Source organism: Mytilus edulis, chromosome 11 (assembly GCF_963676685.1).
Source record: "Mytilus edulis chromosome 11, xbMytEdul2.2, whole genome shotgun sequence".
Taxonomy (NCBI): Eukaryota; Metazoa; Mollusca; class Bivalvia; order Mytilida; family Mytilidae; genus Mytilus; species Mytilus edulis.
This window is the reverse complement of record NC_092354.1, coordinates 33,166,788-33,227,735: the sequence shown is the minus strand read 5'-3', so window position 1 is coordinate 33,227,735 and position 60,948 is coordinate 33,166,788. Positions and strand designations below refer to the sequence as shown.

Below are 60,948 nucleotides of genomic sequence, written 5' to 3'. Positions count from 1 at the left end.
GCGTCCCTTGCTTCTGTGTTTACTTTAGAAACTTTACGATAGAGCACATTTCCAGGACAAACATAGTGCATGTTTTCTTCCTTTGAAATAGGTATTTGAATGGCTGAAACCATCTCTGAACTATATTTATGTGTTGACTTTAGATGTCTGTTCATTTTCCACTTCTCTGCATATTTCTGCTTACATTTACTATGTGGACAAGAGAAGATATTTATTTGCGTCACATTGCTTGGTATTTATACATCCCGCTAGTGTTTTATTGTGCTATGGTCATTTTGAATTTTTGTCTTTCATTTTTGTGTATGTGTTTTGTCTATGGAGTGTATTTATGTTATTTTGTTCCCCTTTGTTGACATTGTTGTTTGTTTTTATAGTATTTAAGATTATAATTCATTGTTGACTGTCGTACCCAAGTTTTTGACATTTTTACCCATTATGAATGTTTTACCCACGCATTGTTAATGGAATGCTATGCAATTATCATACAAATGAAAGGTTTAGCAAACTTTAAAAACTAATCCACCATTTTCTACATAAGAACATGCCTGTACCAAGTCTGGAGAATGGTAGTTGTGTTCCATTCGTTTGATGTGTTTGAGCTTTTTGTTTTGCCATTTCATTAAGGACTTTCCCTTTTTTTTTAATTTTCCTTGGAGTTCGGTACTCTTTGTTAGTCGGAGCAAATTTTTACAATTATTTATATAAAAAAAAAAAAAACTTACGCACCAACATAAATCAAAAGTTTAATTTAAATAAATAATCAAAACAAATTATATCATGCATGAGGTGCAATATGCTCATCCATTCCAAATTGTTAATTGGCGTCAACTACCTGATTATCTGGAGAGAAAAAAAAAAGGACATTAAATAAAAAAAAAAAATACAAAAATCCAAAAAAAAATTAAAAAAAAATACACACATACAGTTAGTTTTATGTTAATTGAACTATATCGTCTATTCTAGATAAATATATATATATATGACGCCCGTCAAGCAAAAACAACCCTTATCGCATTTGACGTCGTTATCGGTAGTCAACGCTAGAAGGTAAAGTACGATAAACCGATTAATTTCACGTTGAAATTGAGATATTGTTTACTTGACGTTCTAATGCGTGTGTCTTATGGTACATTCTTTCTGTAAAATACCGTATTATTTACGATCCGAAATTTAAACAGAATGATTTGAATTTTGTGATAAAGTTCTTTTAAAACCTTCCATCTACTTGTTTGTGTGTCCGGTGTATATGTCTTTTTTGTTTTTTAGAAGTACAAATATTAAAAAAAAACAAAAAAAAACAAACAAACGAAAGATTAGAAACACAAATGTCTCATAGTACATGTAGTACCACGATATCTAAATGTTGCAATACATTAAATGTATTTTCTTCTACAATGTATACTATATATAAACAATGACAAATCTGAAATATTTACGAAAAAAACACTATTAGTTATTTTCCAAAGCTAGATTACTATTCTATTTTTGATACATCCAAATTGTTGTATGAACACAAAAAATGATTTAACATATGGCGGGAAATAATGCATGCTATGGCGGGAAATCGGCTAATTTCACGAGAGCGTTTGCTTAAAGAAATCCAATATGGCAGAGAAGAATACCTGTCTGAATGTTTCCGTCTTTTTAACCACGCTCTAAAAGAAAGAACTACATGTATTGTACTTTACAATAATGGAAATTGAGGTATGTATTATCTGCAAAATCGTTATCGGATGATAATAATCATTTACTTCTGCACATAAAAGAATAAATCGATTTGTTCAAATGAAAACATTCTGGAAGTATTTTATATTATCACAAGGTTTGCAGTGCATCGTAAACTGTTAGTATATAAAATGTGCACAAATAAATATCAATTCATAATTTTTTTTACCCTTTTGAAGTTAAGTCGAATCACCAAGAGGGCCGGTCACTCATTATCAAAGTGATAAGGGGCTGCAATGATGCATCGGGACACATGAAAAAAATGAAATTAAAAAAAAAATGTCAATAAACTAAAAGAATAAGTGTTGTTGCTATTAATGTTTTTCCTTTACTTTTTCTGCAAGTATGCAAACTTTACTTTTTCGAATCGTTTCTTTCGGTCACTAATTCCTTTATTCTTCAAGTAATACTTTGAGTATTAAATGCACTACCCACTGAGTGATTCCCCTACATACGATGAACAATCTGTGTTCTATATAGGCCCTTCATAATCAAACCAACAAAGAACGGAAGACAAACCATCAGAACACAAGTTATTAGAATTACGTAATGATAGAGGCTTGTGCCGATTCGAAAATTGTTTGAAGAACAATTCTGGATTTATACACGAGACTATTTAAGCTGGTTGATCACTGTTACAATGTTGTCAAATATATGTTTTATATATAGCAGTCATAAATCACAGTTCAAATACTTTTTATTGATTATGAATAAAAGAGATTAGGGATATATTTTGACTAACAATTATTTAATTTTGTTTGAAATAAATACTCTGGACTTTAAAGTGCAAAAGGGGATACCACGACTACTAAACAGACAAATGTTTAATTGAAGTTAGTGTTTTAAATGAATAAAAGTCATTTAATGTAACACCCGTAGTATAGCTCTTTAAAATTATTTGTAAGACCAGGCGCTTTGCTTTGGCGCCCAAATAATCTTACATTTGCTCTAAAAGAAAACATTTTATTTGCGACAAAATACGGGTAAACCGTTTAAAATAGTTTCATTCGAAAGAGACTGTTGTAAATAACTTTAAAACACGTTTATATGTTTTTTACTGCATATTAAAAATATTCCTCCCGGTAAAATCAGTCATCGTAACCATAAAATGAAAGCACTATTTACTGATACGCGTGTACACTGGAAAACATATGCGTGGTCATAAAAAATTACAAATTTATTTCCTTTATATACAAATACAAAGATGTGGTTTGATTGCAAATGAGACAACTATCCACAAAAGTTCAAATGAAGAGGATGAGAGCTAACATAGATAACCGTACGGCATTAAAAAAAATATTGGCTTTTATAAAATGCGCCTGATAAGATCGGGTTTACAATCATATCATACACTTTCAATGGTATTTGTTTACGCTATGTAAAAACAGAAACTCACAAAATATAATGTCGTATTTTATTTTGATTAATATGATGCTGGAAATAATAAAATAATCTTTAAAGACGGGGCAATAAATATTTGAACCAGTGAAGCTTAACAAATGTAAAGTCAGGCCACATCAAATAATTTTGTTGTTATTCAGATTTATAAATGTTCTTATAAGGGATATCTAGGCGAAACTTTTTATTATAATCCATACAAGTAGTCGCTATTGATAACGAACATGAACAGATTGAGATTTTGCACAAGAGATACATTGTTCTTAGTTTGAAAAATGTGTTCATCTGTTATTTATCGTATATAATAATTTAATTTAGCTTACATTTTTGTTTGTTTGGTAAACACTTTTAAAATGAATAAATGTCTATTGCAGGATTTAGATGAAATTTATCGGGAATATCTACATGTACCACCTTTAAATAACTTCAATGATGAAGACAATGATAATATTGATGATAATGAAAACAATGAACTTGAAGACACAGAACCTGTCGAACATATGTCCGAGACTGATGAAATTGCACAAGCAGCTGCAGCTTTCGTTCAACATCAAAATGGAGATAATATATGTATAAACAATGAAGATTTGAATATGGCCAAAATAACTGGAGATTGTGGTTGTCTTGCAAAATGTATAAACCAATTTGAACAAGTTGAAATGATAACTCATATACTTTCTATGCGTGAACTATCAAAAGAAGGTAAAGACATGTACTTAATGGGGAAATTAAAATCAAAAGGAGTCGATAAATCCCGTTCAAGATATGGAGAGCGAAAGCGAACTAGATATGCTTATACCTTTGACGACAGAGAGGTTTGTCGCGATGTATTTCTTCTTACGCATGATATTGGAGAGTCCTATTTAAAGTCTTTGCTCAAACACATGAACACTAATGGTATTGCTCCACGAAAACATGGAAATTGCAATAGACGTCCGAAAAATGCATTTTCATTTGAGGAAATTTCAAATATAGTACAATACTTGAAAAATTATGCTCGTCTGCATGGTTTACCACAAGCTGCCCCACCTAACAGACATGACTCAGAACCTCATGTTTTGTTACCTACGTGTGAATCAAAACAGTCTGTGTTTGACACATATATATCAGCATGTCAGGCAGATGGAACTAGAAGTGTCCACTTAACAACATTCAAAAATGTCTGGTCGTCTTGCTGTCCGCACATACGATTCGCGTCTTTACATTCTGATGTGTGTAATACTTGTAAAAGGCTACGAAAATCTGTCACTCTAGCACAAACCGAGGAGGACAAAATTGAAACATCCCAAAATTACATATCCCATATTGAAGCTGCAAGGAGAGAACGAGAGCTGTACAACGGATGGTTGTCAAAATCGCGCGACGAGTTTAGTAACTATAATCAAGGACAGGTTTTAAAGAATGTTCACTATACAATTGATTTTGCTCAAAGTATTAGTTTGCCACATCATACTGATCAAGTCGGTCAACTGTATTTTTTATCAGGTAGAAAGGTTAAAGTTTTTGGGGTATGCATTGAAGGAAAACGGAAACAGTATAACTATTTGGTTGATGAAGATGAGGGAATTTTAAAAGATTGTGCCGATACAAAGGGTCCAAACGCAACAATTTCCATGTTTGACCATGCTGTTGAGTGTTATGGTCTGAATGAGTCTGATGTGGAATCCATTGTGATAATTGTCCAGGTACGTTACTTTCACTTATATTTCAGTACATTGATTTTTTTTATTATTAAACTCTTAACCAATGTAAAAATGATACCAATTAGCAATATACGACCTCAAAATTGTTTGCGGTCGTATAATAAGGAGATGTGGTATGAATGTAAATAAGACAACTATCCATTGAAGTTCAAATAAAGTGGATGTAAGAATTTATAGGACAACACACGTACTTCAACAATGAGAAAACTCCATACCGCACAGTCGGCTATAAAAGACCCCGATACAAAGAATATAAAACAACACAACTAAGAAAATTAATATGTTCCATTTAAAAAAAAAATCTTCGTCTTGCAATTTAAAGTTTAAAAATTGAGCAACACGAACCTCATGAAAAACCGAAAGTGCTATGGGAGTATTAGGAGTTCGTGCTGTTCAAAACATTGGTTCTATTTAAGATAAAACTGAGCAATTTAGAGGAATTAAATTGAAAATAAAACTACCAATTTAATGAAGCGTAAATATGTTTTACACCCAACAAATAAAAGTATTTAAATACTTGTTCTTTTATTGTAGGAGAAAACAAAAATCGATATATGACTGGCTATCTTGCTTGGCGTGTGCTAACTGGACAACATCAGAAAATAAGCCTAATGATGCAGTTTCCTGGTCACACAAAATGTTTGGTAGACGCTGGATTTGGTCAAGCTAAAAAACTGTTCCGCCGATCAAACTGTGAATCTCATTTAGCGCGCAGCGACATTAAGGTGATTTTCCCGCAAAACCGAATAAAAAATAGTGCAGGAGTTATTTCCCCTATCTGGATCAAAATGTTTAATGGCGGGTATATCATATTATAATGTATTTTCACACCAAATAATGGAAATAATTTGAGTGAAAGCTGTATTTATCAAAAGAAAGATCGCAAGCGGAGTTTAAGCTCCGCCCACTTTTTACCTTATTTGGAAATTCAATGTAGTCGTGAAGCTTGCAGTTTGCAAGTCTGTTAATTGAAGATAATTGAAGCAGCCGTGCACTTGTCAGTTGAGATTAAAACGACCTGGTTGAAGAAACTGATGAGAACAAATGGAAAATTTATTCAATATGATCCATTGTCAGGGTAAAACATGATTTAAAAGGATAATCATGGTGTAATTTATCGCTTTCAGGTATTATAATCTAGAGATATACTAAAATTATGCAGACTGGCTTGTGCATGATAGATCAGATATAACCACGTGTTGCAATATTTAATTTCAACCATGGCCAGTATCTATCATTTTTATACGAAAGACACCGAAACACAGGGGTTCTTCTTCACAGGTGTTTGTTAATGATAATCCTATGGTCCACACAAATTATGAACGTTCATCTTGTGTCAGATAATTTAGGAAAATGAAGAAATAAAATAAAAAACATGTGCCTGTGCCTCTTATCGCCTTTTTAAAAATAATATGCATTAACTATTATAAAGGGCAAATACATGTATTTGAATTGCATGATGCCACAGGGGCGGATCCAGCCATTTTATAAAGGACGGGTTCCCAACCCAGGACAAAGGGGGGTTCCCATTCAAATGCATTGATTGGCCAAAAAAAGTGGGGTTCCAACCCTTGAATCCGCCAATGTGCCATCAGTTATGTATACATTGTACTTATTTACATCATGCCATTCGTCCAAAGTAAAAAAAATATTCCTGCAGGACACATCAAATAAAAAAACTTATTTGCCGGGGCAAATCATGCTTATTATTCTTCATCAAACATGTCAAAACTACTCCAAATAAATATGACGTGTTGAAAGGCTATTATATTTTTTTTTAGTTTCGAAGTAAGGCGTCAAAGAAAAAAAAGAAAATAGCCTTTCAAGATCGAAAGTAAGGTGTCAAAGAAAAAAAATAAACTAGCATATCAAGACGTCATAATTATTTGGACTACATCAAAAACACCTTTAAATAATTATTTCAATTCATCATCCCTAACAAACATTTTTGTGTTGGTCTGTAATTGGTAATAGTCCAAATAATTAAGACGTCTGGCAAGACTTTTTTTTATTTTTCATCTGAGACAGCCAGTAGGAAGATTAAGGCATCCAAGAAAAAAAATTAAATAGCCTTGCCAGACATCATAATTATTTGGACTAGGTCTGTAATTTAGCAGTTCATGTTCAGATGTAATTGTAACCTCTTACAAGGCTACATGTACATGAAGCTATTTCATTTTTCGCAGGAAGGCTCAAAGCTAAAATAAAATAGCCTTGCAAGATGTCTCAATTTTTTAGACTAAGAATAGACCACTTTGCTATTATTATTGTGTGCAATATAGATAAAGACTGAGAAAGCATTGTCCACTTGAATGTTTCGTACATGTACATGTATCTACATGTAATATGGCGCTGTATCTTGTAATTATTTGGAATAGAGGGAAGAACATTTTACACCGGAGTTGAATTTCTTTAATATACATGTACATGTAAATACCATTGATTTCATCATATGTCTAATATCATTCATTATCACAAACTCTATTGTCTGACATTTTTTGTATTTCATAAGTCTAAATATATCAGTGATTTTCCTAATCTTTTTCAAATGGGACCTGGAGTGCCCTGGACACTTAAATTTATGCTAATAAAAGGAACCCTGAACACGTAATCTGGAGCTCTACCACATACATGTATGATGTACACTTGATCCCCCTCTCCCAAAACAGACCAAGGGCGAACAGACCGGATAGCCCCCCCCCCCCCCCCCCCTTTGTCCTGGGTTAGGAACCCCCCTTTTTAAAATGGCTGGATCCGCCCCTGAAATGGGAAATGTGTCAAAGAGACAGCAACCCAACCATAGAACAGACAATAGCAGAAGGTCAACAACTTGTTTTCGTGTTTAGACGTTTTATCTTTCTATGTTTCGTGTTTGGTACGATGTGTGGTTCATATTTCCCCTTATTTCATTATTTATTTTCCCTGTTTCCTGTCATACTCTTTAATTTCTCGTGCTTGTCAAAAAAAGTTTTATATATCTATTTAATATTTATTATGGTCCATGTACATGATGTATTGTTATATACCTAATTTTTTTATAAATAAGTGTTCCTAGTTCACAGTCTGGTATCTGTATCATTCTGGAACTGGAAAGGGTTATTCCGTATCGAGCATGATTTTAACTCTCTCTCTTTTCTTGGCGATGTGGGTAGCAGTTAACTTGTTATTTTATATTGAGAACAAAATATTAGAACAAAAGCTATATTATTTGTGTTTATTTGTGTCCTTTGAATTTAAAAGTCTCCAACGGATACAAAACAGAACTTGTGTGGTTATACATTGTGAGGACCTTCAAATTACTATAAATAGATAACAATCTTTAAAATCAGATGCAATTCAAGAAGGTTTACAATTGACAGCAGAGTCTTTGTCCATTAAAAATGACTGCAGTCAGCTTGTTATTTTCTGTGAAACAATGTACCGGTAATTGTTTCTGCTTTTTTTTCCCTAGGCTAGTGTTTCCATGTTTTATAAACACAAAGTCCAAATAATATTATTATTTCTTAAAAGGCTTTGTTGAGATTAACTGGAATGCCTTCCTCATGTTCCCATCTATGAGTCATATTAGTCTAATGTTATTGCATGTATTTCTTCTTTCAATTTTTTTGCTGCAATTCCTTTCTAATAATGGATTTTGCCATTCATAGTATGAAAGTTATTATTACATGTATAAGGCAAACACAATATATGTCTGTTTAAGGTTACATACATAAAAAAAATAGGGTAGGTAGGTCGGTATTTCCATTTTATTTTATTTTTTCATTTTAATTTTTTGGCATGATTTTAGAGTCATGCGGTTTTATCTTGTCATGGGCCGAGTTCACCTGTATTTTTAAAGATTGAATTATTTCCCTTTGTTATTGGTTGGAAAAAATGGTGGCGAAGTGTTTAATTCATCACACGAGTTGCGAAATTTCCTTAAAACAGCTGCCATAGTTATGATTGTGAACATTAGGATGTATCAGGCAATTGACTTATATTATTGGCAACGCTACAAAAATGTAAATGCACTTTTGACTCTAGTTCAGTTTATTTTTCACTTTACGACGGAAATAAAATGACTATTTAAAGGGTCGGTGCTCAAAAATAGGGTATGTCAGGTAACCGTAAACAGACATATATTTTTTTGGCCTTAGGAAAGACTAAAAGAAGCAATAATCTGAGGCTTATTAATATGTAGTTTGCTCATCACGACTGCCTACTTTTAACATATTATTTTTATATATATATATAATATTATTATCAGTATTAAAATTGAATAGTCACTGCATGCATTTTCCCTCTAAAAAATAGAGTACATGTTTGACATCAAATATCTGAATTGTGTCCCTGTTCAGTGTTGGTTGGAATTAAATCCATTACTCAAAGCTACATGTAAATCCCCAGTAAACAGAATCGAGCTATAATGGTATTTGTAAAATTTTCTTTGTGAAACCACATGACCAAGAGGCAGAAAAAAGCCCCACTTGTAATAAAGCTGTGTATTCTGTTACAACAGACAACTGTGTGGATCACTTTTTAAACTAAACAGCTGTTTAGAAACGGTCAAACCGATAGATGAGAGGGGAGGGTCTCATATTCTTATTGCTGTGAATGTAAGTCTACCTCAATCTACTGATGATACAAAAAATGACCAACACATACATGTACAAGTGTTTTTCATGACACTTAGCTGATATTGTAACATAAGCTCCCTTATGCTCATGATTTTTATTTATTTTAGATTTACTTATTCTAGTTATCAGGATTTTATCTTTTTACATACCAAAACTTTTCATCTTTAAAAAAGTGCGGGTACAATTGCAAATGTATACGGTTTCTATTTCTATCGATACATCTTTAAAACAGCCAGATTTTTGGATAGAGAGTCCGGGGCGTATCCAGCCATTTTAAAAGGGGGGGGGGGGGGGGGGTTCCAACTGTATGTCCCCATTCAAATACATTGATCGGCCAAAAAAACGGGGGGTTCCAACCCCCGGAACAGACCCCCCCCCCCCCCCTTGGATTCGCCAATGAGAGTTGTCTCATTGGCACTCATATATTTTGTACCACATCTTCCTATACATCTATATCTAGACAGACTGACTATATTAAAGTCAGTCTGTCTGTCTGTTCCATGAATTTTTTTCGTCCATCTTTCTCAGGAAAATAACAAGGATTTCTAAAATATGCTTTCAGGGTTTATAAATGTATGAATCAGCAATACCTTGTGATGCTTTTTCATATTCATCATTCAACAACTTCCTGTGTACCTTAAAATTCTTTAAGTTTATGAGGGTATCATAAGCGATCAGTACATGTAGCTCACAGATTCACTTGTTTGTTTCAGATTATTTTATATATTTTTTGTTGGGGGAGGGAGCTGACTATTTTGAGCAGTGCTCTCAGCACTTCTATTTAATCATAATAGTAACATTAAGACAAGCAAACAAACATTAGCAACATGCGTATACGTATCATGGGTTTATTTAATTTGCATTATTTATTGCACATTACTTGTGTGGCAAAAGTAATTTCTTTATTTTAAAAAATATATGATTCATTATCATGATGATTATACACAGATAGTCATACATGTTACATGTATACACAGGTTCATACTATTTTTGTATATATAGCTCTGTAACAGTTTCAGTACTTCATTTGTTTGTACTTATACATCTTTGAATTTAAATGTTTGGCTTTGATGAGTGTTCCTGATGAAAGTAAATCCAGAAAAGCACTTTGGACGCATGAAATTATTAAACGTGTTGTTATCAATTTTTCATGCTTCTTATTTTAAAACTAAAGTATATTATAATCTTTTTCTTTTAGGTCGCCTGAGAATTACAGGACTGAGTATGCCATTCAAGCTTTGGTGAAATGTAAAGTAATGGTTTGAATTTGGAATCTTTATTATAGACAGGTAAATTGTTTATCCTGCAACAATTAAAAACTATGGGTCACCATTTAGGCATTATGGCCTTCAACAATGAGAAAAACACATAAAAGGCCCAAAATCATAAATGTTAATAAACATGTTGAAGGAGAAAACTAATGGCCTAATTTATGTGGGAAAAAAATGAATGAACAAACAAACAAACAACAAGTGCTTAATTACAGACACATACATACAGAATGTGGCGGGGTTTAAGTTGATTGTTTAATAACGGTTAAATATGTTAGCAAGCCAGGCTTTTCTTCCTGTTCTTATAATACATGTACGTGCAAATAAATTACTGTTTTCTTACATCGTGAGAAGATTGTATGATGTAAATTTAGAACTTTATACATGTTAAATGGCAATGATTTTAAAAGGCAACTTTAAATACAAAATGTATCTCATTTTTATAAGAACTGACATTCTGAAATCTATACATCATGTACATGCATGACAAATAAGTAACTACAAGTATGTAGATATTTTCTGAAATAGCAATTATTAATATCACAATTTTCCATTCTTCAAGAATTGCAATACAATAATGTACCCAATATAAATCATGATAATTTCTTAATTAAAAATGAAGTGTCTGTACCAGCAATAATATTTATAAACACAGACATGACAGATACACCTATAATAATATACTGAACTTGCTAGCTAAAATTTCTTGTGGATTACTGATATTGATCATGTTGATATTGAAGTATTCCTGTCATTGTTCACATTTGGAAAAGGAGATATAAATTACATAAATTTAAATATTTATTGCATAGTGCGCTTTTTTAAAATGTGTGTGGAAAATTTAATTTTTGTTCAAATGTTGAATGAAGACATTTATATACTACAGGTAAAAAAGGATGGGAATTATTTTGTTAGCATTTTAATTGTACCTTTTTGAAGAAGTATGTTTGCACAAACTTTTGATTACTTTTTTCATTTTGAAAATTTCATTTGATATATACATTGTACATGTATTATATTTGGATTTTTATATTTCAGGGATAAAGACCTTAGACCTGCAGTCAGACACCAGTTAAAAGTTACTTATTATATAACTCATCATGGCCATTATCATGATTATGGAAGATCTGATTAAAATTTGTTTAGAAAGCTACCAAATATGTCCGTGAAAAATAGAAAAAAGACAGCAATTCTACATAATGTACCGTACTAAGCAGAAGCATTGAATGTTTAAAGACCAAATGAATTGGAATTTAGTGTTTTGATGCTGAAAAAAACAAGGAATATTAATTTTCATCATTATTGAAGTTGATTTTATTACCTCAGTTAAAATGAATTCCAAATATACATGATATCAGCAGTTCGGAGATTTCTGAATATTCTTAGAATATATATAGGAGCTTCAAAAAGGATTTCAGTTAAAAAATTGTATTTCATGGATGTAAAAAATGTAATTTGTTGTCTCTTTCATGAAATATATGAAAAAAACTGCAATATCTAACCAAGACGAGTGAGAGATCTACAAATAGACATGTTATTCAGTTGAATTGTAAACATGGTAAAGAGGAATTTTGAAATATTCATTTATAAGACTTACATGAGTGTTTTGTTATTTTTATGACGATTACAGGCAATTCAATATAAATATTAATCATACCAGTAAACCTACAGATATGTACATTTTCATGAGATATGTACATGTATGCATGCAATTCACTGATGCACCACTAATGGAGTTGCATGTACATGTAATAATAAAAGTAAGAATATGACATATGATTGCCAATGAAACAACTCTCCATCAGGGAACAAATTGTCCTATACATGTACATTTATGTATTGGCCACCAGAGAACAAGAAAATCATATTTTGTCATTATTTATATTTCAATCTCATTTCATAACACACATACTACAGGTTTACAAAAGGTTCAAAAGCATAATAAAGTGTTTTGATTGCAGTTGTTGGTCATATTGATGTTGACCTTCAATACTGAGGAAGACCTCTGTACAAGACTACAAGTGTAACAGCCACACAATGTTTGAACAAAAAAAAAATGGGTATTTTTCTTAGTTTGCATTTATATCATGTAGCTGCTATTTTGTACATATGTACATTTACATACATGTTCATGCGTATCTAACTTTTCTACAGGTACATGTACAAAAATGTATACTTGGGAAATCGGAATTATATTATATTTGTCCAGTCCCCTATATCATGATTCATTCATTTGATTACCACATTACAATGTATACATGTATGGCAATGAAAGCATTCCCAACACACAGACAGAAATTACTTTCTTCTTATTATAAATTTACGTGTATCATATTTATGTACATAGTACAGACTGTACAGCTAGAATTTGATACAAAAATAAGATGATGTGGTATAATTGCCAATGAAGTTTTGATTAACAATTACAATTAAGTTGTGTTACTTTTGTGATTGGGTCAGGTAAAGATAGGTTATATATACTGGTACATTGTACATAGAATTTCTTTTATTCTGACAGAAAAGTTGGCTCCAATCTCAGCAATGAAAACACGATTGATCATGTTGATTGTGCTGAATGTCACGTAAGCACTTGCAGCTATTTCTTGGACTGTCCATTAGTATTGGTGGCCACTTTGTACAGTAGGCAGGATTTTAATACGAAATAAGCGACATAAAAAAATAAGTCACTATTTCCAACGTCATGGTAAAAATGTATACTTTTAAAACTTTTGAAAATGTTGAATAAGTAAAATTTTGCCCTAAATACCAATGAATGGGTTGAAAAGGAAAATTCTGTCCAACAAAATACAGGAAATAACAAGGGACATAAAAAAAAAGCAAGCCATACAAAATTAACTAGCCTGACAACTGTTGAAAAATCAAACATTTAGAGGCAAAAAAAAATCACCCTGCGTATGCCCCCCCCCCCCTCATGAAAATAAATTCAAAAAGACCTCCAAATCATGATTAACAAATTGATACCATCACTTGATTAACAGCAGATATTCAACAAGTAAAATTTGAATATTTTTTGCAGGTAGGTTATTTTATTTAAATTTTAAAATTGCCAATGACACCGATCAAACAAAAAAATAATGAATTCTGAATTCTTTATGAAAATGCAATTGTTTTCAGTAAAATGTTAATGGTTTACAATACACAAACACTAGAAGAGACATAGTAGGGGAATCTATTAATTTATATTATGAACATACACTTGTGAAATCGGAGCTATAATACAAGCACACCAGGTGGCGAATTTGAAATAAAAAAAGGGGGAGGGCTGTGTGCCCCAACACTAATCGACGTTTGGAGTGCTACACATGAACATAATAATGACCTGAATATTTCTGAATTTGTTTCCTTCAAATGATAAAGCAAGCAATAAGAGCATATTTGTTTATTCGCTCAATTATATTATTACATAAAACGCCGGTGAAAACAAAATATACACATAGTTTTTCCGTCAGCCGATCCGAGTATTACAGGGTCTTTCAAACGCCTTTTTCTTGCATTTCATGGCGATTATGTTACTACACGTTAAATTAATTGAAAAGTGCAGGTACAAGAGCTATACCAACCCACTACATTCTGATATTGGTAGAAAGGCCACATTTCATATTTTTCAAAAAGTGCTGCTACAAGTTATTTAGCGTTCGTGTAAAGGAAATTTTACAACCCGAAGTGCCAAAAAGTCAATAAATCGATAAAATTCTCAATGTTTTATTGCTTTTTATTTACAAAACATCTAATAAAAAACTAGTAGCAGCACTTTTCAAGTAAAACAATGTATGCCGATTACAGGGAGACCAAAATCAGGGTGATCCGATATCATCTTCAACCTGCACTTTTGACTTTTTTGGAAAATGTCGTTACTTTCAGTTTGAAGTCACGTGACACTAGTGTATTTATATTTTTCTAAAAATAAAAGTTTGGAATGTAAATCAGAATAGACCCTTTTCCATCCGTTTACTCCTTTGACGTGTATTTTGACTTTTAGACAGAGAAAAATATCTCTGAGTTCAATATGATGTTTCTTGTGTATAAAAATGGGAAATTTCTTGAAATGCCCTTAACATCGCTGCGCGGACGTATTCCGAAAATCATCATCATCAAATGAAGTTGTTCAGTATAACCAAGAGAACAATGAAATAACCTGACAATGGAGAGATTGGAAATCTTTTTTATCTGCGTTGTTTAAACCTGTTCCAGGTATCAGAAAGTATCATCATTTCGTCTTCCGTCATGACAAACCGGGTATTGTTATCGTTAAAGAAAAATGCGATGGGATTGAAAAAGAAATAAACATTCTTCGCCGACCCTTAGAAGAGTTCGATCCGTTGGATCGTCCTGAAGTTATTCCTGCAGCCGGACTTTCACGTACCAGGCATGAATATCTATATTCAAAAGTCCGTCCATATGCTAGGAAGGAACATCAGGCTGCATTTTGTCAAGCACCAGGAGAAGAGTAAACTTTTGAATGTCAACAAACTTTAATCGACGTCAAGTACATTATTCCAACGTTATACTGATTTTTATTTACGTTAGAACAAATTTGTATATGTTATTATGTCACCCGATCGACAAAGTCGGGTGACATATTGCTTTTCCTGTTTCTTTTTCCCTATTATTATTATTATTATTATTATTATTATTTTTCTTCCACCTAATTTTGTCCGGCAGTTTTCTCAGAGCCAAAGGAACCAATCTGAATGATAGTGCACTATAACAAGGAACCCTGACTTTCCTGTGTCTTTCCGGTATTGGAACTAAAAAAATGGCTGCCATCACCATGGAAACGAAAAAATGGTGAAAAAATATAGTTTTAGAGTTAAGGGAATTATTTGAGAATGCTTAAGCTTAAAATCTTTAGATTTTAATACAATGTAGGTGCCCACTATATACTGCTTTGGGATGATTTTGGCAATCATTGGAACTGCTATGCTGCCATGGATACCACACCAAAAATTTCCAAAATATGGAAATGCTCCAAATTTAATAAAACTTCACAGAAACGATGAGCAACATTGTAAGATGTGGAATTTGGCGTTGGAATTTCCAAAATGTCTGCCGTTACCATGGAAACAATGCAAAAATGGTTAAAATGGTCCAAAAAACACCTAAAAGTGGCATTTACTTCCTTAAAAGGGTAGGTCAAATCCATTGAAACTCTGATGGTATGTTCCCTCCCATGTACCAATGTGGTATCTGCCATTAGAAATTTGGAATGGTCTGTGTAACCATAGAAACCAGCCAAAATGTCAAAAATTTCAATAATTTCAAAATGCTCAAAAAGTAATGAAACTCACTGATTGTTGACTGTCAAGTCTGCATGAAACTTTTGAAGTTGGAATTTCCAAAATGGCTACCGTTGCCATGGAAACTGGAAAAATGTCAAATATTTTCAAAATGCTCCAAACTTAATGAAACTTAATAATATTGTCACCTGGCATGTATAGATGAGACTTTTGACTTTGAAACTTTCAAAATGGCTGCCGTTGCCATGGAAACAAGGCAAAAATGTCATATTTTGAAAAATGATCTAAATGTACTGAAAATTTACAGAAAAATGTACAGCCATGCAAATATGTGCATTCATTGTTAAAAGTTTTTGAAATGGCTGCCGCTTAGTGGCAATAGGGGGAAGGGTGACATCCGCTATTGCTTGCAATGGCAAATCTAGTTAAAATTAAAATTTCTCAACTAGTTTCCAAACGATCGTTGTCAAATTTTTTACATTGGATTGGCATTAGTATTTTCTATTTAGGTAATATAAAATCTGATAATACACAATTTTTGCCATAAGGGTCGATTTTGCTTGTCGGGCGTCATATATATATATAATGTCTAAAAATAGCAACAATCAACATTCAATCTACTTAGGCGTGGATCAGTATGTAAAAAATAAACTGATACAGTTACTGAATTAATATATATATGCTCTCATTTAAACTTTAAGCTCCCAACAACTAGTATCAAACAGACCAGTCCATTTCACACAACTCAGAGTCGAGTCATGATCCCAACAACTAGTATCAAACAAACAAGTCAATCTCGCACAACTCAGAGACGAGTCATGATCCCAACAACTACTAGTATCAAACAGACCAGTCCATTTCTCACAACTCAGAGTCGAGTCATGATCCCAACAACTAGTATCAAACAGACCAGTCCATTTCACACAACTCAGAGACGAGTCATGATCCCAACAACTAGTATCAAACAGACCAGTCCATGTCACACAACTCAGAGACGAGTCATTTATGAAATTTGTACTGAAGTGGTGAAAAAGGTAAGATATTTCAGTGGAAATAAACCGAATGCTAAATTATCCACCATTTTCTACACAAGGAAATGCCTGTACCAAGTCAAGAATATGACAGTTGTTTTTCCATATTTGATAAGTGACTTTCCATTTGAATTTTCCTTGGAGTTCAGTATTTTTGTTATTTTACTTTTTTTTTTGTAACATTGACATTTTTTTTTTCCTTTTTGCATTTAAAATTATTGTTCGTTATGCGTGAATATACACACTTGTTCATTAAAGCTGTAAACTATTTCTCTCACTTTTTCAGAGTACATCATGGACGGATTTGGATGATACCATTAAAGGCATCCTTACATCTTTGTTAGGTAAGTTTGAAATTCATTGAATTTAAATTTTGCAAATTGTCAATAAAATAAAAAAAAAAAAAGAAGAGACGAGACGAGGCGAGTCTGATAAACCAATTTAAACAACTGATTCAAAAATACCAAACCAACAATCAAGAGTGGTAAATCTATTGACAATAAATACATAGAGGAAACTGTAAACACAACAAAAAATAATCAGGACAATAGAAACACATTAAAAGCTACAATGAGAACAGCGGCTGGTATATCAGGTGCTCCGGAAGGGTTGACGTATCCTACTCCACATGTGTCACCATATAATATAAAATGGTAAACATTTGCAAAAAATTTCACTTATGATTCTACTAGAAACAATTGATTTTTTTGTTGTTGTAGCAGTTGGTTGGAGTGCTGTCCACAGTAATATGTATGATGTATCTGATAAGGGGCAGTTTAAGAACAAGAAACTTTATATCTAAATGTTTTTGTTGCATAAGTTGTAAAAAGTGTACTCGCACCATTGAGACAGCTGGCACAATTGAGGAATACCAAATGACACCTGTACATACCTCTACTAGTTTTGAATCCGTTGAAATTTTCACCCAATAATTCGAAATAATTACCCATTTGTACATAAAATTTATATTCTTTTCATTTAAGGTGTCTTACCAATATATACTTCCATTATGTCGTTAATGATAGGATAAAAGTTCTACCTTCAAATAACCGATTTGCTCATAATATGAAATATTACACCTTTTAATGAATATTTGATCCTTTCTTTTTTCAGTTTTAGTTACTACGTCAATTTTTAGATATTTGAAAAATTGGATTAATAATATTACTGAACAACAACAACATCAACCCCTGATCCCCGTACAACAACAACCCCTGATCCCCGAACAACAACAAAAACAACCACTGATCCCCGAACAACAACAATAACAACCCCTGATCCCCGAACAACAACAACAACAACCTCTTATTATTGAACATCGTATACCTAGAAGATCTGGCAGATTGATTAAACCGCTTATAAGATATGGTTTTGATAACTAATGTATGATTTTATAATAGTCCTTATATGATTTTACTATATATTTAACCTTCTGTTACAAAATTGGTATCTATTCCACATAAGCATTAGGACGTATAAATATACACACCTATCATACGCTGTCTCAATGTGGAGATTTTGAGATTTTGTATTATAAATTTATATTGCTATTTTGTTTTTTATATCAGGGAGATTTGCCGGATTTTTTTTTGTATCAATTTTATATCGTCTTTATGTTTTTACAAAAAAAAAAAGACTCAGAATTTACATTTTTTATGTTTATGAGGGAGATTGTATTTTAAGATCTCAGGGAGATTTGGAGATTTTGTATTATATATTTATATTGCTATGTTATTTTTATATCAGGGAGATTTGCAGGATTTTTTTTTTGTATTAATTTTATATTACCTTGACAAAGAGACTCAGAATTTACATTTGTTATGTTTAATGTGCTCATATTTTGTATTTTGATATCTCAGGGAGATCGCATTTTGATATCTCTGGGATATTTGGAGATTTTGTATTATATATTTATATTCCTATTTTGTCTTTATATCAGGGAGATATGCAGATTTTTTTTTTTGTATTAATTTTACATTGCCAATAATAAAAATTTATGTGTTTTCCTATAGGAATTGTAACATGGTAATACATACCTCTAGACAAAGGCTGATTTGCCATACTTTCATCATCATCACTGTGATTATTATTGCACCTTGTGTATGTGTAGGTGAAGGAATGAGTATCACATTAATAGCCATACCCGTGGGTGTGGGAAGCATGTTAGGGAGGTCAAAACCCTACAAAAAAATGGACAAATTTATAATGAAAGAAACTACTTGAAGATTGATTGATTGTTGGTTGCTTAACGTCCAGTGGCAAATATTTCATGCATATTCAGGACGAGAACAAGTTCACAATAAATACAATAGGTAGGTTGTTGTAATAGAGTCCATCTAGGATGATGGTCGGGGAAATGTGGACTGCCACTGGAAAATGAGGCTATATTGGATAGGGACAGAAATTTTGCCTTACAACAGGAACTACTTGAAGAAGGCGTCAATACCGTACTTATTTGAAGATGGACGTGATATCTTGAGGCAGTTACACTCAGAATCACAAAAGCATTGGGCCTTTAGGTCAGGCATCCGTATAAAGTCGTTCCCTAAGCCTATGAAGCTAACCATACCTATCTATACAGCTACTCCTATTCCGATAGCTCCAAAACCTTTAGCTCCGTTGGAGACATCCACAATTATTTCTTCAGCAGCATCTATAGACAGTTATAGTAGACTGTTACAATCAAATATGCCTTGCCTTAGTATGCAAACTTTCTCTAATTATTCTGTGGCACAGACAGCTTCACCTTATTGTCCGCCTGTCGATTCATCTAGGGAGTTAACGACTGTCACCAAGTTTGTAATTGAAAGTCCTATTGCGTCGTGTATTTTAAATAAGGAAACACCTAGAGTTTTGTCAATGCTGACCTTGAATTGATTTGCCTTAATGATTTTTTATATCTCAAATAAAATTGTGTTGTTTACCACAGTGTTGATTGCAATAAAAACGTATCACCAAATGTGAAATATGTTTGGTTTAATTACTCCAGAAAATAAATACTGAGAAACAAGAAAGCCCTACACAAGTTGAACAAGCCTCATACACCACGAGAAGCAGTAGAAAGAAGGTTAAAATAGAATTTAATGTTTTTTCACATACAGTTTCATTATTTTTATTGACCTATGATAAAATAATAGAAAAACTTAGGGATGTTATGACTAAAATGTAACACCTATATAATGACCAAAAGCAAGGTAGTTCCAGTTTGACTTCAAGCAATTATGGCATCACTTATATGAAGAATATTTATACAACTTTGTTTTTTAGTTAAAACCTTCTTTTTTTTCTCTGTTGGTAAAGTATGACATTCACATATTTTCAGACTATTAATATTAGAAATTATTTTTGTTTACAGAAACGAACCTCATCCTTTATCTTCCCCGACATTTCAGCTGGGAAGCACATATATTGTGCATGCCCCCCCCCCCCCCCCCCAAAAAAAATGACGGTGAACTGTATTGGCAATGTTGTGTCTGTTTGAGATGGTACCATTCATTGTGTATCGGTAAAATTGAGCATGAAGAACCAGAATTCTTCAAGTGCAACAATTGTGAGGTACTTATAAAAGAAGTAATATATACATGTATGACATATGATATATGTTACTGTCATTTTGACAATTTGTTTCAGTTTATTGGAAATCAAATTAAATTGTTCCACAGAGTCATTTGTTCTTGGAGTATGTATTTAAGCATTTGTCAGTTCTATAACTGTTCAATTGAATAATTACAAGAGCTATTGTTCTCTGTACTTTTTATTCACTGGGACCTTTTAAATTATTCAAAGATAAATATACCACTCATTGATTAATTTACCAAAGAATTTGTTTTTCCTCTAAATGTATGTCTAAATGTATGAAAAAACATTTATCAACCAATAAAAATAGTTGTTGGTGTTTATTAATTGAAAGTGCTGCAATTTATGTAACCATAATATTGGATAAAACAATCAGTTCAGCGGTTGACAATATTTTCTCAGGGTAACAACCTGCTCTATCACTCTCTCAGTTATTTGTTATTTATATAGTATCAACCTCATCAAAAATTAATAATTGTATAGTAGCAACCCCTCACATTGTTATATATTCCTGGCTAATATGATTTTATTAATTTAAGTACTTCATCATGTACAATATGACTTGAATAACAGTTAATGAACATATGCATCCAATACTCCGCCAAATTAGTTGTAAAGTTACCTATTAAAGATCTAGCCTTACGTGCAACATTGTTCAGGAGGAGAGCAAGATCCTGTCTCATTCCAGATTGTAAATCAGAATTGGAAAGCATGTAGGAGCCTCTTGACTGCTCTTGAGCCTGTAAGGATGTACCTTGAGTCCACATTTCCGATTGTTGGAGAAAAATGTCATCATCACCATTATCATCATCATTATCATCATCAACTGCATCTGTTTGTGCTCCATTACTGTGGTTTTTAAAGTCTGTTTTACCTTGCAAAAATCTTCATTGCATCTAGTGTGATCACCATAGACATGATAGATGTGTGATGTTGTATTTTTATTATCGTGTTCATGTATTTGGTTTTCTTGTTATATTTGTTATTCTCGTGGTGTTTTGTCTGATGCTTGGTCCGTTTCTGTGTGTGTTACGTTTCGGTGTTATGTCGTTGTTCTCCTCTTATATTTAATGCGTTTCCCTCGGTTTTAGTTTGTTACCCCGATTTTGTTTTTTGTCCCTGGATTTATGAGTTTTGAACAGCGGTATACTACTGTTGCCTTTATCTAAATTTTTGATGGCTAGTGTTTTATTTTTTTCGGAGGACCTTCTTCTTATGGAACACCGGACAGCACTAACAATTCTTATTCTTGTCCTTTTGCACAACTTGCCTTTACCTTTATAACTTGAATTTTCATTTACTAAATTTTCTAAATTACCCCTAAGACACTTTGTAATATGATTAGCACACTCCATCTTTTGAACAAATTTTCCCCAAACAGGTACACGTTCCATAATTTGTGCATGAATGGATGAGTCGCCATCTGCAATAAAATGCATATAACGGACTCCAAAATCGTTAGCCTTCAAAAAACCTTCCACAATTATGTCAGACTCCATAGATTGACTTGATTCAGTCCAGTTTTTGAAGCATTCATGGTCTTTAGGTGTTATTCCTAGGGAGTTACATCTATTGAAAATGTAGCAGTATTTATTTCGGATACCTATGTGCAAGATTTTTTTAGTTTCTGCACCAATTACAACGGCAACGCCTCCAAGAGCATTATATGAGTGCTTGTGCGACCTTTTGCTCCATCCACCATCACAAATAACTGTTATGGATGGAATATCTAGAAGGAAATGTTTATTTATTAAAGTCATGATAGTATGATACTAAACCCCTAACAGGAGGGATTGTGCCTGATATTCATATGATGAAAACATAATCTTTCAATCAGTTTAATTGAGGTCTGGAGCTGGCATGTCAGTTAACTGCTAGTAGTATGTTGTTATTTATGTATAATTGTTATTTTATTTATTTATTTTTTTACATCTTCTAATATCGGACTCGGACTTCTTTTGAACTGAATTTTAATGTGCGTATTGTTATAAGAGGTACATGTATTGGGGAGGGTTGCGATCTCATAAACATGTTTAACCTCGCCGCAATTTTGACGTGTCACAAGTCAGGAGCCTCTGGCCTTTGTTAATCTTGTTTGATTTTTATTTGAGTTTCTTGTGTATAATTTTGAGTTTAGTATGCTTGTTTTTCCACATTTTTCGGCCCGTAATTTCTTCATGAATTGGACAATTACGCCCAAACTCAATCCCAACATTCCCTTTGTGATATAGAATTTCTTGGTCAAATTGTAATACCGTAATTGTCCAGGAATATGCAAGAAATATATGCCACTGGGTGTTCAATAAGTTACAGAAATATATGCCACTGGATGTTCAATAAGTTATAATTAGTTTTCTGTGGTTGATTTAATCTGTTTGATGGTTCCCAACTGTTTTAATACTTATTTACAATTTTTGTATAAAGTATGTATCTGACAAAAGGATGGTTGCTTGTGTCATCAAATCATATATGTGTATTATCAGCTCTTGATAAAACAGGATGAATGACCATGAGTGTTATTTTATACATATGAAATCGGATTAATCCAATATAAAATCAGAATGGACGTTACAAATGTGAATCTTGTGCGATGTGTTGATACTACAGCGAGTCCTATGGTCTCTGCACCCTGAATAACCAATGTAACAAGTTTTAGGGGCCATATTAATTGCGGAGCCTTATTCCAGTTAAATAAAATCACAATCTTTGTGCTAAACAACTGGCCAATCACCAAAGTTTCTTAAATTTCTGCTTGTAAAAATCATCTGTACAGGCCAACATAATAATAAATGTATGTTTGTGGCAGAACATCGTGACCACAAGTTAAATTTTGTTTCTGTTTAGTATTAAATTTATATTAAGATCCATTTTGTTGCATTTTCTAAAAGAGAAAGGATGTAACTATGGATTTTTTTGGAAAAAAAAGTTTGTTTCCAGTTTTTGGAGAAAAAAATAATTTGTTTCTGACCCTGAGAAAAAATTGTTTGTTCCACCCTTAGCCTCCACTATATGCAATGCTAAAATTGAAAGAAAAAAATTGTTTTCGACTTGTCGCAAAGATTGTTTTTCGCCGAAAAAAAAAGTTTGTCCGGAAAAAAATCCATAGCCCTGCTCCCCCCGAAAATCAAATAGTTGCTGCCTTACTAAACCATACTGGCTTTGCACATGTTGCAAGTGGCTTAAAATAAAATACTGATGGGGGTCTTTCGGCAGGTAAAGTCAAGTATAACTGAAGCACATTCACAGTGCACCTGTTTAACGTTACTGTAGGCTTTTGCTGAATTGGGCTCAATATTCCTGTGTTCGAGACCACCACGATATGTTTTAGAAATGGATTCAGTATACTGGATATATCCAGGACACATTTTTAAATTGGCCATGGTAAGGCTCCTGACCACCTCTTAAACCAAAATTAACACCATTAAGCCAAAACATTGTGCGGAGGAGTTTCTGTGGAGTGTCTGTTCCCAAATGAAAATTTCCCCAAAGTTGCTCTTCAATTGGTGGAGATATTGGGTCAGCTTTCTTTTTAAATAAACCAATGCCAGCTACTACTTTTTTGCGCATGGTATTACTAATAACATTTCGTACAGACTTAAATTGTTCTCCAGAGAGCAATGGAAAGTTTTTACCATTAATTTCGAAATATTTCACCAAGCCACATGCTATATAAAATATTCTACCTGAATGATATTCCTCATCATCTTGTCGTTGCACGGATGTAAAGAATAAAGGCAGTAACAAATTAAGCGCCTCATCGACTAATTTCGAAATATTTCACCAAGCCACATGCTATATAAAATATTCTACCTGAATGATATTCCTCATCATCTTGTCGTTGCACGGATGTAAAGAATAAAGGCAGTAACAAATTAAGCGCCTCATCGACCAAATTCAAAATATCCCTCTCCAGTGCACGTTTGATTGATGGTGAAAATTCTTGATGTTGCGCTGCTGTCTTCCAGGAACAATATAAATTGTATGCCCACGTTGCTTTCCTCTTAGTGTTGTTCGGCACAGAGACTTCCATTTCTTTCCTGACCTCTGATTCAGTAAAAAAAGCAAATCTGTTGGCTGATTCCTGACCGTTGATTGGGTCTAATATAAGGTAATGAAAATTTAGAAAAGGCTCCCCATAAACTGACCTCATCATATTAAACTAATACATGTAAAAAAAAAAAAGAGACAGTTCCAGAGACAATAGACCATGACTGAGGGGAGGGACGGAGCCTAATAATTTCCATGGAAATGAGATGTGTCAATTTTAAAACATGCAAGGTTTACAGATTAAAGAAAACACATCAATGTTACAGAAAAAAACGCAGACAAAACCATGCATTAAATATCAAATAGAGAATAATGGAGTGAGGAAATATTAACAATAGGATTAATTATAAGTACTGAATTAATGTAAAATTATGTTAAAAATTAAAAAAATTGGAATTGAGGATCACCAACAAGACCCTCATGCCATCGAATGTTGAAGCTTTCGATTTGATCCCATCAAGGATTAAATATTTCTGCACTCGAGTCGAGCACGTTAACCTTAACAACATCGAAGCGAGTTCCCTGAATTCGCAAAATAAAATTTGTAGGAGTTCCGCGGAACCAATTGTCTGGCCTACTTTTGCTGTTAATCGCACACTAAACAAAAATTTAAAAAATATAAACAATAAAAATATTCCTCTCGATACTCTCTATTGATTATTATAAGCTTTTGTATGAGTTTATTAAAAATCCAGGATAGTTTATGAATCTTGTATATGTTTTAAAAACTTTAACGGAAGACTTTATGTAAAATAACTGAAAGAAAAATACAATTTCTGACGTCAGACACACAAATCAATGAATGTTTTTGTGTTCTGTTAAATTGTTCCTTTTAAAATTGTTACACGATAATGACTGATGTACCCATATTCTGACTATTTTATTTATTGTGTCTGTTAAGTTAACGCATCAATGTAAATATAACGGAAATTGATGAGACTGACATCAAAGTGAGAGGGTTAGCGCTATAAAACCAGGTTTAATCCACCATTTTCTACATTTGAAAATGCCTGTACCAAGTCAGGAATATGACAGTTCTTGTCCATTCGTTTTTGATGCGTTTTGTTAATTGATTTTGCCATGTGATTATGGACTTTCCGAATTGATTTTCCTGTAAGTTCAGAATTTTTGTGATTTTTTTTATAAGTAAAATAATATGATGTTTAACAAGCTCTTGTTCAAGTTTGGTACACATCCAGGATATTTTAAGAAAGTTATCAAAATTTGTAATGCCTGAACCACACAGTGAATCTAATGTTTCATTGCAGAAAATCTAAGTCCATTTATAATCTTTATTTTTTTGTCATATAAGTAACATTATACATGTGACATAAACAAAAGTAACAACAACAATAAAATAACTGACCTGACTTGTATGTTAATGTTTTGAAAACTGCATGACTCGGTGACGAACTGTTGTTTATTTCGTGAAATGGCCATATTGATTTGTTAAATAAGTGGTTAATATTCCCGAGTATGAATCTTCTAATCTAATATATTAATGAAATATGATTCTGCATTTGATAAAAATGTACTCGCTTTTTAAATATTTTGCACATCTCCGTCCACATTTTAGTACTGCTGATGTTTAACATTGAATGCAAACAAATGCCATTGGTGCGTGTTAGTACAAAGTCTAATTAACGCTCATACATGTATATGATTAACACAATTTTCTAAAATGTTTTGACAAATGTTTTAGCAGTAAAATTGAAACAACCACAGCTTTATTTTAAAATTACACCATTTTCTCAGTAACCTTTTTTCAGTAATTGTTTTACTTTTTGATATTCATTCAGATTTGACCTTTATTGGTAATTTTTTAACATTTTACTGTTAATGTGACATTTTTTGGATAATTGTATACGATGTTACTTTAAATCGGTCATTTGATCAAGACAATTTTCTAATATGTATTGACAAATGTATAAGAATTAAATTTAAAACAGCCACAGCTTTTTGGATGATTTATTTAGATGTGACCTTTAATTGATCATATTCTGAGGATAATTGTAAATAATACAACAGCAAATCTGATATTGGTATTTTGATAAATTTTCGACATTTTACTGTAAATTTGACATTTTTCTATAATTGTAATTGATGTTACCTTAAATCGGTCATTTGACCAAGACAATTTTCTAAAATGTATTGATAATTGTATTTGATGTTACCTTAAATTGGTCATGTGACCGATATACTTCTTAATATGTATTGACAGTTGTATTTGAATTCAATTTGAACCAATTAAACCTTCATTATAAAATTGTAATACTTTCTATGAAAATTTTACCACTTTTTGGATATTTGTATTTGATGCTACCTTAAATTGGTCATGTGACCGATATACTTTTTAATATGTATTGATAGTTGTAATTGAATTCAATTTGAACCAATCAAACCATCATTATAAAATTGAAATACTTTTTTTAGAAAATTTTACCGCTTTTTGGATAATTTATTTAGATATTACCTTTAAATTACCATATTCTGAGAATAATTGTAAATAATACAATAGCAAATCTGATATTGGTATTTTAATAATTTTTTTGACATTTTGCTGTCGATTTGACAATTTTTTTGATAATTGTAATTGATGTTACCTTTAATCGGTCATTTGACCAAGACAATTTTCTAAAATGTATTGATAATTGTATTTGATGTTACCTTAAATTAGTCATGTGACCGATGTCCTTTTTAATATGTATTGACAACTGTATTTGAATTCAATTTGAACCAATCAAACCGTCATTTTAAAATTTCAATACTTTTTTAGAAAATTTTCCCGCTTTTTTGATAAGTTATTCAGATGTTACTTTAAATTGACCATATTCTGAGGATAATTGTAAATAAAACAACAGCAAAGGAGTAGGTTCAGTAAGACCCCTTTTTGGCCCCAAAATATAGCAGTTTTACAAAACTGTTAAAATGTAAACCTTTAGTTATTTATTGGACAGTAGAATGCTTCTGCTACATAAATATGGGCTGTTTTTGACAATACAATGCACATATATCCGGTACTAGCACCATTAAGTCATGCTAAATTACTGAAATCCTCATAATTCTAGCATTTTAGTTAAATTTTAGACGGTTTTCGTGTAAAACGAAAGTGGCCGCATTCGTGTTCATCCTTAATATTGAAATGTAAGTTGTATTTTATGATAATACATAACATAAATAAAGGTTGAGGATGAACACGGATGCGGCGACTTTCATTTTTACCAAAAACCATCTGAAAAGTGACATTTTTCGGCATATTAGGTAGATTTTTTCATATTTGAGCTTGAATCGGATCGTTTTTAATGACTAAATCTGTTAAAATCTTTCACATAAACTAATTAATTTAAATAAAATAGACACTTAAGTGTTTAAAAAGTGGTCAAATTCTTTCGTCAGATGAACCTGAAATTTGAGGCCAAAATCGGTCCTTACCGGATCTACTCCTTTGATATTGGTATTTTGATGATATTTCGACATTTTACTGTAAATTTGACAATTTGTTAGATAATTGTAATTGATGTTACCTTAAATCGTTCATTTGACCAAGACCATTTTCTAAAATGTATTGATATTTGTATTTGAAGTTACCTTAAATTGGTCATGTGACCGATATACATTTTAATATGTATTGACAGTTGTATTTGAATTCAATTTGAACCAATCAAACCAACATTATAAAATTGTAATACATTTTTTAGAAAATTTTACCGCTTTTTAGATCATTTATTTAGATGTAATCTTAAATTGACCATATTCTGAGGATAATTGTAAATAATAAAACAGCAAATTTGATATTGATATTTTGATGATTTTTCTACATTTTAAGGTAAATTTGACAATTTGTTAGATAATTGTAATTGATGTTACCTTAAATCGGTCATTTGACCAAGACCATTTTCTAAAATGTATTGATAATTGTATTTGAAGTTACCTTAAATTGGTCATGTGACGGATATACTTTTTAATATGTATTGACAGTTGTATTTGAATTCAATTTGAACCAATCAAACCATCATTATAAAATTGTAATACATGTTTTAGAAAATTTTACCGCTTTTTAGCTCATTTATTTAGATGTATTCTTAAATTGGCCATATTCTGAGGATAATTGTAAATAATACAACAGCAAATTTGATATTGGTATTTTGATGATTTTTCTACATTTTACTGTAAATTTGACAATTTGTTAGATAATTGTAGTTGATGTTACCTTAAATCGGTCATTTTACCAAGACCATTTTCTAAAAGGTATTGATAATTGTATTTGAAGTAACCTTAAATTGGTCATGTGACCGATATACTTTTAAATTTGTATTGGCAGTTGTATTTGAATTCAATTTGAACCAATCAAACCATCATTGTAAAATTGTAATACTTTTTTTAAGAAAATTTTACCGCTTTTTGGATCATTTATTTAGATGTTACCTTAAATTGACCATATTTGAGAATAATTGTAAATAATACAAAAGCAAATCTGATATTGGTATTTTGATAATTTTTTTGACATTTTGCTGTCGATTTGACAATTTTTTTGATAATTGTAATTGATGTTACCTTTAATCGGTCATTTGACCAAGACAATTTTCTGAAATGTATTGATAATGGTATTTGATGTTACCTTTAATTGGTCATGTGACCGATATACTTTTTAATATGTATTGACAGTTGTATTTAAATTCAATTCGAACCAATCAAACCTTCATTATAAAATTGTAATACTTTCAGTGAAAATTTTACCACTTTTTGGATGATTTATTTAGATGTTTCCTTTGATTGACCATATTCTGAGGATAATTGTAAATAATATAACAGCAAATCTGATATTGGTATTTTGATTATTTTTCGACATTTTACTGTAAATTTGACATTTTTTTAATAATTGTAATTGATGTTATCTTAAATCGGTCATTTGACCAAGACAATTTACTAAAATGTATAAATAATTGTATTTGATGTTACCTTAAATTGGTCATGTGACCGATATACTTTTTATTATGTATCGACAGTATTTGAATTCAATTTGAACCAATCAAACCATCATTATAAAATTGTAATACATTTTTTAAAAAAATTTACCGCTTTTTGGATAATTTATTTCGATGTTACCTTAAATTGACCATATTCTGAGAATAATTGTAAATAATAGAACAGCAAATCTGATATTGGTATTTTAATGATTTTTCGACTTTTTACTGTCGATTTGACAATATTTTTGATAAATGTAATTGATGTTACCTTAAATTGGTCATTTGACCAAGACAATTTTCTAAAATGTATTGATAATTGTATTTGATGTTACCTTAAATTGGTGATGTGACCGATATCCTTTTTAATATGTATTGACAGTTGTATTTGAATTCAATTTGAACCAATCAAACCGTCATTTTAAAATTGTAATACTTTTTTAGAAAATTTTACCGCTTTTTGGATAATTTATTTAGATGTCACCTTAAATTGCCCATATTCTGAGGATAATTGTAAATAAAACAAGAGCAAATTTGATATTGGTATTTTGATATTTCGACATTTTACTGTAAATTTGACAATTTGTTAGGTAATTGTAATTGATGTTACCTTAAATCGGTCATTTGACCAAGACAATTTTCTGAAATGTATTGATAATGGTATTTGATGTTACCTGAAATTGGTCATGTGACCGATATACTTTTTAATATGTATTGACAGTTGTATTTGAATTCAATTTGAACCAATCAAACCGTCATTTTAAAATTGTAATACTTTTTTGGTAAAATTTTCCGCTTTTTGGATAATTTATTTAGATGTTACCTTAAATTGACCATATTCTGAGGATAATTGTAAATAATATAACAGCAAATCTGATATTGGTATTTTGATTATTTTTCGACATTTTACTGTAAATTTGACATGTTTTGAATAATTGTAATTGATGTTACCTTTAATTGGTCATTTGACCAAGACAATTTTCTAAAATTCATTGATAATTGTATTTGATGGTACCTTAAATTAGTCATGTGACCGATATCCTTTTTAATATGTTTTGACAACTGTATTTGAATTCAATTTGAACCAATCAAACCGTCATTTAAAAATTTCAATACTTTTTTTGAAAATTTTACCGCTTTTTTTATAAGTCATTCAGATTTTACCTTAAATTGACCATATTCTGAGGATAATTGTAAATAAAACAAGAGCAAATTTGATATTGGTATTTTGATGATATTTCGACATTTTACTGTAAATTTGACAATTTGTTAGATAATTGTATTTGATGTTACCTTAAATCGGTCATTTGACCAAGACAATTTTCTGAAATGTATTGATAATGGTATTTGAAGTTACCTGAAATTGGTCATGTGACCGATATACTTTTTAATATGTATTGACAGTTGTATTTGAATTCAATTTGAACCAATCCAACCGTCATTTTAAAATTGTAATACTTTTTTAGAAAATTTTACCGCTTTTTGGATAATTTATTCAGATGTTACCTTAAATTGACCATATTCTGAGGATAATTGTATATAATAAAACAGCAAATCTGATATTGGTATTTTGATGATTTTTCGACATTTTACTGTCGATTTGATTTAACAATTTTTTTGATAATTGTAATTGATGTTACCTTTAATCGGTCATTTGACCAAGACAATCTTCTGAAATGTATTGATATCGGTATTTGATGTTACCTTAAAGTGGTCATGTGACCGATATACTTTTAAATATGTATTGACAGTTGTATTTGAATTCAATTTGAACCAATCAAACCTTCATTATAAAATTGTAATACTTTCTATGAAAATTTTTCCACTTTTTGAATAATTTATTTAGATGTTACCTTAAATTGACCATATTCTGAGGATAATTGTAAATAAAACAAGAGCAAATTTGATATTGGTATTTTGATGATATTTCGACATTTTACTGTAAATTTGACAATTTGTTAGATAATTGTAATTGATGTTACCTTAAATCGTTCATTTGACCAAGACCATTTTCTACAAGACCATTTTCTAAAATGTATTGATATTTGTATTTGAAGTTACCTTAAATTGGTCATGTGACCGATATACTTTTTAATATGTATTGACAGTTGTATTTGAATTCAATTTGAACCAATCAAACCATCATTATAAAATTGTAATACATTTTTTAGAAAATTTTACCGCTTTTTAGATCATTTATTTAGATGTAATCTTAAATTGACCATATTCTGAGGATAATTGTAAATAATACAACAGCAAATTTGACATTGATATTTCGATGATTTTTCTACATTTTAAGGTAAATTTGACAATTTGTTAGATAATTGTAATTGATGTTACCTTAAATCGGTCATTTGACCAAGACCATTTTCTAAAATGTATTGATAATTGTATTTGAAGTTACCTTAAATTGGTCATGTGACCGATATACTTTTTAATATGTATTGACAGTTGTATTTAAATTCAATTTGAACCAATCAAACCATCATTATAAAATTGTAAGACATTTTTTAGAAAATTTTACCAATTTGTAGATCATTTTTTTAGATGTAATCTTAAATTGACCATATTCTGAGGATAATTGTAAATAATACAACAGCAAATTTGATATTGATATTTTGATGATTTTTCTACATTTTACTGTAAATTTGACAATTTGTTAGATAATTATAGTTGATGTTACCTTAAATCGGTCATTTTACAAAGACCATTTTCTAAAAGGTATTGATAATTGTATTTGAAGTAACATTAAATTGGTCATGTGACCGATATACTTTTAAATTTGTATTGGCAGTTGTATTTGAATTCAATTTGAACCAATCAAACCATCATTGTAAAATTGTAATACTTTTTTTTAGAAAATTTTACCGCTTTTTGGATCATTTATTTAGATGTTACCTTAAATTGACCATATTCTGAGAATAATTGTAAATAATACAAAAGCAAATCTGATATTGGTATTTTAATAATTTTTTTGACATTTTGCTGTCGATTTGACAATTTTTTTGATAATTGTAATTGATGTTACCTTTAATCGGTCATTTGACCAAGACAATTTTCTGAAATGTATTGATAATGGTATTTGATGTTACCTTTAATTGGTCATGTGACCGATATACTTTTTAATATGTATTGACAGTTGTATTTAAATTCAATTCGAACCAATCAAACCTTCATTATAAAATTGTAATACTTTCTATGAAAATTTTACCACTTTTTGGATGATTTATTTAAATGTTTCCTTTGATTGACCATATTCTGAGGATAATTGTAAATAATATAACAGCAAATCTGATATTGGTATTTTGATTATTTTTCGACATTTTACTGTAAATTTGACATTTTTTTAATAATTGTAATTGATGTTATCTTAAATCGGTCATTTGACCAAGACAATGTACTAAAATGTATAAATAATTGTATTTGATGTTACCTTAAATTATTCATGTGACCGATATACTTTTTATTATGTATCGACAGTATTTGAATTCAATTTGAACCAATCAAACCATCATTATAAAATTGTAATACATTTTTTAAAAAAATTTACCGCTTTTTGGATAATTTATTTAGATGTTACCTTAAATTGACCATATTCTGAGAATAATTGTAAATAATAGAACAGCAAATCTGATATTGGTATTTCAATGATTTTTCGACTTTTTACACTCGATTTGACAATATTTTTGATAAATGTAATTGATGTTACCTTAAATTGGTCATTTGACCAAGACAATTTTCTAAAATGTATTGATAATTGTATTTGATGTTACCTTAAATTGGTGATGTGACCGATATCCTTTTTAATATGTATTGACAGTTGTATTTGAATTCAATTTGAACCAATCAAACCGTCATTTTAAAATTGTAATACTTTTTTAGAAAATTTCACCGCTTGTTGGATAATTTATTTAGATGTCACCTTAAATTGCCCATATTATGAGGATAATTGTAAATAAAACAAGAGCAAATTTGATATTGGTATTTTGATATTTCGACATTTTACTGTAAATTTGACAATTTGTTAGGTAATTGTAATTGATGTTACCTTAAATCGGTCATTTGACCAAGACAATTTTCTGAAATGTATTGATAATGGTATTTGATGTTACCTTTAATTGGTCATGTGACCGATATACTTTTTAATATGTATTGACAGTTGTATTTGAATTCAATTTGAACCAATCAAACCGTCATTTTAAAATTGTAATACGTTTTTGGTAAAATTTTCCGCTTTTTGGATAATTTATTTAGATGTTACCTTAAATTGACCATATTCTGAGGATAATTGTAAATAATATAACAGCAAATCTGATATTGGTATTTTGATTATTTTTCGACATTTTACTGTAAATTTGACATTTTTTGAATAATTGTAATTGATGTTACCTTTAATTGGTCATTTGACCAAGATAATTTTCTAAAATTTATTGATAATTGTATTTGATGGTACCTTAAATTAGTCATGTGACCGATATCCTTTTTAATATGTTTTGACAACTGTATTTGAATTCAATTTGAACCAATCAAACCGTCATTTTAAAATTTCAATACTTTTTTTGAAAATTTTACCGCTTTTTTATAAGTCATTCAGATGTTACCTTAAATTGACCATATTCTGAGGATAATTGTAAATAAAACAAGAGCAAATTTGATATTGGTATTTTGATGATATTTCGACATTTTACTGTAAATTTGACAATTTGTTAGATAATTGTATTTGATGTTACCTTAAATCGGTCATTTGACCAAGACAATTTTCTGAAATGTATTGATAATGGTATTTGAAGTTACCTGAAATTGGTCATGTGACCGATATCCTTTTCAATATGTATTGACAGTTGTATTTGAATTCAATTTGAACCAATCAAACCATCATATTAAAATTGTAATACTTTTTTTAGAAAATTTTACCGCGTTTTGGATAATTTATTCAGATGTTACCTTAAATTGCCCATATTCTGAGGATAATTGTAAATAAAACAAGAGCAAATTTAATATTGGTATTTTAATGATATTTCGACATTTTACTGTAAATTTGACAATTTGTTAGATAATTGTAATTGATGTTACCTTAAATCGTTCATTTGACCAAGACCATTTTCTAAAATGTATTGATATTTGTATTTGAAGTTACCTTAAATTGGTCATGTGACCGATATCCTTTTCAATATGTATTGACAGTTGTATTTGAATTCAATTTGAACCAATCAAACCATCATATTAAAATTGTAATACTTTTTTTAGAAAATTTTACCGCGTTTTGGATAATTTATTCAGATGTTACCTTAAATTGCCCATATTCTGAGGATAATTGTAAATAAAACAAGAGCAAATTTAATATTGGTATTTTAATGATATTTCGACATTTTACTATAAATTTGACAATTTGTTAGATAATTGTAATTGATGTTACCTTAAATCGTTCATTTGACCAAGACCATTTTCTAAAATGTATTGATATTTGTATTTGAAGTTACCTTAAATTGGTCATGTGACCGATATACTTTTTAATATGTATTGACAGTTGTATTTGAATTCAATTTGAACCAATCAAACCATCATTATAAAATTGTAATACATTTTTTAGAAAATTTTACCGCTTTTTAGATCATTTATTTAGATGTAATCTTAAATTGACCATATTCTGAGGATAATTGTAAATAATACAACAGCAAATTTGATATTGGTATTTTGATGATTTTTCTACATTTTACTGTAAATTTGACAATTTGTTAGATAATTGTAATTGATGTTACCTTAAATCGGTCATTTGACCAAGACCATTTTCTAAAATGTATTGATAATTGTATTTGAAGTTACCTTAAATTGGTCATGTGACCGATATACTTTTTAATATGTATTGACAGTTGTATTTGAATTCAATTTGAACCAATCAAACCATCATTATAAAATTGTAACACATTTTTTAGAAAATTTTACCAATTTGTAGATCATTTTTTTAGATGTAATCTTAAATTGACCATATTCTGAGGATAATTGTAAATAATACAACAGCAAATTTGATATTGGTATTTTGATGATTTTTCTACATTTTACTGTAAATTTGACAATTTGTTAGATAATTATAGTTGATGTTACCTTAAATCGGTCATTTTACAAAGACCATTTTCTAAAAGGTATTGATAATTGTATTTGAAGTAACCTTAAATTGGTCATGTGACCGATATACTTTTAAATTTGTATTGGCAGTTGTATTTGAATTCAATTTGAACCAATCAAACCATCATTGTAAAATTGTAATACTATTTTTTAGAAAATTTTACCGCTTTTTGGATCATTTATTTAGATGTTACCTTAAATTGACCATCTTCTTAGGATAATTGTAAATAATACAACAGCAAATCTGATATTGGTATTTTGATAATTTTTCGACATTTTACTGTAAATTTGACATTTTCTAATAAATGTAATTGAAGTTACCTTAAATCGGTCATTTGACTAAGATAATTTTCTAAAATGTATTTATCATTGAATTTGATGTTACCCTAAATTGGTCATGTGACCGATATACTTTTTAATATGTATTGACAGTTGTATTTGAATTCAATTTGAACCAATCAAACCGTCATTTTAAAATTGTAATACTTTTTCAGAAAATTTTTACGCTTTTTGGATAATTTATTCAGATGATACCTTCAATTGACAATATTCTGAGGATAATTGTAAATAATACAACAGCAAATCTGATATTGGCATTTTGATTATTTTTCGACATTTTACTGTAAATATTGTAATTATTGTTACCTTAAACATGTCATTTGACCAAGACAGGTTTCTTATATGTATTGATAATTGTATTTGTAGTTACCTTCAAATGGTGATGTGACCGATATCCTTTTTAATATGTATTGACAGTTGTATTTGAATTCAATTTGAACCAATCAAACCTCCATTTTAAAATTGTAATACTTTTTTTGAAAATTTTACCGCTTTTTGGATAATTTATTCAGATGTTACCTTAAATTGCCCATATTCTGAGGATAATTGTAAATAAAACAAGAGAAAATCTGATATTGGAATTTTGATGATATTTCGACATTTTACTGTAAATTTGACAATTTGTTAGATAATTGTAATTGATGTTACCTTAAATCGGTCATTTGACCAAGACCATTTTCTAAAATGTATTGATAATTGTATTTGAAGAACCCTTAAATTGGTGATGGGACCGATATACTTTTAAATTTGTATTGACAGTTGTATTGGAATTCAATTTGAACCAATCAAACCATCATTGTAAAATTGTAATACTTTTTTTTAGAAAATTTTACCGCTTTTTGGGTCATTTATTTAGATGTTACCTTAAATTGACCATATTCTGAGGATAATTGTAAATAATACAACAGCAAATTTGATATTGGTATTTTGATGATTTTTCGACATTTTACTGTAAATTTGACAATTTGTTAGATAATTGTAATTGATGTTACCTTAAATCGGTCATTTGACCAAGACCATTTTCTAAAATGTATTGATAATTGTATTTGAAGTTACCTTAAATTGGTCATGTGACCGATATACTTTTTAATATGTATTGACAGTTGTATTTGAATTCAATTTGAACCAATCAAACCATCATTATAAAATTGTAACACATTTTTTAGAAAATTTTACCAATTTGTAGATCATTTTTTTAGATGTAATCTTAAATTGACCATATTCTGAGGATAATTGTAAATAATACAACAGCAAATTTGATATTGGTATTTTGATGATTTTTCTACATTTTACTGTAAATTTGACAATTTGTTAGATAATTATAGTTGATGTTACCTTAAATCGGTCATTTTACAAAGACCATTTTCTAAAAGGTATTGATAATTGTATTTGAAGTAACCTTAAATTGGTCATGTGACCGATATACTTTTAAATTTGTATTGGCAGTTGTATTTGAATTCAATTTGAACCAATCAAACCATCATTGTAAAATTGTAATACTATTTTTTAGAAAATTTTACCGCTTTTTGGATCATTTATTTAGATGTTACCTTAAATTGACCATCTTCTTAGGATAATTGTAAATAATACAACAGCAAATCTGATATTGGTATTTTGATAATTTTTCGACATTTTACTGTAAATTTGACATTTTCTAATAAATGTAATTGAAGTTACCTTAAATCGGTCATTTGACTAAGATAATTTTCAAAAATGTATTTATCATTGAATTTGATGTTACCCTAAATTGGTCATGTGACCGATATACTTTTTAATATGTATTGACAGTTGTATTTGAATTCAATTTGAACCAATCAAACCGTCATTTTAAAATTGTAATACTTTTTCAGAAAATTTTACCGCTTTTTGGATAATTTATTCAGATGATACCTTCAATTGACAATATTCTGAGGATAATTGTAAATAATACAACAGCAAATCTGATATTGGCATTTTGATTATTTTTCGACATTTTACTGTAAATATTGTAATTATTGTTACCTTAAACATGTCATTTGACCAAGACAGGTTTCTTATATGTATTGATAATTGTATTTGTAGTTACCTTCAAATGGTGATGTGACCGATATCCTTTTTAATATGTATTGACAGTTGTATTTGAATTCAATTTGAACCAATCAAACCTCCATTTTAAAATTGTAATACTTTTTTTGAAAATTTTACCGCTTTTTGGATAATTTATTCAGATGTTACCTTAAATTGCCCATATTCTGAGGATAATTGTAAATAAAACAAGAGAAAATCTGATATTGGAATTTTGATGATATTTCGACATTTTACTGTAAATTTGACAATTTGTTAGATAATTGTAATTGATGTTACCTTAAATCGGTCATTTGACCAAGACCATTTTCTAAAATGTATTGATAATTGTATTTGAAGAACCCTTAAATTGGTGATGGGACCGATATACTTTTAAATTTGTATTGACAGTTGTATTGGAATTCAATTTGAACCAATCAAACCATCATTGTAAAATTGTAATACTTTTTTTTAGAAAATTTTACCGCTTTTTGGGTCATTTATTTAGATGTTACCTTAAATTGACCATATTCTGAGGATAATTGTAAATAATACAACAGCAAATTTGATATTGGTATTTTGATGATTTTTCGACATTTTACTGTAAATTTGACAATTTGTTAGATAATTGTAATTGATGTTACCTTAAATCGGTCATTTGACCAAGACAATTTTCTAAAATGTATTGATAATTGTATTTGAAGTTACCTTAAATTGATCATGTGACCGATATACTTTTTAATATGTATTGACAGTTGTATTTGAATTCAATTTGAACCAATCAAACCATCATTATAAAATTGTAATACATTTTTTAGAAAATTTTACCACTTTTTAGATCATTCATTTATAGTCGCCGTCACCTAAAATTGGCACCATGATTTTTGTCAAAATTTTCTTAAATATCGACCGCGTTTACTCGAGATCATGTTTTTCAGTTAGCGGAATAAAAATCCAATCCAAATATATACTACTGTCCTACCTTTTATTGTGTTTGCACTGTATAATCCTGACCTTCACAAAATCCAGGATTATTTTGTATGGTGGAATCCGACATTGTTATTACCGGAAGTGTTGCCGTGGAGTCCACGTGCTCTCAATTTTCTTGTGTCTCTCGGAGCTGTGCGTCATCTTTATGTAAAATGCGCGGGAAATCGTATCATCAATGACAATGATACTACCAGAGAGTAACGAATGTTATGTAGTAAGGGATCCTCATAGAAACCAAGATGGCGGTTTTACAATGAAAACAATCTTGAAAAATGTGAAGGTCAGGATTATACAGTGCAAACACAATAAAAGGTAGGACAGTAGTATATATTTGGATTGGATTTTTATTCCGCTAATTGAAAAACATGATCTCGAGTAAACGCGATTGATATCTAAGAAAATTTTGACAAAAATCATGGTGCCAATTTTACGTGACGGCAACTATAGATGTAATCTTAAATTGACCATATTCTGAGGATAATTGTAAATAATACAACAGCAAATTTGATATTGGTATTTTGATGATTTTTCTACATTTTACTGTAAATTTGACAATTTGTTAGATAATTGTAACTGATGTTACCTTAAATCGGTCATTTGACCAAGACCATTTTCTAAAATGTATTGATATAATTGTATTTGAAGTAACCTTAAATTGGTCATGTGACCGATATACTTTTAAATTTGTATTGACAGTTGTATTTGAATTCAATTTGAACCAATCAAACCATCATTGTAAAATTGTAATACTTTTTTTTAGAAAATTTTACCGCTTTTTGGGTCATTTATTTAGATGTTACCTTAAATTGACCATATTCTGAGGATAATTGTAAATAATACAACAGCAAATCTGATATTGGTATTTTGATGATTTTTCGACATTTTACTGTCGATTTGACAATTTTTTTGATAATTGTAATTGATGTTACCTTCAATCGGTCATTTGACCAAGACAATTTTCTGAAATGTATTAATATTGGTATTTGATGTTACCTTAAATTGGTCATGTGACCGATATACTTTTAAATATGTATTGACAGTTGTATTTGAATTCAATTTGAACCAATCAAACCATCATTATAAAATTGTAATACATTTTTTAGAAAATTTTACCGCTTTTTAGATCATTTATTTAGATGTAATCTTAAATTGACCATATTCTGAAAATAATTGTAAATAATACAACAGCAAATTTGGTATTGGTATTTTGATGACTTTTCTACATTTTACTGTAAATTTGACAATTTGTTAGATAATTGTAATTGATGTTACCTAAAATCGGTCATTTGACCAAGACCATTTTCTAAAATATATTGATAATTGTATTTGAAGTAACCTTAAATTGGTCATGTGACCGATGTACTTTTAAATTTGTATTGACAGTTGTATTTGAATTCAATTTGAACCAATCAAACCATCATTGTAAAATTGTAATACTTTTTTTAAAAAATTTTACCGCTTTTTGGATCATATATTCAGATGTTACCTTAAATTGACCATATTCTGAGGATAATTGTAAATAATACAACAGCAAATCTGATATTAATATTTTAATGATTTTTCGACATTTCACTGTCGATTTGACAATTTTTTTGATAATTGTAATTGATGTTACCTTTAATCGGTCATTTGACCAAGACAATTTTCTGAAATGTGTTGATATTTGTATTTGAAGTTACCTTGAATTGATCATGTGACCGATATACTTTTTAATATGTATTGACAGTTGTATTTGAATTCAATTTGAATCAATCAAACCATCATTAAATAATTGTAATACATTTTTTAGAAAATTTTACCGCTTTTTAGATCATTTATTTAGATGTAATCTTAAATTGACCATATTCTGAGGATAATTGTAAATAATACAACAACAAATTTGATATTGGTATTTTGATGATTTTTCTACATTTTACTGTAAATTTGACAATTTGTTAGATAATTGTAATTGATGTTACCTTAAATCGGTCATTTGACCAAGACCATTTTCTAAAATGTATTGACAATTGTATTTGAAGTAACCTTAAATTGGTCATGTGACCGATATACTTTTAAATTTGCATTGACAGTTGTATTTGAATTGAATTTGAACCAATCAAACCATCATTGTAAAATTGTAATACCTTTTTTTAGAAAATTTTACCGCTTTTTGGATCATATATTCAGATGTTACCTTAAATTGACCATATTCTGAGGATAATTGTAAATAATACAACAGCAAATCTGATATTGGTATTTTAATGATTTTTCGACATTTCACTGTCGATTTGACAATTTTTTTGATAATTGTAATTGATGTTACCTTTAATCGGTCATTTGACCAAGACAATTTTCTGAAATGTGTTGATATTTGTATTTGAAGTTACCTTGAATTGATCATGTGACCGATATACTTTTTAATATGTATTGACAGTTGTATTTGAATTCAATTTGAATCAATCAAACCATCATTAAATAATTGTAATACATTTTTTAGAAAATTTTACCGCTTTTTAGATCATTTATTTAGATGTAATCTTAAATTGACCATATTCTGAGGATAATTGTAAATAATACAACAACAAATTTGATATTGGTATTTTGATGATTTTTCTACATTTTACTGTAAATTTGACAATTTGTTAGATAATTGTAATTGATGTTACCTTAAATCGGTCATTTGACCAAGACCATTTTCTAAAATGTATTGACAATTGTATTTGAAGTAACCTTAAATTGGTCATGTGACCGATATACTTTTAAATTTGCATTGACAGTTGTATTTGAATTGAATTTGAACCAATCAAACCATCATTGTAAAATTGTAATACCTTTTTTTAGAAAATTTTACCGCTTTTTAGGTCATTTATTTAGATGTTACCTTAAATTGACCATATTCTGAGGATAATTGTAAATAATACAACAGCAAATCTGATATTGGTATTTGATGATTTTTCGACATTTTACTGTCGATTTGACAATTTTTTTGATAATTGTAATTGATGTTACCTTCAATCGGTCATTTGACCAAGACAATTTTCTGAAATGTATTAATATTGGTAATTGATGTTACCTTAAATTGGTCATGGGACCGGTATACTTTTAAATATGTATTGACAGTTGTATTTGAATTCAATTTGAGCCAATCAAACCATCATTATAAAATTGTAATACATTTTTTAGAAAATTTTACTACTTTTTAGATCATTGATTTAGATGTAATCTTAAATTGCGATATTCTGAGGATAATTGTAAATAATACAACAGCAAATTTGGTATTGGTATTTTGATGATTTTTCTACATTTGACTGTAAATTTGACAATTTGTTAGATAATTGTAATTGATGTTACCTAAAATCGGTCATTTGACCTAGACCATTTTCTAAAATGTATTGATAATTGTATTTGAAGTTACCTTAGATTGGTCATGTGACCGATATACTTTTAAATTTGTATTGACAGTTGTATTTGAATTAAATTTCAACCAATCAAACCTTCATTATAAAATTGTAATACTTTCTATTAAAATTTTACCACTTTTTAGATAATTTACTTAGATGTTACCTGAAATTGACCATCTTCTTAGGATAATTGTAAATAATACAAAGCATATCTGATATTGGTATTTTGATAATTTTTCGACATTTTACTCTAAATTTGACATTTTCTAATAATTGTAATTGAAGTTACCTAAAATCGGTCATTTGACCAAGATAATTTTCTAAAATGTCTTTATCATTGAATTTGATGTTACCCTAAATTGGCCATGTGACCGATATACGTTTTAATATGTATTGACAGTTGTATTTGAATTCAATTTGAACCAATCAAACCGTCATTTTAAAATTGTAATACGTTTTTAGAAAATTTTACCGCTTTTTGGATAATTTATTCAGATGTTACCTTCAATTGACCATATTCTGAGGATAATTGTAAATAATACAACAGCAAATTTGATATTGGTATTTTGATGATTTTTCTACATTTTACTGTAAATTTGACAATTTGTTAGATAATTGTAATTGATGTTACCTTAAATCGGTCATTTGACCAAGACCATTTTCTAAAATGTATTGATAATTGTATTTGAAGTAACCTTAAATTGGTCATGTGACCGATATACTTTTAAATTTGTATTGACAGTTGTATTTGAATTCAATTTGAACCAATCAAACCATCATTGTAAAATTGTAATACTTTTTTTTAGAAAATTTTACCGCTTTTTGGATCATTTATTTAGATGTTACCTTAAATTGACCATATTCTGAGGATAATTGTAAATAATACAAAAGCAAATCTGATATTGGTATTTTAATGATTTTTCGACATTTTACTGTCGATTTGACAATTTTTTTGATAATTGTAATTGATGTTACCTTTAATCGGTCATTTGACCAAGACAATTTTCTGAAATGTATTGATATTGGTATTTGATGTTACCTTAAATTGGTCATGTGAACGATATACTTTTAAATATGTACTGACAGTTGTATTTGAATTCAATTTGAACCAATCAAACCATCATTATAAAATTGTAATACATTTTTTAGAAAATTTTACCGCTTTTTAGATCATTTTTTTTAGATGTAATCTTAAATTGACCATATTCTGAGGATAATTGTAAATAATACAACAGCAAATTTGATATTGGTATTTTGATGATTTTTCTACATTTTACTGTAAATTTGACAATTTGTTAGATAATTGTAATTGATGTTACCTTAAATCGGTCATTTGACGAAGACCATTCTCTAAAATGTATTGATAATTGTATTTGAAGTAACCTTAAATTGGTCATGTGACCGATATACTTTTAAATTTGTATTGACAGTTGTATTTGAATTCAATTTGAACCAATCAAACCATCATTGTAAAATTGTAATACTTTTTTTAGAAAATTTTACCGCTTTTTGGATCTTTTATTTAGATGTTACCTTAAATTGACCATATTCTGAGGATAATTGTAAATAATACAACAGCAAATCTGATATTGGTATTTTGATGATTTTTCGACATTTCACTGTCGATTTGACAATTTTTTTGATAATTGTAATTGATGTTACCTTTAATCGGTCATTTGACCAAGACAATTTTCTGAAATGTATTGATATTTGTATTTGAAGTTACCTTAAATTAATCATGTGACCGATATACTTTTTAATATGTATTGACAGTTGTATTTGAATTCAATTTGAATCAATCAAACCATCCTCAAAAAATTGTAATACATTTTTTAGAAAATTTTACCGCTTTTTAGATCATTTTTTTTAGATGTAATCTTAAATTGACCATATTCTGAGGATAATTGTAAATAATACAACAGCAAATTTGATATTGGTATTTTGATGATTTTTCTACATTTTACTGTAAATTTGACAATTTGTTAGATAATTGTAATTGATGTTACCTTAAATCGGTCATTTGACGAAGACCATTCTCTAAAATGTATTGATAATTGTATTTGAAGTAACCTTAAATTGGTCATGTGACCGATATACTTTTAAATTTGTATTGACAGTTGTATTTGAATTCAATTTGAACCAATCAAACCATCATTGTAAAATTGTAATACTTTTTTTTAGAAAATTTTACCGCTTTTTGGATCATTTATTTAGATGTTACCTTAAATTGACCATATTCTGAGGATAATTGTAAATAATACAAAAGCAAATCTGATATTGGTATTTTAATGATTTTTCGACATTTTACTGTCGATTTGACAATTTTTTTGATAATTGTCATTGATGTTACCTTTAATCGGTCATTTGACCAAGACAATTTTCTGAAATGTATTGATATTGGTATTTGATGTTACCTTAAATTGGTCATGTGACCGATATAGTTTGAAATATGTACTGACAGTTGTATTTAAATTCAATTTGAACCAATCAAACCATCGTTATTAAATTGTAATACATTTTTTAGAAAATTTTACCGCTTTTTAGATCATTTATTTAGATGTTACCTTAAATTGACCATATTCTGAGGATAATTGTAAATAGTACAACAGCAAATCTGATATTGGTATTTTGATGATTTTTCGACATTTTACTGTCGATTTGACAATTTTTTTGATAATTGTAATTGATGTTACCTTTAAACGGTCATTTGACCAAGACAATTTTCTAAAATGTATTGATATTGGTATTTGATGTTACCTTAAATTGGTCATGTGAACGATATACTTTTAAATATAAATTGACAGTTGTATTTGAATCCAATTTGAACCAACCAAACTTTCCTTATAAAATTGTAATACTTTCTATGAAAATTTTACCACTTTTTGAATAATTTATTTAGATGTTACCTTTAATTGACCATATTCTGAGGATAATTGTAAATAATACAACAGCAATTCTAATATTGGTATTTTGATTATTTTTCGACATTTTACTGTCGATTTGACAATTTTTTTGATAATTGTCATTGATGCATAGATGCCAACCCCTTTTGAGACAATCAGTAACAAACTATCAAATTTTCCGTATTTTTGAAAAGTTTTCAGTAATCATTCAAAAACTTGCATTTACCAATAAAATTTACTGACGAGTGGTTGCAAAATGATGTGCACTAAAATTTGTCGTTCAGACAACATGTTGAACGACAAATTTTAGTATGAATTCCATTCATTAATTGTTCAGATGTTCTGGACTCGTACATTTTCGTTTTGTCAAGGAGAAGTAGAGAAATGGTGAAAGCTACTTCATAAAATGCAAGTTTTCCTCTTCTGAAGTCAGTTAGTTCCCATCAATAGGTTGATAACTCCCGAGAAACCGGAAACATTACATTGTCGTTTTCTAAATACCGGACCAGGACGGAAAAGTAATGATAAAAATCCGCGATTTACAAAATTGAACGGCGATGATTGGGAATCCGTAACTATTCGACTTTGACCGTAATAGCGTAGTTTGTATCGCAAAATCGGAAAAACTACGGAAAAATCGTAATGGTTGGCATCTATGTTGATGTTACCTTAAATCGGTCATTTGACCAAGACAATTTTCTAAAATGTATTGATAATTGTATTTGATGTTACCTTAAATTGGTCATGTGACCGATATACTTTTTAATATGTATTGACAGTTGTATTTGAATTCAATTTGAACCAATCAAACCATCATTATAAAATTGTAATACATTTTTAGAAAATTTTACCGCTTTTTGGATAATTTATTTAGATGTTACCTTAAATTGACCATATTCTTAGGATAATTGTGAATAATACAACAGCAAATCTGATATTGGTTTTTTAATGATTTTTCGACATTTTACTGTCGATTTGACAATTTTTTAGAAAATTTTACCGCTTTTTGGATAATTTATTTAGATTTGTGGCTTTTGGCTGTTTTTTGTTCTTTGGTCTGACAGGTTTTCTTTTTGACACGTTCCCTATTTACATTCTCCCCCCAAGGGTGACTGGGTTATAGAAATATGGTCACTTGGTCTTCTCCCGATCGGGAGTAAAACGCTTGCCGAAGTGGGGCGTCCGTTTGGCTGTGCGGGATGTATAAGTTCGCAGTCACGTCCGGTCAAAAGGGGGACGTTAAATCCGATGCCTCGTGTAAAGAGAGTGCCACGCTCTTTGCACGTTAAGAACCCTTGCAACAACTCTTTCAGGGGTCCGTAGGTGGCCTGTTGCAAGGCAAAATTTCTGTCTCTATCCATTATACCCTCATTTTTCAGAGGCAGTCCAAATTTTCCCCGACCATCATCCTCTATTATAACAACCTACCTATTGTATTTATTGTCAACTTGTTCTCGTCCTGAATATGCATGCAATATTTGCCACTGGACGTAAAGCAACCAACAATCAATCAATCAACCTATTTACATTCTCAATTTTTTTAATTTTTGGGTTAGAGATTGGATGACCGGTAAAGTGAAAATATTGGGAAATAATTACCGAAACCCCAGTAAATGCACTGTTCTCGACACTGTAGATATGGAAATGTCAATGTCTTTCTTTTTCAGAGCTTCCTGCAGCTTTGGCATGGTCACCGACTGGGATTTCTTGTGCAGATCATAGATGGTCCTCCTCACCACACCTTTGTCGAAATCATCCACCTTCTGAGTCTTGGTGACAGTTTTCTGGATATAATCCTTGTGAATTGACCTGACCACATCCTGCACCAGATCATTTTCATTGATGTACCCTCTCAGGGTGGACTGATTAATGCCTGTAATTTTAATTTAGAATGATTTATACAAATTTTAACAATTTTTGTTTTATCAATGCAATACATGAAATGTTATTATATATGTAAATTATGTTGTACAAAACATCAATATTGAAGACTTTCAACATATATTTACATCAATTTTTGTTTTTGCTGAATTTTGATGATGTAACATAAAAAAGTAATATCTTGTCTAGACTTAAGGCCAAAAAAAATTACTAGTTTTCTATTACATCTTTAAAGTTTTTAGTTGATTTTATTTTAGAATGACTTTATTGTTAGAAATTATACCCCATGTAATTAATACTGAAATCCGTCAATTTCTTCTTTTGAAAGAAATCTTTTGAAAGAAATAGAATACACATGTAGATGCTAGTATTATATACACAATTGATTTTAAGTGTGCTTATGAAATGTCCAATTGGTTTTTTTTCGAATCAAATTAAAAATTGGTTAACTTTACCTGTTGCTTTCACCACTCTTCTCATTGGGTTTTGAAGCACCCATGGGCGCTTCATACCCTTTTCCATCAGAAAAAAGTTGTACAGTTTTCTCAACAAGTCCTTTGTCTGAAAAGTACATAAAAAAAAATAGGAAAATTATAATTATGTATCAAAGAATGTTACATTTCAATTTTTTTTTTAAACAAGTGTGGTAAAATTTTATAATGTTTCAAGGAATGTTAAATTTATTTTTTTTCTTATAAAAAAAAAGTGCTTGTTAAACATGCTAAGTCAAAGTGACGGCTTTAACAGGTAATTTTTCAACATTTTACTGTTTATTTGACATTTTTTTTGATAATTGTATACGGTGTTACTTTAAATCGGTCATATGATCAAGACAATTTTCTATATCTATTGACAAATGTTTAAAAAAACAAAATTGAAACAACCACAGGTTTATTTTAAAAATTGCAACGTTTTCTCAGTAACATTTTTTTAGTAAATTTTACTACTTTATAGATATTCATTCCGATGTGATCTTGAATGATAATTTTTTTAACATTTTAGTGTAAATTTGACATTTTTTTGGATAATTGTATACGATGTAACCTTAAATCGGTCATTTGAAGACAATTTTCTTTTATGTATTGACAAATGTATTACAAGTAAAATTGAAACAACCACCTCTAAAATTTAAAATTACACCATTTTCTCAGTAACATTTTTTTTAGTAAATATTTCTACTTTTTGATATTCATTCAGATTTGACCTTTATTGGTAATTTTTCAACATTTTACTGTTAATTTGACATTTTTTTGGATAATTGTATTCGATGTTACTTTAAATCAGTCATTTGATCAAGATAATTTTCTTATATGTATTGACAAATGTATTAGAAGTAAAATTGAAACAACCACAGCTTTATTTAAAAATTTCACCATATTCTCAGTATTATTTTATTCATTCAGATTTGACCTTTATTGGTAATTTTTCAACATTTTACTGTTAATTTGATAAAAGATGTACCAACAAAAGATCTTTAACGGATTTAGAGAGGCTAGAATATTGCAGAAGTCAAAGGTCATTGATAAAGTTCATATACATTTACTATAGCAACCCTTACAAAAGAATTTAAGATCAGGTATGATTGGATCTGAATAGGCTAGAATACTGCAGAAGTAAATTGTTCATTATACGCTTTGCAGATGAGAGATTCAGGCTCATGGGGGCATTTAGTTATTGTGTCCTAAGTTGCATTTTCCAAAATCATAGTCAAACTAGGGGCTGTACTTTTTGGTATGGTAAGATTTTGTCTGCAAAATGCACAAAATAGATGATCAGTTTTAGATTTCTTGGGAGTTTTTTGTTACTTAACGATATCTTTCTTACAAGGTTCTGCTCCTGCACCAAATAGCAGATACGTTGAGGGGCAGCACTGGATGGAGACATCATAGATGCCAACCATTACGATTTTTCCGTAGTTTTTCCGATTTTGCGATACAAACTACGCTATTACGGTCAAAGTCGAATAGTTACGGATTCCCAATCATCGCCGTTCAATTTTGTAAATCGCGGATTTTTATCATTACTTTTCCGTCCTGGTCCGGTATTTAGAAAACGACAATGTAATGTTTCCGGTTTCTCGGGAGTTATCAACCTATTGATGGGAACTAACTGACTTCAGAAGAGGAAAACTTGCATTTTATGAAGTAGCTTTCACCATTTCTCTACTTCTCCTTGACAAAACGAAAATGTACGAGTCCAGAACATCTGAACAATTAATGAATGGAATTCATACTAAAATTTGTCGTTCAACATGTTGTCTGAACGACAAATTTTAGTGCACATCATTTTGCAACCACTCGTCAGTAAATTTTATTGGTAAATGCAAGTTTTTGAATGATTACTGAAAACTTTTCAAAAATACGGAAAATTTGATAGTTTGTTACTGATTGTCTCAAAAGGGGTTGGCATCTATGAGACATTTCAGCTATTCTAATACACACAGGTTCAGAGTAGAAAAGGGACGACTTTGCCAACAGGGGATATGATACAATTTCTTTTCCGATTCCTCAATTATTGGTGGAAACAGAACCAGAAAATGAGCAGTTGACCACTAGACCATTGTTAGAACCGGAGAATCAGCAAAATCGCGGTCAGTCAACACATTTTTACTTCATTAGTCCCAAATTTTGGTTTTCTGAGACTAGCTGGCTTTAGTTCATCATTTCATAAGCCACAAACTGCCTCCAGTTTATCACATCATGAGCCACCAGCTGTATCGCATCATGAGCCACTAGCTGCCCCCAGTGCATCATTCCATCACCACCAGCTGCCAATAGTGGATCTTATGTTGTACATGCTGGCACACGAACTGTTTGTTGTAATTGGAAATTTTATCTTATTTTATGATCTTGTGGACAGCAGTCGCATCAACAATCCTCCCACTCCTATCCCATCTTTCTTATTTTTATGTGAATACAAATAATCACATTACCTGTACAGGTATGTTATGATAATCTAGTTTGACAGACAAAAATCAACAAAACATTCAAAGATTAATAGCTATATTTAATACACCATATAAAATTACACAAGTAACATTATATTTTTATAACGAAAACTAGTTAGGAATTAAAAACATAATTAAGATATACCTGGTTGCTTTTGAGTAATTTTTCTGCTATTTAACATCTTTAATCTGTCCCATTTTCTTACATTATCTCTTTTAGTTACTTCATCATAATACTCCACCACTTAAGCCCAAAAGTCACCAAAGAACTCTAATTCATCACTTCCTTCAACATTTAATTTCTGGGCATGCATGAATGACCTCTACAAGAGATAATTTGTTTAAACAAAATCAAATGAATAAGAGAGCATATTTTGTTTGCTTCCTCTTGAATTCTTAATCTTGATTCAGCTGTAGGACTGTAGGTGTCACTCACCCATCTTGTCCAATGGTGTAAGTTTTCCCTGATGCTGTATCAGTCAATCTGTTTGGAGTCACACAAACAACAGTCAGTTGTCAATTCATGTAATAATAACATATCAATATATTAGTATGCTCCCTTGTTACCTCTCGTTTGGATTATGGGAACGCATTGCTGTATGGACTTCCATCAACTACTATTCAAAGATTACAGCGAGTACAAAACATTGCAGACAGGGTCATTACACGGAGGAGGAAATACGACCACATAACGCCAATCCTAAAGTGTCTACATTGGCTCCCCGTAACATACAGATGCCAATATAGACTCCTCGTCTATGGGTTCAAAGCTTTGCACGAGGAGGTACCGGTCTACCTACAAGAACTCGTAAATATATATAAACCAATGCGAACACTCAGATCAGAAAATGCCATGATATTAACAACACCACATGTGAGAACAACAACATATGGGGAGAGGATATTCGACAAAGCAGCATCCGTTTTATGGAACGATTTACCATGTGCAAACAATCATTGGTTTTACAAGACGTCTGCCTTTGTGTGTACTGTATGACCTTCGCTGGAAATTGAAATTATTGATCCTGTCCACATATATACATGTACCATCTAGCACAAGCATTGCATTGTTACTCGCTATTCCCCCAAACATTGACTGAGCTAAAGGTCTGGTAATTTTTTGAATAACCTCTTCTCGGGATATATGCTGGTATGAAAATTAATTGGTTGCTGCTTTATGCAGTCACTATATATATATATTATTTTGTATCGCAATAATTTATATGTTTTTCTTTATCTTGCAGATCTCAAAAGTACAGGCGGCTACCGCAAAAAAGCTACAGTTAACCCATGGAACAGGAAGAATATTGATTGATTGTTGGTTGCTTAACGTCCAGTGGCAAATATCTCATGCATATTCAGGACGAGAACAAGTTCACAATAAATACAATAGGTAGGTTGATACATTAGAGGCCATCGGGAATGATCGTCGGGGAAATTTGGACTGCCACTGGACAATGAGGGTATATTGGATAGGGACAGAAATTTTGCTTTGCAACAGGCTACCTACGGACCCCTCATAGCGTTGTTGCAAGGGTTCTTAACGTGCAAAGAGCGTGGCACTCTCTTTAAACGAGGCATCGGATTTAACGCCCCCTTCTGACCGGACGAAACTGCCAGCTTGATACATCCCGTACCGCCAAACGGACGCCAAACTTCGGCAAGCGTTTTATTGCCGGTCGGGAGAAGACCAAGTGACCTTATTTCTATACCCCAGTCACCCTTGGGGACTGATCATTCCAAGAATTCTTCAAGCTACAAATTCTATCTATTTTGATACTGATGATACGGTAGAGAACTATATTAGTTTATGTTTTAATACAATACCAAGGACTCGCGTATCCAGGGTATGTTTTCAAACATTGATTCAGAATCGCAGATGCTATATAATGCGTGTATGCATAGAGTTGGATCTAAGGATGCACATTGCTTTTCATGGCCAAGGAAAATTCTGGACAAAAACTGGAGAGATTTTGAAGACATTTGGGAATGATAAGTCAGCCAAAGGCGATTGAGGGGACAACTCATTATCAGGTTGATGATAAAACATGGAAAGAAACTATGGAAACACTCCAAAAAAGGATACACAGATATATAAACTCATTGATTGGGTGTTTTGAATGTACTGTGTATGTTATATAGTCACTATGCCTTAGTTTCATTAGGTACAGGCAGTGCATTGGTTTTAGGGCCATCTAATTCCAATTTTAGGAAAAGGACTTTTAATATTACTGCACAGAATATCAATTTATTAATCAATGCTCAATTCAAAGAAATAAATATGTTCTGTGTCGCATTATAAACATTGTAGGTAGGATATTTTAAATATTGCATACAATTTAAGTCCGTTAATCATCAAATAAATGATGCAATACCAAACTTGAGAACCGGTAGTCGTGGAGACATGGGACTATCACAATTGAACTCAGGACCACTTGACCTTTCTAATATCACAAGGTCAAGGTTTACTGTGACGGTCAAGGTGAAATTTCACCATGACCTGACATTGACCTCAAATTGATGGGTCTTGAATTACTGATCATCTTTGCAGTTTATAGTAGATTGTTATCTGTTACCTTTAAAAAGATATACACAAAATACTATACTTATAAGAATCATCCTGTTGTAACTTCTAAACAGACAGTCGGACATTTTTGGACTTATCATATAAAATGTAGATCTCGTCGAGATTGATTGATTGATGGTTGCTTAACGTCCAGTGGCAAATATTTCATGCATTCAGGACGAGAACAAGTTCACAATAAATACAATAGGTAGGTTGATACAATAGAGGCCATCTGGGATAATGGTCGGGGAAATTTGGACTGCCACTGGAAAATGAGGGTATATTGGATAGGGACAGAAATTTTGCCTTGCAACAGGCCACCTACGGACCCCTCAAAGAGTTGTTGCAAGGGTTCTTAACGGATCTCGTCGAGAGGAACATTTTATAAGCTGTGTGTATGCAGCAAAGTCTTATCGTTTTCCTCATATGTAAACTTGCAATTTTTTTGCACTCAGTGACCTTTGACCTCGACTGCATATTAAAGGCCACATGAAGTAAAGATTATTGGTGAAGATCCCAAGGTTCTACGACTTCTGGTTCTCGAAATACAATTTTTCTAAAATAATGTAGTTTTTCAAGGGAAATTACTCCTTATAAGGGTTAATAACAAAATGATTGTATATGTTCATTATCATTTCCATCTGTTCCTGTACATGTTGCCGTTTTCAAATCGATTCTATCTCATACTTTTTGACAAAAATGCAAAGGAAAGAAATTGTTTCGAGGGGATTTAACTCTCATAGGGGAAGATGAAATTCTATTCAGCCTCACATGGTAATACATCATGATGAGATCTAGTTTGTCCAATTAAGGTCATGATATCTTTAAAACCAACGAGGGGGACCATGTTGAAAAAAAATCAATAAAAAGGAGATAACTCCTAAAGGGGATGACGAAATCCTTAACAGGGTCATTTAGTAATACATTTTGATGAGGTCTAGCGATGGTCCATATTTGGTCTTAATAACTTCAACAGAAACCAGGGGGCGGGGATGTCAAAAAATGTTGGAAGGAAAGAAAGAAAAAGGAACTAGTATCTCAATTGTTGGTAAAACAATTGAAAGGTCTTTTCTGTAAAATCCGTCATGTACTTTGTACGACCTTTCGTTTGATATACGACAAGCACACCTTCTCAATTTTTTCGGTTTCAACACTTAATGACCTCATCCGCCTACATTTTTGAGATCGGAAGTATGATATTTGTAACATAAAGTAGATGAGCTTTCATTTGATATGCGACAATGTCATGTTCTAGAAAGTTTGATTTTTGCACACAATAACCCCGTCCAACCCATTTTTGGGAGACGTCAATTTGAAAATTAAAATATACGCTTTATGTTTTTTTTTCATTTGATATGCAACATCCTTACCATCTGAGAAATTTGAATGTTTGGACTTAATGGTCCGTCCCCCTGGGATGAAAATGGGATTTTAAATTTCCATTTATAAGTAGTTTATTAAGACCTTCAATTTGATATATCAGATGACCCCATTTGACAAAGTACAAATAATGATGCAATATCAACTATATAAATAGAAGTTATGAAACTTACAAAGTCAATGCAAAACGTGAAAAATTCAAATTTAATTATTTTCCATGAAATGTTTTTGGTATAACTATGTTAACCTCTTCAATTTTTAAAACATTTTAAGTGGTAAGCTCTTGTTGATTCAGAAATACATGTTTTACTGAATAGATAATAGATGCAGTATGAGTGACAGTGTAGGAATCAGTTCTTGATATAGTCATCGCGTCTCTAAATGGGGTCTACTTAATAATTTCTCATTCTTCGAATAATTGGAAATTGGAAGACTTGAGTGACAGTACTGCCGATTCCCCAGACAACCATCGGCATTTAAGATTGAGAACATCAACATACCAGTACTTGTGCAATATTTAATACACTTATAAAAGGCTGACCTTGTGAACAAAATTTAATGAAATCAAAAGTGGTTGACAAATCTTTGCATTAACTTGGTCTGGTTTTATGTTCACATACACGCTAATAAAACTCAATACCTTAGCTTCAGTCAAAATACCGGTTTTAGAATTTGGAATCTTGTAAAACATACATTTTATAGTTGACACGAATTTGAAAAAGAATCACATATTTTGGTTGATTGCGTCTTCTCTGGACACGGATACAATACAATAATACAAAGTTCAAGGATAAGATGGAAAAATATGAGGTGAACGAAGATGCACAAGAATATGGCCAGAATAGTTGTAGTGCCCAGAGATAAGGATCAAGGGTAGATGTTTATAGTCCGCTCGCAAAATTTTATGAATGTTCTGTTACACTTTATACCATGGGAAAGAGGCCATTCAGGGTTAAGGTTTATGTACCCTTCTGTAGCCATTTTTGTAATAATTTTCAAACCTCAATTGTATCATACTATATATATAATGAATTATAGAGATAGTCCATTTTGTGCATATACCAAGGGGAAACTTGATACAAAGCATCATTTTTAACTGTTTCATTGCATTTGATAGAAAAAGAGGACTTTGTGGCAAATAAATCAAGATTTTTATAGAAAATCCACAGCCTTTAATACAGAGACTTTTGTTATAAAATTTGAAACATACCTTTAATACTCACTTGATTTTCTATGATGTGCTAGTGTTTATCTTTTACAAAAAGTTCTAAGCAACCTGTAAATTCTAAAACACCTCGTGCTGAGTCACTAAAGTCGAGCGCACCCTAAAAGGTGTACTTGATTTAGGCCATATTTATATTTGTTTTGACCAATAACTACATTTATAAAATTGTTTTAAGAAAACCAATACTAGCACTGCGTGCAATAATCCTATAGCTATTAGTCATCAATTTGCCAAATATTAGAGTACAAGGATAAAGGCTGTGGATTTTCTATAAAAATCTTGATTTATTTGCCACAAAGTCCTCTTCTATTCAATGCAATGGAACAGTAAAAAATAATGCTTTGCATCAGATTTCCCCTTGGAATATGTACAAAATGACCTATCTCTATTATTCATTTTATCTGTTGTTATTTGCCCTAAAGTCCTCTTTTTCTATTAAATGCAATGGAACAGTAAAAAATAATGCTCTGCATCAAGTTTCCCCTTGAAATATGTACAAAATGGCCTATCTCTATTATTCATTATATCTGTAGTTTTGATACAATTGAAGTTTGAAAAGTTCGTACAAAAATGACTACAAAAGGGTACATAAACCTTAAAGGTGTTAGAGTTTGTAACGTTCACTTTAAAATGAGGGTACTAGTATATTGGATAGGAGCCAAATTTTGATAGACAACGAGTCAATTTTTGTAATAAATTCATTGATCTCTTACACATATTTTGATCGTTACAAAGTGAAGATTAAGAGATTTTTTTGCAAGGTGTTACAGTATAGACATGAATTTTTGATAGCTACATTTGAATTTGAATTTTTCGAGTCACATCTATATCTGAATTGGTAGGTTACACTCGCATGCAAATTGACGATAATTGAATATATACCTGGTGTTGTACTAGCGGAAAAGAAAATTAAAAAAAATCAAGTTATGGTTTAACCAGGCCAGATTACTTTCATTTAAACTGTGCCTTTATCTTTTTAAAACTTATATTATACACGCAACGGCGGGAACATGTAAAGCAGTGCCTGCTTTCCTTTCTGTGTGTTCTTTTATGTAAAGATAGTGTTACTTAATCTTCAGTTCTATACACATCTTGTAGACTCTTAATTTGACTTTTTATAGCCTGTTTTAAATATTTGTTTGTCATGAGGTTACCAGTTAATCTTTGTTTTTTTTCTTTCCTGCCATCCTGTAAATCGTGTATTTATTTAATGCCATTTAAGAAAAAATATGACTTGAATAATTTATTCTTCAATACACACATGATTATTTAAACAATCTTGGTGTAAGCCTCTGCGACATTTTCTGCACACCGTTTATGTTCGATGACGACCGCCGAATTCGAACACACGATTTTGGTGCAGACCCTCAAGCTTAAGTTACCTCATTGTTTTCTTTAGATTTGCAACAGGATTGACAGATGGTGAAGGCATGGAGAGGTTTGGCTATAAACTATCAGAGAGATTGTGGTCTTATCTTAGGTGAGTTAGAAAAATCACAAAAGAAATGTCATTTAATAACAGACAAGATCTTTTGACAGAGGCAATGCTGCACCATAGTGAAAATAACCATATATGGTTTAGGTAAGTGTTTGTTTTTTTGCATTTATTAAGAGTAAATAGACGATTTTTAGAAAATTACAAAGTGAAACCATTAGAACATTTTAGTACATAAAACTTTTTATCCTCTCATTTTTCATGTAACCTGTGCTGGCAGAGGCAGAATATTGTGATCGCTTCATGTAACCTTTCGCTTTTGTTGTTGTCCATGTCATTGTCACTACAAATAGTTTCTCAACAACTACTTTTGACACACTCTTGCTATTTTTGTGGACATACGGACATATGTCTCCCAAAACTTAGAAGACCTTTATCTACTGCATGTAATGAAAAAGGGTAAAAACATAACAAAAAAACAATTAAAGGTAACTATCTTAATTTGGAAACCTTAATTATTCAGACATTGGCAGTAAATGTATACAATTTCTTTACCTGTGAAGGCACATTGCAACAGATTGAACTTACCATTTGTATTATTATGGGTTACATAATATACATTACTGATAAGTGCTATTGAATGATGACTTTAAATACAAATATGCACTGCTTATACATCTTCTACAGGATACTTTATACTAAGAAATAAACAAACCCTTTTCTAATGTCAGGTTGATCTAACTAGATGTAAATTCATTACAACTTATGAAAAAAAGTTGCCCTTTGTTTAGGCATGCATTTGTTCACGTTTAATGTTTTATCTCGCTTTTCAGGGACAAAAATGATAACCAGACTTGAAAAATGTGACACAATCATAGAGAACACAAAAAAAGTTGTTCAAGATATTCTAACAGAGTTAGAAAGTAATTTGTACAGATATTTTTGCACGTGTTTTAGGTTAAGTTGCTATACATACTGCTATGTGCGTCCTTATGTCTGTTAGTTCGTTCGTCTGTCCGTCCGTTTTTGTCACACTACAGGTTAAAGTTTTTTTACTAGTCCTGATGCTCATTATGATTGTTCAGAATTAAATCATTCAGTTGGATGCCTACAGTTTCAAATTTATAAATGATGAACAATTTTATAGCAAAGCAGAAAAAGCTGTTTAAAGAATAAACACAAAAAAACATCAAAGGAAAAATACAGATAATAGCGATAAACTCTATTATCGCTATTATCTGTATTCTTCCTTTGATGTTTTTTTGTGATAATTTTCATATCACTCGTGTAGAGTGAGAATGAAAATTATCGCTAGTTTCTAAGGTCCTTAGCAACAGCGTATTAATATAATTCATGCGCTAGAGTGTCGGCCAATCAGAAAAGATTAGCCAGAACTATACAAAAAACTGTTATCGGATGACTTCGCTGAAATGTCAACAATAAAAGATGATTTCTCGTTTTAATATTTTACCGTGAATTTCGCCGTTAAATAATTTATTGGAAGTTAATAAAAATAATCAAATCATGTTATTAACAAATAAAAAAAATCCTTTGTTTACATAAGTCTACTTCAAATCATCGTAGGTCTGTCTGCATGTACATTTTTTCATGCATGTATATTTCTTCGCCTGCTTTGAAAATACATAATATATTCAACCGTTCACTTCATTTTGATACGTAGAAACACCAAATTACAGCTTATCAACAGTGAAAATGGTTTTCGCCATATTTGAACACGCCGGATGGTCAGATGAGACAACTTTTTTCAAATGAATGAACTACCTGAGCGACTACATATTTATATATATCAAATAAGCCTACGCCAAAAAAAATAGTACCACAAAAGAAAATGCATTATCATCGTATAAGATATTTTTTTTACTGAAATTTAAATTAAATGATATTCGAAAATATAAATAATAGCGATAAATAGATTATTTATGTTTTTTTTAAACTCGATGCATTTTCTCATTCTCATCTCATCTCAGGGCTCCGCCCTTCGATGAGATGAGAATGAGAAAATGCATCTCGTTTAAAAAAACATAAATAATCTATAAGTATGCAGCAAATTGAGACAAAACAGCAATATTGCAGTTTTATGACATGTCATTTAATTGATGATCTCTACTAATAATGCTGACGCTTTGTTGTTCATTTGAAGATGAAGAACTATTTCATCAATGTTATTGAACGGTGACTCCTTATCATTAACATGAATGACACTGCCTAAGAGGGAGATTTTGATAGGTTGGAAATTAACTGAAAAGCAGGAATTGGTTTCCTACTCGGTCATTCAGTATTCAGTAAATACTTTGGGGAACTTGTGAACTACCTTTTGCTTACAAAGCACCTTTTGTCACCAGAAATGTCTCTGAGAACCTTAGAGGGTGCTTTAATAAATACTAAAGGTGGACAAGGGAAGAACAAAGAGGCAGACCTGGTCCAATACGTCATCAGAAGCAAAAAAGATTTGATAGGGAGTCTAGGTATGATCACACAGCAAGCATTTACTGTTTACAGTACAATTTACGGTAAACATATTTAGCTCCAGTAATCAAATTGCTTTTTACATTAAAAAATTTATTTTAATTGTTTGGCAACAGGGAAAAGTATATTAGGAATTTCTAGCATCAAAGGATGCAAGACCAAAAACCATTTTTCAATACAAAGTAGTAATAGTAGAGCCTTATCTTGTACAAAAAAAAACCCAGTTAAATCAGCATTTTAAAGGACAATATTTATGATGGAAATATTTTTTGATCTATATACATTGTGCTGTCTACATATACTGTTAATTCAGAAATTATTGCTTGCATTTATTATTGCTTGCATTTATTATTGCAATTTTGTCATCATAGACTTTATGGGATTTTAATTTTTACGATTTTGAGAAAAATCCTGTTTAATTCATATAAAATATTTTAAAATGCAAGTTCAAATTAATTGTGTTTACAACTGTGTCGCATTTTTTGCAAACATAAAAACCTCACATTAATTTCTGAATTCACAGTATTCTTTTTATTGCATTAATAAGCATTTATATCAATATCACATACAATTATTTATCTTGTCTTTGTTTTATTAAAGGAGCCAATAAAACAGAAAAAGCTGTTATGAGAGCATGTGTTGCTGCCGACACTTGTGTTGGAGTTGGAAGAACAGTTGATGGATGTCTTGGATTACCAAAACTGTCTGTTAATCATACTAAAAAGTCTTCTGTGAAAGATCTTGAGATTCTTGTTAAGTGTTTGAAAACTGTAGATCCTTTTACATATCACAAAGGTAGAAATTTGAAGTCCTTTTGTAACATTAGAAAACACCCAGATAGGATAATAAATATGAAAGAAATGTTAGATTTAATTAGGAAGAAAGTTAGAAAATTCTTCATTGATCATTCATAAGGAACTGTAGATCAGTAGATATTAATCTGTATCGCATCAAGTTTTAATAAAAAATTTTTTTACAAAAATTGAAATTTGAAATATTAATATAACAAACTATTTTAAATCATAATTTTTTACTTTGAGAAAATATGTTATCTATGCTTTTTATATGATATTTTGCTCTTCTTGATGAAAAGCTCATAGTTCTGTGAAAATTTGTGATATACTTATAACTGTGATTCTCTCTTATATAAGTGTGTTGGTGTGAGTGTGATACAAATAATTTCAATTTCTAGTTTTTATAACATTGTGAATTATTTTTATGTAATTTTTCATCTATATTTTAAAAAGTTTTAGGTAGTTTTAGACCATGTATATAGCTAACAATGTAAACAGGCGAAGAATAAAAGAAGAAGGATGGGGGTTTACTCTTTTTATTATCATTCTTTTAAAATTATGAATTCAAAATGTTAAAATTTAACAACAAAAGGAACAATTTGGGTAAGAGTCTTTCTTATAACAGAAGTTTTGGAATTGGTAAATTTAATGTTAAAATTATTTTCAAAGTAGTTTTATTTATTGGCTTACTATTTTATTTTTTTTGGGTGGTGGTGAAGGCAAATTGATTATCTCTCTTCTTTAAAAAGAATTGTATTTCACTTCTTAGTGAAGTGTGTGACAATGATTTAAAGAATATATGAAATGCCCCAAAAAGGGCATCAATGGGAAATCTATAAACTTTTTAAAAATCTGTGTATAGCAAT

The 60,948-nt window shown here is 30.6% G+C and overlaps 1 protein-coding gene, 1 long non-coding RNA gene and 1 pseudogene across 3 annotated transcripts; all 3 read left to right on the top strand.

Annotated features, from left to right (window-relative positions):
* The first annotated feature begins 3,496 nt into the window (after positions 1-3,496).
* LOC139494207 (uncharacterized) lies at positions 3,497-15,254 on the top strand (annotated as a pseudogene).
* On the top strand, positions 5,660-12,725 carry LOC139495492 (uncharacterized). Of its 2 annotated transcripts, none has more exons than XR_011657364.1 (3): positions 5,660-5,953; positions 10,641-10,731; positions 11,752-12,725. It is a non-coding gene; the product is annotated as an uncharacterized lncRNA (long non-coding RNA). The 2 variants fall into 2 exon arrangements; XR_011657363.1 differs by lacking the exon at positions 5,660-5,953 and adding an exon at positions 8,556-8,827.
* A 1,322-nt stretch (positions 15,255-16,576) lies between the features above and the next one.
* Positions 16,577-19,003, top strand: LOC139494811 (putative uncharacterized protein DDB_G0293878). The gene is made up of 3 exons (XM_071282987.1): positions 16,577-17,005; positions 17,289-17,346; positions 18,116-19,003. Exons 1-3 carry the CDS (start codon positions 16,730-16,732, stop codon positions 18,268-18,270), a joined length of 489 nt encoding a protein of 162 aa, XP_071139088.1. The 5' UTR covers positions 16,577-16,729; the 3' UTR covers positions 18,271-19,003.
* The last annotated feature ends 41,945 nt before the right edge of the window (positions 19,004-60,948 follow it).

Excerpts from the sequence above, each read along its gene's own strand:
- LOC139494811 (XM_071282987.1), top strand. The coding sequence starts at position 16,730 with ATGATCCCAACAACTAGTATCAAACAAACAAGTCAATCTCGCACAACT. Across the intron at positions 17,006-17,288 it reads GTACTGAAGTGGTGAAAAAG|AGTACATCATGGACGGATTT; the intron begins GTAAGATATTTC and ends TCACTTTTTCAG. Across the intron at positions 17,347-18,115 it reads CATCCTTACATCTTTGTTAG|TTTTAGTTACTACGTCAATT; the intron begins GTAAGTTTGAAA and ends TTCTTTTTTCAG.